We start from the raw sequence: 68,135 nt of genomic DNA, 5'->3' as shown, positions 1-68,135 counted from the left end.
AACAAAATCACTAGCCTCAAAACAGCCACACAGGCCCGCTTAAGCTTAGGGCCCGGCGCATCTCCCGCGTTACACTGCGACGGGCTGGGAGACAGGCCTAGCAGACACATAGCGACAAAGAGAAAATCTCAATGGACACTGACGGCACGGAGAAAATTCCTCATTATCGGGGACTCCAATCTGTCCAGGATGCCACCTTTTAAGAACCCCGACCTACAGATAGAGAGCTATCCGGGGGCCAAATTTGCACATATAAAACAGATGCTTGACAAAAACACAGTCTCTACTGACACAGAACACGTCATTTTTTCGTTGGGCATAAATGGCAGAACCAATAACGTCAACGAAACGGCCATCAAGGGGCTTCAAGGGCTATTGAGAACGGCCAAAGAAAAATTCCCTCGGGCGGAAATCTGGGTGCCGGTGGTGAATTTTTCTCCTGAGCTCCCGCCCAACGAACAAATACATCTCGATACCCTTAACGCCTACATCACGAGAAACCTCAGACACATTCCGGCCCTTCCCAGCTCGGAATTTCAAACCAAAGGTGACCGTATTCATTGGACGGCGGACACGGCCGGTAGCATGCTCCAGCACTGGCTGCAGTATTTAAATTAAATCTCCCCATAAGCCTGCATAAACAGGAGGGGAATAGAAATGTCATCGTCCTATCAAAAAAATTCCACATCACTCCCTGTCAACTTAGCCTCCTTAATAAAGGCCTAACATTTATCCCATCGGGCACAACGGGCATGAAGCGACAGGTGATACAAACACGATTCGACCTACAGCAATACCACAGAAGACTAAAATTAGCGGCCTATTTCCATAATGACACACAAAAAGAACCACCTCCGTTCACACCTAAATCTGATTGGACCCCGCCGACAGATAAACTACCCGCAGAACTTCTCAATCTATTTGAGACGGACCTAAAACTTTTTAAAAATCATTTCAGGCCACCCCGAGAAGAACCGAACCTCACTCCGGGGGAGATTGATGCTCTCAGGGAACTGCAGAGTAACAAACAGATCATTCTAAAACCGGCAGACAAAGGGAGTGCCATAGTCATTATGGATCGGGAACAATATTTATGGGAGGGGTACAAACAATTAAATGACCCTAAATATTATAGGAAATTGAAAGAACCGATATACCTAGACACCGTACCGATGGTAAAAGAAATAACACAAAGTCTTTACACAAAAAAATACATTAACGCGAAACAAAAATCCTACCTACTGGGGAATTTAGAACCGAGGAGCAGGAGGTTTTACATGCTCCCGAAAATACATAAGGACCGAGCGAAATGGAGCAGGCCCTATGAAATTCCCCCAGGAAGACCCATAGTTTCAGACTGTGGTAGCGAGACCTACTACACGGCCGAATTCCTTGATTATTATCTAAATCCCCTTTCCATGGGCCACCCCAGTTACATTAAGGATACGTACGATTTTGTACACAAGGTGAAAGGACTAAAAATCCCGCCGAAAGCCATCCTTTTCACCATGGACATAGATAGCCTTTACACAAATATCGACATCAGAGAGGGAATTCAGGCGATAAAAAACATACTTAAAAAACACCCGGACGCCTCTAGGCCTGACGAGGAACTCATCCGTCTTTTAGACATTAATCTAAACAGAAATGACTTTGAGTTCAACGGGGAATTTTTCCTACAAATTAAAGGCACGGCGATGGGCAAGAAGTTCGCCCCGGCCTACGCCAACATCTTCATGGCAGAGTGGGAGGCTTCGGCTTTGGCCGAATGCCACAGGAGGCCCCTGCACTACTTCAGATATCTGGATGATATCTGGGGAGTGTGGACCCACTCTGAGGATGAGTTCAGGGATTTCGAGGCCTCTTTAAATAACCACAATCCGTCCATTACACTTAAATCCACTATTAGTTTTGAGTCGGTGGACTTTCTAGACACCACTACGTACAAAGGCCCTGACTTTAATTCGTCACACAAACTGGACATTAAAGTCTTCTTCAAGGAGACCGACACGCATGCCCTATTGCATAAAAGGAGCTTCCACCCCAGACACACCTATTCCGGCCTAGTCAAGTCGCAACTCCTCAGGTTCAGCCGCATATGCACCCAGGAACGAGACTTCAGAGAAGCGACACGAATCCTCTTCGGAGCACTCAAACAGCGAGGATACAGCAGGTCGTTCCTCAGAAAAATCTTGAAATCGTACCTGACCAAAGGGACGCAGACGGAGGGCACCGTCGTGCCCTTTGTCCTGACGTACTCGTCCGCCGCGGTGAAACTGACCAGGGGGGTTAGGTCCAACTTCCAAAACCTGTTGGGACAGACACAGATTTTCAAAAACCACAAGGTTATTGCAGCGTTCCGGAAGAACAAAAATCTGCATGACTATTTGATCAGAGCTAAAGTTCGGGCCCTCCACGATGCTAAACCCAAGCATCACGGGCAATATCTTTTCCAAAGAGAATACGTCCTAAACAGAAGCACGAAGGAAGTCTTCCCTACTCACCGATCGGGCACCGTACACACTAAAAATGCGGTGTACCTAATCACCTGCAAAAAGTGTTGCACACAATACGTGGGTGAGACGGGAAACACCATTCTGGTCAGAATGACCCAACACAAACACAACATCCTGAAAGGAAAAGAAAAGAATACCTACCTGGTCCAACACTTTCTGGAGCACGGATGGGACTCATTCAGCGTCACGGTCCTGCAGGCCAACCCGTTGTGGTCTGTGCTCCAGAGAAAAAGAGCAGAAAAGATCTGGATTAGGAAATTAGGTACTATACATCCCCAAGGCCTTAATGTGAAGTGAATCCATTCGAGCAAACGACATAGATGGCCTGTGCACACGGGTTAGCGCCCACCCTCCTAAAAGCACTAACCCTAACCCTAACCTTAACCTCAACCCTAAAACCTAACCCTAACCTTAACCCTAAAACCTAACCCTAACCCTAAAACCTAACCCTAATCCTAACCCTAAAACCTAACCCTAAACCTAACCCTAACCTTAACCCTAATACCTAACCCTAACCTTAACCTTAACCCTAAAACCTAACCTTAACCCTAAAACCTAACCCTAACCCTAAAACCTAACCCTAACCTTAACCTTAACCCTAAAACCTAACCTTAACCCTAAAACCTAAAACCTAACCCTAACCCTAAAACCTAACCCTAACCTTAAAAACCTAACCTTAACCCTAAAACCTAACCTTAACCCTAAAACCTAAAACCTAACCCTAACCCTAAAACCTAACCCTAACCTTAACCTTAACCCTAAAACCTAACCTTAACCCTAAAACCTAAAACCTAACCCTAACCCTAAAACCTAACCCTAACCTTAACCTTAACCCTAAAACCTAACCTTAACCCTAAAACCTAAAACCTAACCCTAACCCTAAAACCTAACCCTAAAACCTAACCTTAACCCTAAAACCTAACCCTAACCCTAAAACCTAACCCTAACCTTAACCTTAACCCTAAAACCTAACCCTAACCTTAACCCTAACCCTAAAACCTAACCCTAACCTTAACCCTAAAACCTAACCCTAACCTTAACCTTAACCCTAAAACCTAACCCTAACCCCCTAACCCTAACCGCTAACCCTAACCCCAACCCTAAAACCTAACCCTAACCTTAACCTTAACCCTAAAACCTAACCCTAACCTTAACCCTAACCCTAAAACCTAACCCTAACCTTAACCCTAAAACCTAACCCTAACCTTAACCTTAACCCTAAAACCTAACCCTAACCCCCTAACCCTAACCGCTAACCCTAACCCCAACCCTAACCCCCTAACCCTAACCCCGAACCCCTAACCCTAACCCCCTAACCTTAACCCTAAACCTAACCCTTGAACCCCATCGCTGACCCTAACCCCAACCCTAACCAAAACCTTGGACCCCCACTACTGACCCTACTCTTGAACCCTATGCCTGACCACAACCTAAACCCTAAACCCAACCTTTCTGCACCCCATTATTGACCCTAACCCCAACCCAAACCATAACCTTGGAATCCCACTACTGACCCTAACCCTAACCTTGGAACCCCATGCCTGAACCCAACCCTAAGCCTAACAATCTGCTCGTTTTCGAATCTTATTCCTGAGCCTAAGCCTCACTCTAACCCTGAATAGTCTGTCCTTTTGATCAGAAGAGGATAGACATATAGGCCATTTAAAAACCAAATAACCCATTTTTTGATAAATACACAGATCAGTCCTCATACACAAAAAACAGAATAAAACACTGAGAATATTAAAAAAGACAAAAGAGAAGGAAGATGGAGATGTGCCAGTGCACATTTAACCTAAAACAGGGGACTTTAAATAAATAAATAATTCAAAAACCTAACCCCTAACCCTAACCCTAACCCCCCTAACCCTAACCCCTAACCCTAACCCCTAACCCTAACCCCTAACCCTAACCGCTAACCCCTAACCCTAACCCCCTAACCCCTTTTTAGATCTGGCAAAGGCCTTTGATACGGTCGCTCATGAGGCCATCATTGATGAAGCGAAGGCCAGTGGCACCCATCGTCCTTACTGAACTATCTCGAACATCTATACAGACATTCGACTGTGTACTTGGATGGGACCTTAACAAAGTGTGAAAGAGGTGTTCGACAAGGAGATCCTCTGTCCCCGGTTCTGGTCATATTAGCTATAGACAGAGCCGTGAGGGTGGCACTCCCAGAAATAGGAGTTGATCTGGGCAGGTGCAGGGTCGACGCACTTGCATATGCGGACGACCTGGTTCTTTCTGCGGAGCACCCAGAAAGGCTCCAAGAAAAATTGGATGGGCTGGAGGAGGCTTTAAGACCGAGAGGAATGACTATTAACATCAAAAAGTCAGTTGGCCTTACCATCGCAAGAGACGGCAAGAGAAAGTGTGTGGTTCTGGTCCCATGGAGGCTAAGGACAAAGGGTGGAGTAATTGCACCAATGGGAGTAGAATCTGTACAGAGCTACTTGGGTTTGAAGTTCACCTGGAAGCGGAAGGTGACCCCCAAGCACACTGGGAGGTTGGAGATGATGTTGAGAGAAGTATCAGAAGCTCCCCTGAAGCCGTATCAAAGGCTGGAAATCTTAAAGATTTTCCTCTTGCCCAAAATAACTCATGAGCTGGTGTTGGGGAATGCACATAGAAACACAATGAAGAGAATGGACACTTTAATAAGATCTAGTATCCGGAGATGGCTGAGGCTACCAAATGACACCCCGGTGGCATATTTACATGCCAGGGTTCAAGATGGTGGTCTGGGGATTCCCTGCATTAGCTCATCAGTCCCTCTAGTCCAGAAAACAAGATTCCAGAAGCTTTTAACAAGCAAGAGCATATATTGCGCGTCCGTTGTCAACCAGAAATCATTTAAGAAAATCGAGCGAATTATAAACATCCCTTGCAGGGTGGCTGGAATGGTTATAACAACAAGGGATGAAGCCCGATATGTGTGGGCTTCACAGTTGCATGACGCTGTCGATGGCAGAGAGCTTACAGTTGGTAAGATCGACAAGGCAAGCCACCTCTGGCTACAGAAACCAATGAGAGTCTTCCCCCGTTTACATCTTAGGGGAATTCAGCTGAGAAGCGGAGTTCTGCCCACGAAGGCACTAGGGTCTCGCGGTAGACCTGACAAGGCAGATGATATCAAATGCCGGGGGGCCTGTGCTATGCAGGAGACATTAAATCATGTTCTCCAAGTATGTGAGGTCACGCACCAGGCCCGCTGTGCCCGCCATAACAGAGTGATGCAGTTGGCAGAAAAAATGCTTAGGAAGGTCAAGCGGAGTATATGGACAGAGCCTGTGATTGCAAGTGCACACTCATACGTCATGCCTGACTTGGTGATGGAGGAACCACTAAAGTTGACGGTATTGGATGTTTCGGTGGTGGCTGGACGCCATATGATGGAGACATGGAACCTTAAGGTTGAGAAATATGGGTCTTTAAGTAACATCGAGGCCATAAAAAGATGGAGAGAGACGGAGAAGGAGATAATACAACTCCCACTGATCTTTTCAAACAGAGGCCTTTTGTATGAGCCCTCAGGGGCCGGTCTTCATCGAATGGGGTTAACTGAGAGGGATCTGAGTTACCTTTGTCTGTCAGTAATAAATGGGTCAATCCATTGCTACGATTGTTACATGATAGGGACGAGATGAGTATCATATATATATTTAAAAAAAATTATCCGAGTCTGTCATAGAGAAAGATCAATCGCCTTTATGAGCCGCCAAAAGCGGAGATACCTGATATTTGCATAACCATTAGTGCCCGGTTGGCTCCCTCAGGAAGACAAAATCAACCTGATAACAAGTGTTAAAATATTAAAATATTTTCATTCATTTTGGATTTTTTTTAATCACAACATAATTCCCATAGTTCCATTTGTGTTACTCCCGAGTTTTGATGACTTTATTATTCTAAAATGCAGAGAAAGAAAAAAATAATGAGTGTGTCTAAAGTTTTGACATGTACTTCATGTCTAAAACAGTTTTTATTTGTGCTTATCTGATGGCTAATATGTAGGCACAGTTTAGTGTGGCAATTGAACTGGTGGCTTATAGCAAGTTGCCACAGTATTTGGACCGTGATCACTTATACTTTACTTTAATACCGCGCGATGTGTGCAGCAACACAAGGGGTTTAAATAACCAGTCACCCTTCTCTTAATTACCGACAGCTGGCAACACTTGACACAGTCTTAGCGTCCATGTGCGTTTCAATCACGTGCACGTGCGCGCTCTGAAGCTGCTCGTGCATGTTGCGCCACAGCCGGCGAGATCGTGACAGAACCTGTTTGACTTGTTCTGTTTACATTTGTAAATTTATAAGGGAAACAATTGATAAAGTCTTTCATATGGAAAAATGGGTTGTTATTTATTTGGTTGAACTTGCTAATGTAATTTAGGAAAATAAACCACATTAAGTTAAGTGAATTAGAATTTTTGTACAGACAACTTGAAAAAGTTAAGTTCACCTTACTTTTATAACAGTATTTCAACTGAACTTCAGAAGTCTGCATTACTTGAAAAGAGTAGTTGGGTCAATTATTTAATTATTAATCAATTATTTAATTATGTCAACAAAACTTTTTAAGGTGAAACTACTTATTATTTTAAGTAAATACAACTTAACTGAGTCAAAGCAAAAAGACAACTCAATAAGTTAAGATGCAATTTTTTTTAAACAGTGTAGACATTTACACACTTTGTTTTCCTGCTCAGCATGATAATATCTTAAATTTATATAGCGCTTTTCGAGGCACTCAAATTGCTTTATATAGAATGAGGGGAAATCTCCTCAACCACCACCATTATCCACTTGAGATAACGAGATGTTACTGTTTAATTTTCAACCCCTTTACTGATTAAAATAAATAAATAAATAAAAATTGGTGTATACCCACTTTTCCCTCACACTGACTGGGAGTTACCGCTTAGCAGAATTGAGAGACTGTCAGCCAATAAGACACTATTGTTTCCTTGTATTTTCCTGTAAACCTTGTCTCGCTGGTTACCTCCGTTCACTTAAGATATAAAGTTACAACACTGCAGTCTTCTTGTACTGACGTTCATCTACATAGTAAAAAACTTCTCCAAGTGGAGAATTATTCGGGCTAAAGAAAAAATCCTCAGAGCTACAGCCGCAAATGGCCAAGCCAGGTTACACCCCAGGCAGCTGCGCAAAACATGATTTAAAAAAATGCATTTTACTTAATATTGTTTTCTTAGCAATAAATTTGTAATGCAAATAATGTCATTTTATTGACAATAGTAACTAATCAAGTTATATAAACTTAAAATATAATGCGTTACATCAGTGGTACTCATTTTTCAGCATGAGGCCCCCTAGAGTAGTCTTTTGGTGCGCCCCTAGAGTAGTCTTTTTTTTTTCATGCTAGGCTCCTCTGTATTAACTTTCTCAGTTAAGAGACTACATCCTCTATTTAAAAACTTATCCATTTTAAATAGTCTTTACGTTTTACCAGCATGTGGCTAACAGTACATTAGTATATCAACCGCTTGGTTTGTGTCTTAGTGTACTGTGTATAATTAATTTAATTTATTAATATTTCTAATTTTTATGCATAATCATAGTTCAAAGGTTGCCAATCCTGACTTACACACAGGTAAAAGTAAAAAAAAAAAAAAAAAAAAAAAGGCTTCTAGAATTTATATGCAGCCCCCCCAGTGCCATCTGGAGGCCCTAATTTTGAGAACTACTGCGATAGATTCTTGTGCTATTAGGATAAAGAACCTTTATATACTTTACTTTGTAATGCATTATACCCAACTCTGTTTATGACACTTGATGGCAAGACAGTGAATCAGTGAGTCTGTGAGACACTCTTCAACACTGGAGTTGCCTAACGTGTTACTCTGGGGGAAACATTTACATGTTTAAGCCAGAATGGAAAATGAACATGAATAAAAAATCAATGTTCTACATTAAAACCTATTTATGTGTTATTTATTTATGTATCACAATAATCCTGCAGCAGAGTTAAATAACAATAACAACAAAATCATCAACGGGTCACCAATTGCTCTCTGCCAGTCCTAACAGATCTTCAGCCATGTGTGTGTGCGTATGTGTGTTTTCACAGGAGAAGAAGGAATACTTCCTGCCTTCAGCAGTCAGTGTAGTTCATCATTACACGTGCACACACACACAACTGATGTAGTCCATTGTATGCGTGTTTCATTCTGCTTCTCCAGTGTCTCCTTTAGTTTTGGGTTCCTGCCACCACTCAGCAAGGAACGACTCTTCATAATCACCAACTCCATCAAACTCTTCATCAGGAGAAGAAAGAGCAGGAGATTCCTCTGGACTCACAACATCCTACACATACACACACACACAGTTGGACAAGTAGAGACACAGTCACTTTGAGCACTGTAGTGAATCTGTTCTCTTACAGTAAAGTTCAGCTGCTCTATCATGTCTGTGTTTAAACAGTGGACCTTAACTGTAATGCTAAACATTAACGCTAACTAAATGTGCAAATTTGCTGTGAGCAGTTACGAATGAAGGAAGATTTTTAAAAACATGGTTTTCAAATGTTTAACTGGATCCGTACACACACACACACACACACACACACACACACACACACACTACCTCGTCATCTGTTTGTAAATAGTTGCGTGCAAATTTCAACAATTCTTTTTGCTTCATTGTCTGATTAAAGTAACGAAGAGCTTCCTGTAAACACAAAGCAAAAATTTACATCATAAACACCCACAGACAATGGTGTACTGTTACACTGTCAGATCAAAACTGTAATAATTTACTTTAAAATGTTAATCCAGGGCTCCTTGGTGGCACAAGAGAAAAGCATTGTTATCTAAATGTAATAATACTAATCTCTGTCTGTGTTTGTGTTTGTGTGAGTGTGTGTGTGTGTGTGTGTGTGTGTGAGAGAGAGAGAGAGACATCAAAAACAATGTTCTTGAAAAGTTTCAAGGTTTATTTATAAAATATTTCCAAACACTGCTCATCACTCTAAGGACACTATCTACACTGTAAAAGCATGGTGGTGGTAGCATCATGTTGAGCATTACTTTTTGTGTACGTGTGTACTCACAGGGCGGGGTTTAAACTCCTCCTCACTCAGACTCCACTGGTTTCTGTGAAATTTGTAATATGCAACATTTTGCTGCATCACCTGATCATCAGGATCAAAGAGCAGATAACTAAGTGCACACGGAGCAGCCTTAATGACATCATTCACTGTAACACACACAGTAATTTTATTAAACTGAACTGTTTATGCTTGATAATACAGAAATTCACATCACACCACTCTGTTTGTTTGTAAAGGTGTAAGAATTTTGTGTGTGTGTGTGTGTGTGTGTGTGTGTGTGTGTGAGAGAGAGAACATGTTTAAAATGGTGAATGTGTACTGGTGTGTATGGGGGCGTAACTGTATAACGGTGTGTGAGAGTGTGTGTGCGTAATATTGTTACTTACATTTATAATATGCAAACTGCATGTAGTGGTAAATGGTGGCAACAAATTTTTCCACAAAAAATCCACCAACATTGGGAGTTAAATTCTCTTCACACCTCATCTTACACCTCATCACCTCCATAAAGAACCCTGCAGAGAGAGAGAGAGAGAGAGAGAGAAAGACAAAGACAGAGTGTGAGACAAACATTATGAATGTTTCTGCTAAGAAAACACCTACTTTTGGAACTACTGAAAATGTTCCAAAGCCCCTCCTCCAGAGAAACACTGACCCTGCTCCTCACCACAACCATACCCCCTCAGAGTGTGTGTGTGTGTGTGTGTGTGTGTGTGTGTGTGTGTGTGTGTGTCTCTGTGTGCATGTATGCATGTGTGTATCTCTGTGTGCATGTATGCATGTGTGTATGTCACTAACCTGCGAGTGTATGGTAAAAGTCTTTGACCTCCTGCACCTCATATGATCCCTCACATGCTGAAACACACTCATCATATACACGTAAATACTCCACACACACTTCCTCCATCATGCTCACCGACCTGCTGAAGTCCCCTGCATTATATAGCAGCACTGCCTTCAGGAAGAGTGTCTGACACAGAGACAAACAGAAATAAACAGTGACATTATTGCATACTTTTTCTTTCTTTGCTATTTTCATTTACAAAAAAAACAATAATTTTAATGCTTTGTACTATAACTGCTGTAACAGTCATGCTAATAAAGAAATAGACAGGACTAAACAGGACAGCAATAAATACAGGAGATGTGTGTGTGCGCGTGCGTGTGCGCGTGCGTGTGTTACCTCATGTTTTTTCTCCTCCTGGTCCATTAAATACTCTTCAATATCAAACAGACTTTTGTAAAAGTTCATGTTCTTGGAGATTAGCGGGTCCCCTGGGTTACGCTGGAGATAAGTGTGTGCTGCTGATATAGCTTTCTCCAGATTATTCATCTACACACACACACACACACACACACACACACACACACACACAGATGAATGAAGTGCAGATGAACCCATAAAGATGATATAAATGAAAATAAAGTTTATGGATAGACATAATTGCTAAAGTACAGTTAGCGTAACCTTCTCTGTCCTGAACATGTTGGAAAACCGTCGCCACTCAGTGTCTTGCTCAGTTGGGAAAAATTCACACCTTTAATATCTGTATACCGTGTTGATATTTCTGTAAAGCTGCTTTGAGACAATGTCTATTGTAAAAAGCGCTATACAAATAAAATTGAATTGAATTGAAAAACTTAAAGTTACAGCTTTAATTTACATTGGTACAAAGAACTAACACTAAGACTAATTCCATAAATGTTAAATAAACCAGGGCTGCAACAACTAATCGATAAAATCAATAATTCAAATAATGGATGGACAGCGAATGTCATTATGGATTAGTTGGGTCTGTGACGCCACTGTGGATACCCCCACCACCGGCGTTATCAAGGTCACTTGATAAAAACCGTGTGAAAAACAGAGGAGGAAACAGAGTGAGCTGCTGCTGAGGGACAAGTGCAGAATCCGGCTTATCCAAAACGTGAGAATGTTTTATAGACACTGAAACAGACGCGTGTGCAGTTTAACGTGTTCCAGACGTGTTTTCTTCAGCACAGAAGTTTATGTTTATATCCTTATCTGTAAATGTTAGAAATTCACGCCGGTATTTCTATTTTATATAAAGTCTCGTCCTGACAGCTCCACTGAATGAGCGTGAGTCCACGCCTGTGCGCCGCAATCACACAATAACGCTGACTAAAATATTAATTCTGATCAAACATGTAGTTTGATGCTATATTTATTGATATTTATAAACTTAACTAAGTGTGTGTTTATGAGAGAGTAATTGTAATGGGGTTAGAACATGTAATTGTATATAGATGTAAGAAGTGTGGTACATTTACCGAATAAATGAACATGTTAGTGTGTTCAGACGAGTGAATGTGTGTTACTGCAGAACATTCGACCTCTTACCACTTAACACTTAGGCTCTGCTTTAATTTTTACTCTTTAGCATCTTTAATGTAGTGATTTAACGTCTGCTTTAAAACATGTGGACAATCAGCTGTTTTTTTGTTTTCAAAATATAATATAATACTGGCCTAGCATGCATAATACAGCATTTGTTTTTGGTCATTTTTGCAGATGTGTGTGTCTGGGTATCGTTTTGACAACACTGTCGTCTGTACGCAAAACTTTTTAAAAATGCAAAGGAAAAACTTTTCATTTGTAGTACATTATTTTCATGTAAATGTACTCTCAGGCACAGAATCTCAGCATCTCTCTCGCTCATGTGTGTGCAAATTTTATATTATGTATATTAAATACAGTGCCCTCCACTAATATTGGCACCCTTGGTAAATATATGCAAATATTTAACCATGGGCATGAGGTACTTTTCCATATGGCTACTTCTCTGTGTGCTCCAAAGCCACCTCTGGCGTTTATTGTCAAAACGCTCTATTTTGGTTTTATCTGACCATAGAACTCGATCCCATTTTCCAGTAGTGTTTGGCAAACTGAATACGCTCGAGTTTGTTTTTGGATGAGAGTAGAGGCTTTTTTCGTTTTTTGTATAGAAATGTAAATAATAGTAAGCTGCTATATTAATTTGTATTTAAAGCCTACCATATAGCGGGAGTTTTTATATTAATACACAAATTACATAATCTTATATGGTGTTGTCTGTTAGTTTGGCGCGGGTTTGTTTGAGCACGGCAAAATCCAGTCAGGCAAATTCTACAATTTCACTTCGGGTTCTGCCGCTTTGATGGATCTTGTTGGGAAACCAAATGTTACATCAGCGATCTGGGAACATTTTGGATTTGTGCCTAACGAGAGAGAGAAACGTGCAACTGTTTCACTGCATGTCTTTATTATCCACTTCTTCTCCTTCTTCCCATGCATGTAATCACAATACTGTTTTTTATATTCAGGTTTTTAGTTAATTTAAGCCTATACAATTAATAATAATAATAATAATAATAATAATAATAATAATGTACTACAGTGGTGGTAAAAAGCTGCCACCATCACAGCCCTTTTCCTAGTAGAATTTTTTTTTTTATATCAATGGGAATATACTTCAAATATATTTCTCACATGAAATTACAGGGGTGCGAATAATTGTTGCACACCTATATTTAACAACGATTTATTTTTTGATCAACCTGTTTTGTTTGCAATTGTTTGATATCCATGATAGCAAATTATTTGTGTGATTTTTTTTAAACAAAAGATCAAAAGGTTAAACAATAAAGACCTTTTATTTTCATAGTCTACTTTGCTCATATTTACCAAGGGGGCCAATATTAGTGGAGGGCACTGTAATCCCCTAACCCTGAGTTTGTTCAACTATCTTCATGGTACAGCCTCCCGATATACTTGTACTTGGGCAGAATTTGAGTTTTACACACCAGCTCTAAAAAAAAATTGTGGCGTAATGCAGTGTTACTTGCTCTGTATTTCACTTCTTTTTTCTCTCCACAGCTGAATTGAAGTTTTGTGTTAAAAAATGAATGATTCAGCCTCACACTGAGGTGAGACTTCTGCACAAGGGGGAGGTATTGTATGCGTGTGTGTGTGTGTGTGTGTGTGTCTTAATGGTGGTGTAGATGTGGACGTGGCATTAAAACGCACCACTCACTCCCGCCCTACAGAGTGCGCACCGAGGGGTTTGAGACGTTACTTTTCACCTACACGGTCGCGTGCGATTTTGGATAGGGGGCAGGACATTGTAGTTCTGTATATAACTAACTATGATAAGAAATCATAGTTAGTTATATACCCACGCGCAGATTTTCACTGATGTGTTTCTCTCAACCAGAAATTGTGTATTGTCATATTTCATAAATGGTCATGTAAAAAAATATCGAATACATATTAACACTCGCCCCTCCCGCTTTCCGCTTCGTTTAACGTCACTTCCGCCTGGTTTTCTGCATTTGTGGTGTGTGTGTTACCTGATAATAAGCGAATTGTAAATACCGGTACGGCGTCCTCGTGCTAAAGGCCTCCAGAGTTTCGGGGTTCGGGTATTGTTTAGAAAATACAGGCATTTCCGATTTACACTTTTTCACGCACGCCGCATGCGTGAGGATGTGTCTGAAGATTTGCAGGCTTGTATCCATGTCGGTGTCGTGCAGGTTGTCCCGGGTGCACGCGCGGCTACAGTGCGCCTCGCTCTCCTTCAGTAATCGATGGAGGCGCAGGCTAAGTTCCAAGTACCGCGCGCTCTCCACCCACTCCCGCGCGCCGTACCGCTCCAGCGCGAAACCGTACGCCGAGTCCAGCGGCATCAGATCCGCTTGCGGGAAATTCTCCGCACTGTAGTGCTCATACTGACATCGAACCGCGGGCACGAGCACAGCGGCGCACAGAAGCACGCACACATAAACATTAGCCATATTCAGTCACGCCTTTGTAACCGTTAAACCACTCCGTGCTCCTTTTTATCCACAGCGCGAGAGCAGATACATGTCTAACTGCACGTAGCTTTAGTTGGCTTGAGTGTGTCGGGGGAGTGGAAAACTTAGAAAAGGTAATTGTAAAAGTTTTGGGGTGCAAGGTCTTGTCTGGGTCCTAAAGCCCGAACATCTCTGCTGAATACGCGGGGCAGAACGAGACAGAAGCACAGAAACTAACTTCTTATTTTATGTGGATTCTACCCAGAAAGGGAGGCAGAAAGTTTTTTTTGTGTGTGTGTTTTGAACAGCACTATCAAGCTGTTTTAGTCTGAATTAAATAATGTGAAATATAATGCAATAACACAGTAACGGGACAAAACCCGAGTTTAATGCCCATATAAATGAAGTAACAGTTCAATTCTTACTATCCCGTTATATTACTACTGACATGTTTTAACAAGAATATAAAGATAAATAACAAATGACATACTTAGTATTGTTTTCTGCTACAAAAAGTCCAACTGTAACATTATGGAAAATATATATTTGTTTGCATTCAAACAAATATGAAGTATTTCAGTGAGAAATATACTTTTTTGGCAGCTAACTCGAGCCACGGAATGTTACGACGGTTTGTTTATATCGCCATGGTACACGCACTTGTGTGTGTATGTGAGAGAGATCACGTGCACTGACCAAACGGCACTTTTTATTGCATAAGTAACTTTTATCGGTAAAAGGTCACATAGATGTAAACAGGTAGGAGACAGCAAATATGGCAAACCTTTTTTTAATGCACATTTATCGATAACAGAACTGTGCAAAATATGGATAGAAACTTGCCAAATGATAACAAGAACTGAACATCCATTCTCTTCTCTCTTCCAGAATACTCTTCTTCAGCATTTACACTGGTTTTCAAAAAGGCTTTCTGTGCTATAGCGTCACCTATCTTGCCTTTTTGTGCAGCAGCAGCATCTCTGGGCACGTGATCTAAAGCTCAAATCTAATTGGTCGGCCTGTTTCATCGCAGAGCGGCAGGGGAAAAAAAATCGACATTCTGGACAAAAAAAAGCATTGCTTTGTTGTGCCGTGAATGATTACACTGGTGTGAACAGCTCAATAGGGATGTTTGCTTCTCTTCCAGTAAGTAATATATACATACAGTAAAAATCCCTAGTTTTGAATTAACACCCAGAGTGTTCATTTGAGTCCTATGGACTTATATAAACATTGTAGGGTGTAAATTCAACACTCTGGGTGTTAAATCAACACTGGTGATTTTGCTGTATATATATATATATATATATATATATATATATATATATATATATATATATATGAGAGAGAGAGAGAAAACATTACAAATATTTGCCCCTCATTGCCTGGAGCCCCAGTGCACTTGCCCAATCCCATATATGGATAATCCGTATCCATAACCCTAACTCTACACACTGCACAGAAAAGTTTACACTAGTTGCTGATCATCGTCTCTCATTGCGGCTGCTTAAAGTGGCAAGTCCTAGTGTGAGGTGGCTCATTGCCTGTTACCAATGTGTTAGGAAATTGCTCCTTTCATAAACTGCCATTATTATTATTTTTTTTAAATCACTTGTAGTCTGCTATTGGATAGGAGAGACTGAGCCACCTGACATGCATGTCCCTGGAATGTGTCATGGTTGAAGATATGGATTAACAATATTTTGCCTCTCAGGAAAAAGAGCATCTAATGGTAAGATGGTCTTAAACATGTGTCAACATCAAGGTCCCTTGCCAAAAACAGCCCGCTGCCTCATTTCATTCGGCCCATGTGAATTATAAAAAATAAAATCTTGAAATAGACAGTGGTACACTATCTAGCATTCACAGCAGATCCACACCTGCACCGATAGCTAATGTTCAGTATGAATTACTGTACAACGCTGTTTCATCTCACAGTGATGAAACTTGAAATTAACAACTATCTGCTTTGTGTCATGTAAGTCATACCCTCATTTAAAACATGCTTTAAATGCACTTTTATAATCAATGCTTGTGATGCTATAAACAGTATTGCTTTGAATTTGTGTGTTTAATAGACCCGTTTTAACAGTTCCATAAGTAGTAGCATTTCAAAATACCTGGTGAGATAGTGAACAATGGCAGCAACTACAGCTCTCAATCACAGCAGCGTCTTTAAATGCATAAATAATTAAAGTAAATATTTAAACTTGGTTGGTGTAGCCTATATGTTTATAATACATCTACCTCTGTCTGTGTGTGTGTGTGCCTGAAATTTAGCCTTTTTAGTAACATAGGGTACCAAGATGGATTAGAGGAGTATGTGTGTTAACAAAGCTAATCTGGTAGACTGACAACTCTGTGTCACATTATGTTGCATTACGACGCAGCTAAATTTTCACCCGCGCTACCCTGCATAATCAAAATGAGTTAGAAGAGAGAGCACAGAGCGTGCTTTGGGACCTTGGGGAGGTTTTCCAGCTGTGATGATCTCTTCCCTTTAATTCACGTTTGTTGGGTTCGTGGGGCAGATGTGCTGTTACTAGTTACTCGTACAGTTACTGAGATTGTACAGAAACTTTTTCACTGCTGCTGTCTCACTGCAGGCTGGAGATACGTCTGAGCGCGCTCTCTCTCTCTCTCTCTCTGTCTCTCTCTCTCACACACACACACACTCTGCAACACGTCTGCAAAAGGAGGCGGAACCGAGACAGTGAAGTTTGTTCGGGATTTTTCTTTCGTTTGGCGAAATTAGTGACAGGTCCGGTACCGTCTTGGAAAAAATTGTCTGAGTGAGTGAGTTTATGTATGTGTGTGTGTGTGTGTGTGTGTGAGAGAGAGAGAGAGAGAGAGAGAGAGAGAGAGAGAGAGAGAGAGAGAAAAATGGATGTAAAAGTGGCGCTGTTTGTGCTGTGTGCGTACTGCGCATGCGCGATCTGTAACACGGGTCCCAATGAGGAGCTGATAATTGATCGATATTCATTACCGACCCGCTGTGGCAGAGAGGTTCAGGTCGGTGATTATGTACGGTACCATTACACCGGATCGTTTCCGGACGGGAGGATCATCGAGTCCAGGTGAGTGGAGGTTATTAATACCGGGTTAGTGTGGTTTGTACCAGGTTTATCACAGCAGTGCATATTATAATCTGTTGTTCTCATACAGATTTTTCTGAGATTTAACAATTAAACTGTAAGACAACCTGTTTCTATCTAACATTTAATATTACTGTAAACAAAGATACATTTCTCACTGTATTGCTGCATCATTCACTTTCTTACACTGCATTATTGCATCATTCACTTTCTTATGCCATATTACTGCATTATTTGATTTCTCAGGCTACATTACTACATTATTTGCATGTGCATATATTTGGTTTGAAAATGTGGGTGGGGTTGGAAGTGTGAATGGGTATGCTTCCCAAATATTTTTTTAATTAAATTAAAATAAATTACATAATTTCCGTCTGCTTATCGATCTTTCTATCATCCACAAGCATTTATGATCAAATGATTGTTTCATTAAAAGAAACTACACAAGGCATAACAGTCCAAATGAATGCACACTGTAACTGATTCAAACTGTCTTATCTCAGTTCCCTTTTGTGTTTTTCATGTTTCATGGACAGGATATTAAGACTCAGCTGAGGTCAGAGAAGTGTCCAGTATGGGCAATAAGTACATTTGCAAATGACTTTGTTCTTTTGACACCATCTGACATGCAATCGAAAAATTTCAAAGTATTAGGCAGCTAGGATGAAAATCAGCACCTCTAAGTCTGGGGCCATGATTCTGTCCCAGACATAAATGGGATGCTCTGTTCAAGTCAATGTCCTGATCATCACCATTGGACACAAGCTGTGTGTAGTGACGAGTACAGGTGGGGGAAATTAGGTTTCTCTGCAGGGTTGCTGGGCTTACTCTCCATGAGAAGGTGAGGATCTTGACAGGAAAACCTCAGACTAGAGCTGCTGCTCTTTCAAATCGAGCCGAGCCAGTTGAGGTGGATTGGGCACCTTACAAAGGCGCCCCCTTTTCGGTAGAGCTATATCAGTTTGTCAGGCATGTCCTGTTGAATGGAAACCCTGGGGAAGACCTAGGTACTGCTCAAGAGATTATATCTCACAGTTGGCTTTTGGACATCTGGGGATTCACTGGGAGGAGCTTGAATCTGTGGTGCAGAGTAGAGAAGTCTGGACTGAATTTTCAGCCTGCTGAAACCTCAACATACACTGGGATAAGAAGGATAATGTATGAATAAATTAATGAGTGTTCTAAGATGTCTCTTTTTGCATTCTGTCCTCCTTTCTGTTTGTCTCTAAGTGAGCATAAGGGCATGGCATTTGTTGGACTGGTGGGTGTGGACAGTAAGGTGATTCCAGGCTTGGACAGAGGAGTGATGGGGATGTGTGTGAATGAGAGGAGGAAGATCACCATTCCCCCTCACCTTGGATATGGAATCTCTGGAGCTGGTAAACTCAAACACAATAACTCCTTAATTATATCTCAGTGTCAGGGGTATAGCTTAACTCCTATTATGTTGGAGGGAAAAAAAATTACATCCATTATGATATGGGTCAAAATGACTTCCACAGTTTAAATACACACACAAACAGCAACGAACAGCTTAAAACACTAAATCTTTATTATGGCTTGTCTGAGACGAGCCATAAGAAGAACTATTTGCATACAAGTTCATGACACTAAATGAGGAAAGTCAAAAAAAAAAAGTTTCAAAAGAGAAAAAGAAAGATTAAACAGTATTTCAGACATCTCAAATGTGGAAATGGGTCAAATTGACCCATAACATAATAGGAGGGTTAAGTAGACTGTATTTCTTCCTATGATGGATTTCAGGAGGAATTAACATTAAAACAACATTATTCTGAGTTCTGGACTCTACTTTATGACTTATTAATAATAAATAACATTGTCTAGCTCTCTGTCTCAATGTCTCAGGTACAGTGATTCCTTCAGATGCAACTCTGGTGTTTGATGTCGTGTTGTTGGACGTGTGGAATAAGGATGATGGTGTGGACACTCGACTGCTCTTTAAGCCAATGTCCTGTCGCCGCTCAGTGCAGCATGGTGATTTTGTGCGATATCTGTATAATGGCTCATTGATTAATGGCACAAACTTCGAGTCCAGGTATGAAAGCTACATTACTGAATTACGTTATAATGAACTAATAAAGAGCTGTTACATTGGTTTATTCTCTCTCACAGTTATGGACAATATGTCACATATGACACATACGTGGATGAAGATCACCTGATCAGCGGCATGGTGCAGGGGCTAATGGGAATGTGTGTGGGAGAGAAACGCACCATCATCATCCCACCATTTCTAGCCTATGGGGAGAAAGGATATGGTACATCCACACCCACACCCACACACACACACACACACACAGTCATACCTTAGTGTAGGTGTGGGTGGTTTGAGGCCACTGAAGGAAGGTTCTTAAAATAAAAAGTACCAAAAGAAAACCTTTGGTTGAGCACAGATAACACTTCTGGCCAAAGATGTTTTATAGGTGGGAAACAAAAACCTTATTTTTAGTTTTGGAAAAAATATAATAATAATCATAATAATCATAATAATAATAATATTGTTAGTACTATAATAATAATAATAATAATAATAATAATAATAATAATAATGTTAGTACTATAATAATAATAATAATAATAATAATAATAATAATATGTTTAACATTTCTTCATGTTAAAAATGTTCTTTTGTTTCTTTTTGGTAGTTTTTATTTTCCCACGCTGCGTCCCCACAATGGAAGGCATGTTACCGTTTCCATTCTTGCCCAGTAGGGGAAATTAGGCGCTTTATGATTGTTAAATTATTAGAGGAGCTTACTGATGTTGCAGGCCCAGTAATATTGAGGAACATTGGGTAACACAATGCCACCTTTGATCTTAGGAAGGTGAAGAACAGTTTACTTGATGTAAGCCAGCCTGCCACCCCTATAAGAAAGAGTCCACAATTCGATTTAAAGTAGAAAAAAAAAATTATTAATAAAGAGTGGTATGTCTTAAATATATAAAACTTTGGGTTAAATGACCATTTTGATCAGATTAACGCAACCCATTAGGGACACAGGGAGTCTAGACCATCTAGTAAGGTCCGATGTGCATTTATGCAGTAGCACTAGGAAATTTTTTGTGACTTAGCTATACATACACTGATCAGCCATAACATTAAAACCACCTGCCTAATATTGTGTAGGTCCCCCTTGTCGCCAAAACAGCTCTGACCTGACCTTTTGAAAAGTTCAGAAAAATACTCTGCTCTCATGGATATCAAACAATTACAAACAAAACAGTTTTATCCAAAAAAAAAACTTTGTTAAATATAGGTGTGCAACAATTATTGGCATCATTTTAGTCAATACTTTCTGCTTCCTCCCTTTGCCAAGATAACAGCTCTGAGTCTTCTCCTATAATGCCTGATGAGGTTGGAGAATACATGGCAAGGGATCTGAGAGCATTCCTAAATAGAGAATCTCTCCAGATCCTTCTAATTTCGAGGTCCACGCTGGTGGACTCTCCTCTTCGGTTCACCTCACAAGTTGTTTATGGGGTTCAGGTCAGGGAACTGGAATATGGTCATGGCAGTACTTTCTGACCCCAAGATGCAACTAACTTCTGCAATTCTCCAGCTATGATCCTTGGTGATTTTTTGGTCACTTAAACTGTCCTCTTCAGTGTGTTGAGATGATATAGACACAAGTCCAATTCCAGGTTAATTCAGAACATTTCCAGTTGACTTGGAACTTCTTAATTATTGCCATGATGGTGGAAATGGGCATTTTCAATGCTTGTGCTATTCATCTAGTTCCAGTCCACTGCAAAACTTCAGACACAACACCTGAGCGCACTCATGATTATTAATGGGGACTTCAACCATGTCCCCCTCTCTAAAACCCTTAGAAACTTCACACAATATGTCAAATGTAAAACAACGGAGAATAAAATCTTGGACCAGCTCTATGCCAATGTGAAGGGGACATTAAATTTTTTATGACATAATTTGTAACTGTAACAGAATTTTTTTTTTTTAAGTAACTCTCCCAACACTACCTATGTGTTACCTCATATTTATACCCCTGTGAAACAGGAAGTCATAGTTGAACAATTTCCTGTTCCAAGTCACCCAGGTGTAGAAAAAAAGTAAAATATCAAATATAGTTTTCTCATATGAATTCATAAGGGTACCAGTAACTGTTGCACACCTATATTTAACAAAGATTTTTTTTATAAACCTGTGTTGTGTTTGTAATTGTTTGATATCCATGAGAGCAGAGTGAATTTTTTCGAACACAATATCAAAAGGTGCCAATATTAGTTGAGGGCACTGTATTACTTTTACTGTTACTTAAGTAATTATTTTAAGTATTTTTACTTGTAATTGAGTAACATTTTTGGCTGCTCTACCCACCCCTGAGTACTAGTCTAGTTCCCTTGTTCACAAGGTCTGATTGTTATTATACCTGCCTGCTTTGTTTGTTAAATAATTTTTTGCCTTGTTTTTTAATATTGCTTTGGATATGCTTTCAGCTCATATTCCTGCATCCAGGTTCAGATAGTAGGTGTTTTTTGTTTTTGCTCAGGTTTACAGGTTGTGTGCTCGTTCAGGTGTAAAGGTGCTGGCTCATGTGATAGTGGAATTTGATACAAGTATGCATGTGTGTGTGTGTGTGTTCAGGCGTGAAGGTGCCGGCTCATGCAACGGTGGTGTTTGATGTGCTGCTCATTGATGTGTTTAATGTGAAGGATGATGTTCAGGTGGAGGTTCTCCATGTTCCTCAGCCCTGCAGAAGAAAATCAAAGAAAGGAGACTTTATACGTTATCACTACAATGGAACATTCCAGGACGGAACACTGTTCGACTCCAGGTAAGTAATCCCTCATCACACAGTTCCAGGGTTCTACAGCCAGAGAGGATTTGGATAATCCTGTCTGGCTGTGGATTGTCCACACAATTGCAGAGCAGCAAGAGGGTTAATATGGTGTAGGTTTAGTGCAATGTGTGGTTTAGTGCAGTGTGGATTTTAGTGCGGTGTGGGGGGTTAGTGCCATGTTGGGTTAGTGGAGTGTGGGGTTTAGTGCATTTTGAAATGAAATGTGCAATGTGAGTTCAATGCATTATGGGGTTTAATTGTTTGCATGGCTTAGAGCAGTGAGGAGTTTTCTGCCCTGTGTGATTTAGTGCATTGCGGAGTTTAGTTTGGTGCAGTCTAAAGTGTGGTGTGCGTTTTGTAGTTTAATGCATTGTGTGCTTTAGTGCAGTTGTGACGTGCATGGTTTGGTGCATTGTGTTTTTGTACAGTGTATAGTTTAGTGGAGTGCAGTGAAGTACATAGTTTAACGCATTGTAGGGTTTCGTGCAGTGTGGAGTTTAGTTCCTTGTAGAGTGGAGTACAGTGCAGTTTGTGATTTAATACAGTGGTGTTTAGTGCAGTCTGGGGTTTAGTATAGTGTGGGGTTTCGTGCAGTGTGGGGTTTTTGTGCATTATGGGGTTTAGCGTAATGATGTTGTGGAGTGCAGTTCAGTTCGTAGTTTATTGCATTGTAGGGTTTAGTGTGGTGTGGGGTTTCATTTAATGTGGTGTGGCATTTAATGCCATGTGGGGTTTAGTAAGGTGTGGAGTTATTGACCTGTGGGAAGAAAGTCAGACTCTTGAGTGTCTTGTCAACAGCACATATGATGATGTTGGAGCTCTGCATAAACACATGGTCATGGGTATTCAGGATGTGCATAAGAGGGTTTAGCACACATCCCCAACGTGCAACTGTATTACCTTCCTTAATAGTAAGGAGGTACTGGAACTCACCCTGACCACCTGATGGCAAACTTACAAAAAAGTCAAACATCCAGCTGCACTCTGAGGGATTTAAATCCAAGCTTAAGTTTAGTGTTCAGTCTGGTGTTGAACTGTAATCTTCAAGCACATTTCTCACTTACAAGTTTTTCTTGTGTAGTGGAGATCTACAGATGATCTGTAAAAATAAAATGGTGCAAATTAGGTTCTGTAATGAGCCTTTCAGTTGGCTGTGAATTACACCATCAAAACTGCTGTATGAATACAGTTGTACTTCTTGTTGCCTGAACCCACCCCGACACCACCCCTCCCACACACACTCAGCTACCAGCGCAAAAGTACATACAATACCTTTGTGGGTTTGGGTCATGTGATCGCTGGAGTGGATAAAGCCTTGCAAGGAGTGTGTGTGGGAGAGAAGAGACACATCATCGTTCCTCCACACCTCGCCTATGGAGAGAATGGGACAGGTGAGACATACACACACCCACCCCCCCCCCCCGACCCCCCCCCCCACATACACACACACACACACACACCTTATTTCTTCATCGTGTGTGTGTGTGTGTGTGTGTGTGTGTTATTTTCAGGTGACCTTATTCCAGGTTCAGCTGTGTTGATCTTTGACCTCCACATCATTGACTTCCACAATCCAAAAGACTCAGTGGAAGTTCAAATTACCCACAAACCCCTGCAGTGTAACAGCACCAGCACCAATGATGACCTTGTCATCTACCACTACAATTGCTCTCTGCTAGACGGAACACGACTTTACTCCTCGTAAGTGCACTATACACACACTGCACCCCCCCTTCCAACTCCTAAACACACACACACACACACACATGCACACTCTGCTTACACCCATATTCCTCAAACACTGGCGTGCAATCTTTAGTATGTGTTCAAAATGCTGACTAGTTGAGGCATGATGCTAAAAGCAGCATTGAAATTATTTAAATTAACAGCAGTAACAATGCTCTCAACAGTAATGACTTGGGCAGACCTGCACAGGCAATGCTGGGTCAAGCAGAGGTCATCGAGGGGCTGGATCAAGGCTTGAAAGGCATGTGTGTTGGTGAGAAGAGGGAGGTGATTGTGCCCCCCCACTTTGGACATGGACAAAATGAAGGTTAAATAATTTATCACTGAAATAAAAGTTAAAACATCATCAGAAAACATAGAAATGTTACACTTCTGAGTAAATGTTTTTAAATCCCCTTTAATTCCCAAACTATCTGTCTTTTACCTGCACCTCTCAGCTCGTCCTCTGTTTCTGAGCTGGTCCTCTGTCTGTCAGCTGCCCCTCTGAGATTAAGCAGTGTTAACATTGGAATTGTGTGTTAGTACACTTTGTTTTAATTATGTGTTTTTTTTACAGGTTTAGTGGTTCCAGCAGATGCTGTGTTAATTTTTGAACTGGAGTTGTTGGATTTGCGAAAAGGCGTTCCTCAGGGCTTCCTATTTGTCTGGTTGGAGGAGATTCCTGATCCTCTGTTCAGCTTCATGGACCTTAACCAGGATGGAGAAGTTCCACTGGAGGAGGTGTGGCATATTATTGTGTTTCTGTGTTATTTTATTATTTTTTTAGTTGCTTGTCTATTGCTCTGTTTTTATTAGAATTCCATAGTTTGAGAACATACAGTGCCGCTATAATATTTCAAACCCTTTATAATTTTCTGTATTTCTGCATAAATTTGACCTAAAATTTGATCAGATCTTTACAGAGCTAGATAATGCAGTCAAACAAATGATGCAAAAAGATATTTTTTACATTTATTTATTGAGCAAAATGATCCAACATTAACATAGCTTTGTCAGAAAAAGTATTTGAGCCTCTAGGAGTACGAGTTAATTTAAAGGGGTAATTAAAGTCAGGTGTTTCAACTAAGGGGATGGCAATGAGGCATGAGTTTAGCAGGCCCCCCCATGTTTGAGAAAAACTTGGGTCTTCACTATCAAAGTCTGGTCTTCACCACACAAGTTTATGGAAGTGTGCCATGCCTCAATCATCAGAGATTCATGAGGACTTCAGAAAAAGGGTTATTAATGTTACCAAGCTGGAAAAGGCACAAAACCATTTCTAAAGAGTTTGGCCTTCACCAATCCACTGTGAGGCAGTTATACAAATGGAGGAAATTCAGCATCACTGATACTTTCCCAAGACATGGTTATCCAGCAAAAATCACTCCAAGGGCATGGTGAATAATATTACAGGAAGTCACAAAGAAACCCAGGGTAATATCTAAGGACCTAGAGGTCACTCTTGCATTGAGTAATGTCAATGTTCATGAGTCCACCATCAGTCAAGCACTGAACAGGTACTGTGTGCAAGGCAGTATAGCAAGGGGGCCACTACTTTCCAAAAAGAACACTGCTGCCCATCTGTAGTTTGCTCAAGACCATGTGGATAAGCCTATTAGAAGAATGTTCTGTGGATAAATGAATCTGAAGTACAACTTTTTGTTTAAACAGTTACTGAAAGCAAAGGTTCACATACTTTTTCTGATAAAGATTTAACATTGATAATTTTTCTCAATAGATAAATATAAAAAACTATGTTTTTATGTGTTTTGTTTACTTATGTTATTTTTAGTTTGTCTCTCTAGTTGAGGACTTACATGAAGATATGGTCATATTTAATATATATGGTCATATATCAAATTTATGCAATACAGAAATACAAAAAATTGTAAAGGGCTCTGGCAGAACTATATCTAAATAAGCAGCATCACAAAGACTAAGAAGTAATCAATATAAGTCCAAGACAAAGTTCTGGAGAAATATCAGTCAGGGTTTTAGGGGTTTACAATGTAAAGCATGGTGGTTATATAGAATTACTTTCTTGGAAACTTCTCTGAGTACACACCTCTTTACATGGGCTGACAGGTACTGGTTGCACCAGAACTAATTTAGGGGTGTCACAGCAACATGGGTTAATACATATGCAATCACAATGTTCACATGTTTTATTTGTAAATAAGTTTGCTATAAATTATACTGTATTTTGAACTATATTGATCTTTTGCTAATTCAATATTATGCTTTGTGTAGATTTATGACAAAAAAAAATTTAAGCACATGTCCGTTCCAAGTTGTAAAATGTCACTAATAGAAGGGCGGTTAATACTTACACTCAGTGCTGTAATTTATCCTCTTTGTCCCTCTCCAGTTCACAGCATTCATCAGGCTGCAGGTGTCAATGAGCAAAGGTCGTCTCCACCCTGCAATGGATGCTGATGTAATCATCAGAGAGATGTTCACCAGCCAGGATCAGAACGCTGATGGGAGCATCACAGTGGATGAGCTGAGACTTCAGACAGACAAGACAACAGGACACGATGAGCTATGAGAAAGAAACATGCGGGATATCATCAGTAAAGTGATGCCATCAGTAAAGGCACATTGCATTGTGGGAACAATCTGCCATTTTTGTTGTAAATAGATCTCTTTGAGCTGTGTTCTACTTGAGTCCAAAAGTTACATCAATATTTGAGTAATTATTAAAGTTCCTCATTGTCATATCTCAATCCGGCCAGGACTCAGTTTCCCAAGAAGCAACACTCACCTCCCATGCACGCATGCGCTCACCATCCCCCGAGTTCTAATCTCCCACACCTGTCACTAATCTCCCACACCTGTCACTAATCTCACACACACACTCTCTCCACTAGTATTTAGAGAGTCATTCGCCAAATGTTCATTGCGAAGTATATGTTCAGTAGACTTGTTCTCTGCATTTCCAAGCCTTTCACATTCGTTTGCTATCTTTATCTCGACCTCTTTTCCCATTTACGACTACGCTTTCTGCCTGTCCAGTCGCGTGACCTTTGCTTGTTTTATGACTATGTCTTTGGAACTACCCTTTACTACGCACCCGCTTCTGTTTCTGTGCCGACTCCGGTTCGTGACACTCGTGTTCATAGTTGACTTATGCAGCTGATTATGTTAATTTGAGCTGCACATTCAGATTATTAAAACCACTAAAGATAAACATAAATTTCAGCAGGACAGATTGTGGTTACATCAAACTGTCAGACAGTGGTGCTGGACTTACTATAGGTTCTCACTGGAGGCAACATCCTGCAAGAAAAATGTGATTACATTCAAGGTCAGAAATACACAAGGTCATAATTCTACACTTATTACATATATAATGTTACATTTAACCTCTGGCTAATTTGTCCCATTTCACCATCCATATTTCTGGTATGAGAACTAATTTGTATATTTTTCCTTTTATGACCATTTAAAAGATGAAAGGGCAGTTAACACTTGACAGAGACCGTGGAAAGCCTCTTTTAAAAAGCCAGCATACGGGAAATGATCACTCAAAATGTAAAATATTTACCATATTACCTAGACAGTGACATGGTTCAGGAGCTGCACATGATCAGTTTCATGAGAAAAATGTATAGATTATGTGGAAATTGTTTGATAATGTGAAAACCAACTGTACCTTAATTTGTACTGTAGAGAATGGGCTTTTTACTTCAATTCAATTTAATTTTATTTGTATAGCACTTTTAACAATGGACATTGTCTCAAAGCAGCTTTACAGAAACATATAAACACAGGATACAGATTTTAAATGTGTGAATTTATCCACATTGAGTGAGACGGTGGTGAGGAAAATCTCCCTAAGATAATATGAGGAAGAAACCTTGAGAGGAACCATACTCAGAAGAGAAACCATCCTCATCTGGTTTACTTGCTCTAGTGGCAAATAAACACTCATAAAACAAAAGATATATTTTAAATCAATTAGATATTTAGGTTGAATAGATTATACATTCCCCTAAAAAAGTGTTGGAAAAGCAAGACCATTTTTTTTGGGGGGGGGCTATACCCTGAAGACATTTGGGTTTGAGATAGATCAAAAGATGAATATTTGAAGTGATCAAAAATATTGAATAGATGTTTCTTGCTGTCCAGGTCTGCCCTGTTAAATTGATTGTTTAAAGAGTTAATAGCTCTGAATGTCTACTCTTGGTTTGAGACCTAGGTTTCGCCTGTGAAGACTGCATTTGTTGCTAAAAATGATAAACCTACATGAAGACCAGAGAGCTGTCTATGGGAGAAAAGCAAGCTATTTTGAAGCTGAGAAAAGAGGGGAAAGCATTGGGCTTAGCCAGTACAATTTGGAATGTCCTGAAAAAGAAAGAAACAACCAGATATGGAACAGGTTGGCCAAGGAAAAAAAACAGTTGATGACAAACATTGTGTGAGCTGTGAAGAAAACCGCAAAAACAGCAGTTAGTAACATCACCAACAACCTTCAGAGGCAGGGGTGAAGGTATCATAAGTACATAAATATAGAGGCCATACCAGAAGATGCAAACCACTCATGAGCAGTAAGAATCAGAAAGCCAGACTGAAATTCGCAAAGAAATACACAAATGATCCACAAAAGTTCTGGAACCAAGACGAACCACTATCAAAGTGGGTGTGTCTAAATGATCAAATTAGAGTTTGGAACACAGGGGATGTAATACAGCAGGGTGTAACTATATAAATCGTTTTAACACAATTTTTTTTAGTAAACAATATCTCTAAAGATACATCAGCTGTGTGTGTGTGTTACAAACATTACATGCTGCAGTGTGAGAAAGCTTCACAGCAAGTAATCAAAGCTTTTTAGATTTTATTCACTGAATCACTGATCTTAATGGTGTTGCATTTAAAATTTCCTGCTGGGGGAAGCATTACCCACATTTCACAGACCTTACATAGCAATACAAGCAAGGAGACAGAGTCCTAAATCCTGACTGATAGGTTTCATGAATGTTATTCCTATGCTATTCCTTATGCTGGGAAGTTTTATATTGGCCTATAACTGGAAAGCTGATGGTTTGCATTCAGGCTTTTTAATCAGGAGTTTTATAACTACTAGTTTAAAAGATTTAGGTACGTCGCCAATGCTAAGGGAAGAACTCGTTATTTTTAGAAGAGATTTGATTACTTCTGGTATTTTTGAAGTATGTTGGTAAGGCATCTAGTACACAAATGTACTAGATTTTGACGAGAAATTAATGACATTTTTCAGACTCTTGAAGGGGAATAAAACATTCTACTTTCTGATCTGATGTGTTTATATTGTCTACTTCGTCACTGAAAAAATGCATAAAGTCTAGAGTGTAGCAGAACACTCACCTGATCATGTTCTCTGGGATCAGATGGTGATCCAAACAAGGTTGATAACTCCGAGATTATTGATAAAACTCGGTGTGGTGAATGTACATGAATGTAAGCTTACGTGAATGTACGTTTGATGCGGTAGCATGGTGAAGTGCATATATTATGACTAAGACATTTTAAATGAGATGAGATAATGATCTGTGATAGTTTCAGAATGTGGGAATGTGACTATATTTTCTACATTAAATCCAAATGTTATTATATCAAGAATCTGACCACCATTATGAGTGGGTGCTATTATGTTCTGATTCACCCTGACTGAATCTAGAATGGACACAACTGCTGGTTCTTAGAGGGTCTTATAAAAAATGAATATTAAAGTCACCAAGAATTAATGCTTTGTCTAAAGAAACAACCAAGTTAGAGATTAAATCTGCAAATTCACCAAGGAATTCAGAATATGGACCTGGGGGTTTGTAAAAAATCAGCAGAATCGACTCGGTAGACTTATTTTATGTGGCTACGTATGTTATGTTAGTATAAAGAAAATGCATTGAATTCATTTTCAGGTTTTTGTGTGACTCTTGGCCTCTTCTTCTGCTAGTAAGAAGACAGTGATGTATGTAACTGTATCCGGGAGGACTAGCTTCATTTAATGCTACATACTCATTTTTTAATCCATATTTGTGTCAATCATAGTATATTAAACTCCTGATCAGTAATGGTTAGATTAACAATTAGTGCAGACAGTCTCAATATATTGGAACCTGAGTGACGACTCAGTGCAATTAGCAGACAGTCTGTTTAGCCTGCTTGTCTGGTCCCTGGATTGTCACAAATTAACTAGGCCTGTTCTGAGACTATGTGCTATACTGCAAGAAATGAGAGCAGCACCTTCCCGAGTGGGATGGATACCATCCCGCCCTAACAGGTCAGCCTTGCCCTCAGAACTATTCCAATTATCTATCAAGTCCACATTTTTTTCAGAGCACCACCTGGACATCCAGCAGTTCAGCGACCATAACCTGCTGTAAGCTACAACACCATGCTGCATAGGGATGAGGCCAGAGCATATTACTGCATTACCTTCGCTAATTTACACATCTCTACAATGTTACTCTTTTTATTTATTTATGCAAAGAAAGTCTGTGAAACTATTTACATGTGGCAAATACAAAATAACCAAGACAAACAAACATATATGTATGTTTGTTTACAATGATACTCTTAGTAACCTCTGACTGATGAAGGCGTATATCATTAACTCCTACATGAATAACTATCTTCGAAAACCTTTGCTTGCCTAAGATTAAATGCTATGTCTGGTACCCTCCAAGCTGAGTACCAGTATCATCCGGTGGATGATCTCTGATCGCTATCTTTAGACAAAAACGAAAACTTTCTGTGGCAGAATGGGAAGTTGCAAATTTTTCAAAGTGAAAAATAAAACAAAAGAAAATTATTTTACTGATTTTTAAAAAATGGTATAGCTTAAAGCAAAAAACTCCTGGCAAACAATTTCAAAACAGGAACTGTTCCCTGTAGTTCACAGTAAACAGTATCATGAAGACCAAGGAGTGATCAAAACATGTCAGGTACAAAGTTCTGGAAAAGTATTAAATCAGGGTTGTCTATAGAAAAAAATTCACAAACCTTGAACATACAGAGGAACTACATTAAACCTGCTATTTAAAAAAAAAATAATAAGAAGAATATGGAACAATCACAACTCAGCCTAGAGGAGACATTCCCTAAAATGTCATTGAGTGGATAAAGAGGGAAATAGAGAAACAACAAAGAGGTCATGGGGAACTCTGAAGTAGCTGGAGAGATCCACAACTTAGATGAGAGAAGCTGTTCACAGGAAAGCCATAGCCTAGACCATCCACACAGCTGAACTTTATAGAAAAGTGGTGATAAGAAACCACTGTTGAAAAAAGCCCTTTATTTTCTCTTTGGGGGTTCAGCAAACATGTAGTCACACCAAAACTGAACTTGCTGGCTTTAGCACAAGTGATATGTTTGGTGGAAACCTAACACTGCTCATCACCCTGAGAACACCATGCACACTGTGAAGCATCATTTTCATAATTACCTTTAGCCTTGTGGTTGCTTTTATGACTAGTCCTCTCTTTACCTGGGCTGATGGTTATTGGTTGCACCAGAACTAATTTAGGAGTGTCGTAGCAATGGGTGTGAATATGTGCACCACCACATGGCATGCTGTACTCAATGAAAAAAAAAACCCCACAATGTATCTTAATTAAATCAAATGGGTGCAGCAATTAAAACACCACACTATCTTCTAGGTTCAAATGAAGATTTTAGACAGAAAACCACACATTTTTTTGAGTTAGATAAAGGGAAACACTATTAAGTTTTTTCCCCAAGTGTGTGCAGAATAAGAGAATAAATACTAAATATACAATCAGGCCTGTATTTGAAACAAAATTTAAAAAATTGCAGCTGTGGCTCAGGTGTTAGTGTGGATTGTCCACTAATCACAGGGTTCCAGTTTGATCCCTGGTCTACATGCAGAAGTGTCCTTGGCAAGACACAGAACCCCAAGTTGTTCCTGATGGCAGGTTAGTCCCTTGCATGGAAGCTCTGCCATTATTGGTGTGTCTATGAATGGGTGAATGTGAAACAGTGTAAAGTGCTTTGTAGAATTGTTAAGGTTAAAAGGAGTTATGTACAACCCCAATTCCGAAAAAGTTGGGACAGTATGGAAAATGCTAATAAAAACAAAGAGGAGTGATTTGTAAATGTACTTTGAAGTGTATTTAAACAAACAAACAAAAAAATGATAAAGACAGGGTATTTGATGTTTTACCTAATCAACTGCATAGGTTTTTTTTTTTTTAACATAAACATTTTGCAACACATTCCAAAAAAGTTGGGACAGGGGCAGCTTAGGACTAATAGCAATGTGAGAAGTTGGAATAAGAAGGTGATGTGAAACAAGTGAGGCAATTGTCTAATCAGAGTATATAAGGAGCCTCCAAAAAAGGACTAGGCCTTAAAGAGCAAGGATGGGTCGAGGCTCGCTGATCTGCCCACAGATGCATCATTGAATAATCCAACACTTTACCCAAAGACAAATCGGTAGGATTTTGGGCGTTTCACCTTCTACAGTGCACAATATAATTAAAAGATTCAAGTAATCCGGTCAAATCTCGGTGCGTGAAAGGGCGAGGCTGAAAACCTTTTCTGAATGCGCGTGATCTCCGATCCCTTAGATGTCACAGTCTTAAAACTGTAATGAGCCTGTAATGGAGATCCTGACATGGGCTCGGGAATACTGCGGTAAACCTTTGTCAGGCGACACCATTCGCTGCTGAATCCACAGATGCAAGTTAAAGCTTTACTATGCAAAGCAGAAGCCATACATCAACACTGTCCAGAAACTCCGCCCACTTCTCTGGGCTTGGGCTTGATCTGAGATGGACAGTAGTACAGTCGAATCGTGTTTTGTGGTCCGACGAGTCGACATTTCAAATAGTTTTTGGACAAAACAGCCGTCGTGTTCACCGGGCCAAAGAGGAAAAGGACCGTCAGAACTGTTATCAGCGTCAGGTCCAAAAGCCAGCGTCTGTCATGGTATGGGGGCGTGTCAGTGCCCATGGCAGGGGTAACTTGCACATCTGTGAGGGCAGCATTAATGCAGAAATATATGTACACATTGTGGAGCAACATCTGCTGCCATCCAAAGCAGGACAACGCCAAACCACATTCTGCCCGGATTACAAGCGCATGGTTGCGTAAGCAGAGAGTGCAGGTGTGAGCATGGCCTGCCGCAGTCCTGACCTGTCTCCCATTGAGAACGTGTGGTGCATTATGAAGTGTAAAATAAGGCGATGAAGGCCCTGTACAGTTGCACAGCTGAAATGTATAATGGATGAATGAGGGAAAATTCCGCTCGCTAAACTTATCCAACTGGTGTCTTCACTCAGCGTCCAAATGCTTAATTAGTGTTATTAAAAGAAAAGCTGATGTTACACAGCGGTAAACAGTTGGCTGTCCCAATTTTTTCAGTGTTGCAGTTATCAGATTTGAAATGATCTGAACTATTTTGAACTATTGAACTATTTTCAATTATAAGTTAAATTCACCAAGAAAAACATCAAATAATGTGTTTTCAATATATTACAGGATGAATTGAATTTTCAAATGACTCTTTGGTTTTTTTTTTTGTTTTTTGCATTTTCCATACTGTCCCGACTTGTTCGGAATTGGGGTTGTAAGTGCAGACCATTTACCATTCAACAACTCGAAATACATCTAATCTACAAAATACACATGCATACATTTACAATTTCAACTCACGACCTTACAAGCTTACAAGTCTTAACCACTGAGCTACCACTATCCAGGGTTAGGGTTAATGTTAAGGTTAGGGTACAACTCTGTCAGAGAGATGTTCACCAGCCAGGAACAGAAAACTGACGTGAGAATCACAGAGGATGTGCTGAGACTACAGACAGACAAGACAACAGGACATGACGAGCTCTGAGAGAGAAACGTGTGTTTTTCTATGACCTCACTCATCAGGGGTCAGTGTTGGCAAGCTGGCGCTGACAAGGGCATGTGTGGCAATAATGGCATATTTTTGCTGCCAATATCTTTGCAGCATGTAAAGCATAGTTCCACCTTATACCTACATCCTGTTTGAGCTTCAACTCTTCAAGGCCCATCTGTCTCTGAGTGCTCTGAAATGCTCCGATGCAGTAGTGGTCCTGTGAAAGTGTGCAACAATAGTTTTTACCTTTGCCACAACCCACTGAACGTGTTTTAAACCTTCCCTAACAATCAGGTTTATAGTGTGGGCAAAGCAAGGCAAGTGCCTCCATCCAGCCTTCCGAAGTGCAGCTTTAATGTTGCTAGCATTATCAGATGCACACGCAAATTGTATCTATAATGCTGCATTCTCCACAAAAAAAAGACTGATTTGAATATCTGTGGCAAAAGTGTTGCTGAAATGGTCTGCCTGCTTCGAAGAATGGATCAAGTGGATCAAGTGCCTTTGTGTAAACTCTAAGTCCTTCATCCTTAACAATAAAAAAGGTTGCAAATCAAGAGCAATCATTTTTACGAACTCTTCATCCATGTTACTCTGTCTGACAGGGCCAATCTCACATAGTGCTTAACAGAAAGCTCTTTGCTGCTTGGCACATTAGTCCCTGCTTCAGATCTGGGTATAGGTTGAACTGAGTGTGTGCTGCAGAGTCATCTGGATTGGGTTGCCTTACTTGTGTAAGCTGGGCAGTTGGGTGTTTTGTAGATGCTGTGTAAAATGTGATGTGGATCCTCCTGAGCCTGAAAAGAAATTATTGCACATTTTGATTTTGCTTTGCTTGGTCCTACTTCTTCAAAGTGTATCCAAATGTTGTTTCTCTTTCAGTTCGATTAAGACCGAGTGATCATCGGAATCATATTTTGCATTTGTTATGCTAGGTGGCTCGTGCTTGCTTGTTTACTAGTGACTGGTGACTGAACTAATGACTAGTTTTATTAAATACATTTTTATTAAAACATGAAAAAACCTTTCTAGCGAGAGATATAAATTAATTTTACTATAGTCTATTGTGCATGCAGATTATATTTTAAGTAGTTAAGCTAAATCATGGAGTTGATAAGACTAGTTTATTCTTTCTATATCCTTTAGACATGTAGAACAGCATTGGCATTTGTGCATCAATATCTATAATGTGTGCTGTCGGTGCAAAACTTTAGGAAACTTGTCCAAGATGTAGCCCACTCGATATTGGTCAATCGTATGAAACTGTGACCACAAACACCATGAACCTAAGTGAATGAAAGGCACTGATCAACAATATACATTCAGACATCACTTTATTTGAAGGTTTCATTGATATAACATGACACGGAGTTGTTAGAAAAAAATACGTAGTAACGCCTTTACTTGATGACGTAAAGGAACCAATGAATCAGTTTTTTGAACCAGTTCATTGAAACAAACCGTCCAAAAGAACCGGCTCGCAGAAATAAATCGGACTTTCCATCACTAGTGTGATCATCTAAGAATTAGATTCTTCTTGCAGTTGAAGGACGGCGGCTCTGCTCCAATCACGGTCTAACAGCTCTGCATCATCAGTTACCTGTTCATTAAACATCATTAATCATTAGTATGTAGCTATACGTTTTAACGTGTGTGTGTGTGTGTGTGTGTGTGTGTGTGTGTGTGTGTGTGTGTGTGTGTGTGTTATGAATGCGTTTACTCACACTGAGCTCTGCTGACTCTGTCCACCTCTCCCTTACTTGAACTTCAGCTGGATAGTTTCAGAAACAAGAATTTCAATGTACAGGTGCATCTCAAAAATTAGAATATCATGGAATTTTTTTTTCTTCCATAATTTAAGTCAAAAAGTGGAACTTTCATGTATTCTAGATTCATTACACTAAGTGAAATATTTAATGGCTTTTTTTTTGTTTTATTTTAGTCATGATGATTACGGCTTACAGCTCACGGAAATCAAAAATCCAGTATCTCAAAATATCAGAATAAAGAATTTAATTTAATAAAATAATTTAAAAAATAAAAACAATCTGCAGTTACACTGGCTCTTACACCTCTACTCTGTGGACTTTGCTTCTCTAAAAAATTCAATTAAAAATCTTGTACACTGTATGTATATATATATATATATATATATATATATATATATATATATATATATATATATATATATATATATATATATATATATATACACATACATACATACATACATACATACATACATACATACACACATACACACACACACACACACACACACTGCTTGATATATCGCTCTACTTGTATTCCCTCATTTGTAAGTCGCTAAGTGAATAAATGTAAGGGTTTTTTTTTTCATATGTGGTGAAACCCATCCTTTACAGAATAACAGCACTGAGATTTTTACTGTAACGCCTCTCTCTCTCTCTCCCACACACACACACACACACACACACACACACACACACACACACACACACACACACACATTTCAAGAAGACATCTTCCAGTAGCATTTCCTGTTTGTCACAGATAGCAATTAAACTTTAAAGTTCCTGTTTCACTTCTAATTTTTTTCATCTTTAATTTTTTTTTACCATGTTTGTACTGAGTGTTTCATTCATTACATTTCATTATTATTGTGTGTGTGTTTTACTCACGCTGGTGTGTCCTCCATCTCCAGCACACCGCACCCACCAGTACTGACATCACTGCAGCCAAGAGCACGATCACACACACACTCCATCTACAATATAACTCAAAGAGTTGAGGAACAGTTCTGTGTGGACCGAGGTGATATCATCACATAACACAAAACAAACAAGAGTACAGCAGTATCATACGCACCTGTGTGAGGTAGTGGGTGTAGCAATGGGTGGGGATTCAGGTGTGGATGATGGATATTCTAGCACTGTGAGAGTAAAGTGAATTGAGTTAGTGGTGTGTGTATGTGTGTGTGTGTGCGCGCACTGTGACATGCAAGTGGTCCTTACCTATTGCAGGTGAGGTGAACACATTCTCAGGTGTTATAGATGGCAAGGATATGGTTGAAGATGTGGTTGATCCACGTAAAGTGCTGGGTGGTGTGTGTGTATGTGAGTGTGTGTGTGTTCGCATAGTAGTGGATGTGTGTGATGGTGACAGAGGATCACTATACACTGTGGATGAAGGAGAGTGGAGAGATGGAGGAGAGTGAATATTTATTACCCACACAGTTTAGTTCAGGTTTATTTAAATACACAATCACAAAGCAGCATAGAGTGCATCTGTGTTGTTGTGTGGTGTCTACAGCTTCACTGGAAGTAAATGTTTTTTTGTTTTGTTTTTTTAAACAAAAAAACCTCTCTCAAAGTTTTCTTGAAGTTGCACTCTTTGTCGACCTGGAAGCACGGCTTCTCCTCAAATCAGATAAACCTAATATCATAAAGAGAGGCCATGGTAGACCTCTCAACTGCCAAACAGTGAATGAACATGACTGACTTGTCAAACTTAAACTTATTGGTGCCATTCAGAATCTCTTGGAGCCTGCAGTAGTGGTATAATTTGCAAATATTGTAAATATATTTTAAGTATGGGAGAGTAGGGTAAGATGAGCCAGTAGGTAAGTTGACCCACCGCCTGTATCTGGGCAACCAAACACAATTATTGTCATGTGACCATAAATGTATTTACATTCTCCATTTTCATCTTGCTGTGGAAGGAAGAACCATATGGATGAAGTGATAAGCATATTTTTTTGCCCGTCATTGGTCTTTGTCAGGTATAATCAGTCTCACATCAAAATAATTGACTTCAGTTTAAAATGTTATCATGTTGATGAATGTGTAAAAACATGTGAGTGAATTAGCAAATATGTAGTTCAGGGTTGCTAGACTAAAGATTTTACCCAAAATTGTGACTGTGGGGCAAAAAAAAAGCCACAGCCTTGGGGGTAAGTTGATGAACTGGTGGTTCATCTTATCCAAGGCCATAACCAGATCCTGAACATTTGGGGGTTAGAGGGCCCAAACCATTTGGTGGGGGTAGGATCACAAATGTAATGGTCCTTTTTAGTTCTTTATGTAATAACGGCCCAAATATTTATATATACACATTATTTATATATACAATGCAAGACCTTTTATATTCAGGACCACAATAACTACAGTGTGTATTACAATACAAAAACAAGTTAGAGTGGATGGTTTATTATATTTAAGATTTACTCACTCTACCCCAGGTAGGCCTTTCATTTTATTATGCACAGATATAGTGAACAATATGTTCCAAACAGTAGAGCAGACCAAATATGAATTGCAAAATTTACACTGTGTATATACTGCTAATATATATCCTGTCAGCTTACCCTTTTTTCTGATGTCCCAAATAAAAAATTATTATCATTTGATTGTTTTTTCATTATTGTCATAATGTCTCTGTAAAACGACGTGACTGTCAGCTAGCCAGACAAAATTACTTACACAAAATTATTTACTCACCCTCAAGTTGTTCCAAACCTGTATGCTGTTTCCAGTGTAACACAATAGGAGAATTTTGAAGAATGTTTACACAGCTATACAAAAAAGCAGTGCAAAGACACAAAGCTCTCATATGGCCACTTGGAGTACAGTTTTTATGCTGCCTTTATAGTGCACATTTTAAAGCTCATGATCACTATATTCTGCCATTTTATGGAATAGCGCTGTAATAGAGTGGAAAAGTGTGTGTGTGTGTGTGTGTGGGGGGGGGGGGGGGGGGGTCTTTTATGAGATTATGTAAGAGTAACATTGTTTAGGTTTGGAATGACATAAGGAGAAGTAAATAACAGAATTTTTGTTTTTTAGGTGAAAAACTTTTAAATTGAACTTTTAACCTTTAACTGTTGGAGCACAAAAACGAGGACATAGAGACAGAAAGCAGAATTAAATGAATTTTAAAAAAATAGTCGAAGAACTAGATTTGCAAATAAAATATTTTTATTTTAATAAATGACTAACTTAACCGTAACCTAAAAAACACGTCAAAGTCAGAATCCACACGTTTTACCATGTTCTAGTTGAAAGCTTGAGGATGATAACTCTCCCACTTTTAGTTTTATGGTAAATGGTCTGTACTTATATAGCACTGTTTCTTTCTTTTTTTTTTCTTTTCTTTTCAAACCTTAGCAGTTCTACAAAGTGCTTTACACTGGTTCTCATTCATCCATTCACACACACTCTCACACCAATGGTAGCAGAGCTGCCATGCAAGGCGCTAGCTTGCCATCAGCAGCAACTTGGGGTTCAGTGTCTTGCCCAAGGACACTTCGGCATGTGGAGTCATGTGGGCCGGGAATCGAACCGCCAACCCTACGATTAGTGAACAACCCGCTATGCCACCTGAGCCACAGCCGCCTATATATATAATTTTCTTAGAAAAGTGAATTTACTGAAAGGCTACCAGTAAAGCCAGTTAACCACGTTAATAACATTCATTCACAATATGCACACAGTCATTGTCCATCTTCTGCCTAATACACTCCTAATAACGGCTCAGTTAATGTTTCTTGTCTCGTTACAATGACAATAACACATTACATTGCATGAATCACGAAAATGTTTGCATCCCTGGATATTACTGTCGTTCATTTACCGTTTCTGACGTAAACCACTTAGGGCTTTAGCTACCTAGCTTACATCTTACCGCACTCTTTCACTGTTAAAACTGAAGCGTCACACGGCCTCTGCCCTTTTTGATTAGACTGACCACTTCAAACATTTTGACATTGACGAGCGTTGCTAGACCACTGAGGCAGGCCAGCCTAAATTTCTTTAAAAACTTTTTTTCATCCTAACACGTGTAGCAGTGTATAATTGAGTGCAGCAGAGCGGCATCAAAAATATCAAATACTGGGGTGGACAATTTGGCCATATCTAACGTTTGGACCTGTCCCCCTTAATGTCTATGGTGGTTACAGCCCTGATCTTACCCCCTCATGTTTACATGAAGTTAAGTTAAGTATTTGGTGTTTAAGTTTTGTTGCATCCTAACAATGAATAACTGACATACTTCATATTTTACATGTAGCATAACATTTGTTATTTGTTAAGAAAAACAGATAGTGGCTCCACACCCCTATCCTCAAGGGAGGAAGATCCATCAGAAAAGTGTTAAAAGAAAGATTGATAGGTCAACCATTCATAGATATCTACAAAAGGTAGAGGATAAGAAGACTAACAACTGGATAGAAAGGAACTTTTGAGGTGAAGAACATATTTAAGGAAGACATTAAGAAAGAGCTTGCAAACTACATTAAAAAACTTTTGCAGGTTCTATGGCCTCACTACAAAGAACAAAGGACCAACATTCAAGTCCCCAGCAACAGGACAGAGAATGATTTGGCAATTTAGTCTGAATGTAAAGGACAGGCAAGGCTTAGTGAGTGCAACATAAAAAATGCAGTCCATAAACTTAAATTGAGTGACTAAATTTTTTACTATAAGTCGAGATTTGTTTGAAAGCTTTAAGACACGCCACAATCTTGCCTGCCATATGCAGGAAGCAACATCTTGGAGCAACCAACATCTTGGAGTTTTTTATCTCCTTGTGGGTGACTTAGTAGCATCAGTCTTATTTTATCATTTTGAATAGCAGTTTCTGTACATATGTGATATGTCAGTGTTTATGTTGTTGCATACAAAATCTGTGATTATATAGATATTCAGAACAATATGTTACGACACTTAGGCGGAGACAAACGCGGACTGGCGCTTGAGATAACGTGGGGTGGACAACAGATAAAACACGGAATCAGAGTCAGTACAATCGGGTAATCAGCTTATACGGGGCGTAGGCAGAAGTGTAATCTAAAGACAAGTGAATATCGACAACCAGGTAAACGTATATGAGGTTAATGCTTGGTAAACGAACAGAGATGAGTCTGCTGAGCGGTTACTTCGCAAGCAGCTGGCGTTAATGAGGCCCTTTTATAACTTTAGATGTAGTGCAGGTGTTCATTATCAGAACTCTGGTGAACTCGAGCACGGGCATGGCTGGGAAGTGTAGCCCTCTTCCGCCATGTCCCTGGGCGGCACTACACGTTGTGAACTGCAGCTACAAGTTCGCCGTGGCATAACACAATATATGACATGTTGGTGTTTGTTTATAGGCTAAAAAGTTTGCTATTATGCCAAATATACAGTTGTGATTCTACACTGAAAGTGTAAGACAAATAATCTGTATATGTTCCTCAAAATAATACAAGTTTCATTCAATTTAAGACTTCCATGTCTATTTCTTAATCTTAGAGACTTGACAAACTACCTTCAGGTTTCAGAACTGTAGACAAATTAGTTGTAATATTTATTTCATGAACACCAACAATATAACACAAATATAATACAAAAAAACTAACAGAATAAGGGATTTAATTATCAATCATTATATTTAGAGTTATACTTTACAATCTGGTTAATACAATAGTTAGTAACTGTTTTCTGAGATGGCTCAACTTACCCCTAATACAAGGCAATTGAGCCACAAGACCACTTTTTTTGGAACCTCATATTTTGTTGTCTATTTGAGTTAGGCACACTGCTAAGGTTACAATTGATGGCACACACCCTGAAATTTTGACATATGCATTAGTTTTATTCCTGTCTGATATTCCCTTGGCTATAGGTCGACTTAAGAAAAAAAACAGCTCATCTTCCCCACTCTCCTCTATAATGGTATGTTTGAGTATTTGCATTCATGTCTGAAATTTGTTGTTTATAAGTCTACCTAGCTAGCGGTCACTTCTTTCTTCAGCAAGCAGCCTAGCTGCTGTTTGGCACAAAATAGCAGAAACTGCTAATGTTGACCTAATTTTAGAAAAAAAAAATTGTCAGGGAGCAAAAAATGCTTTTTTTTTTTTTTTTTTTTTTTTTTTTTTTAAATCTGTCTTGATACAGTAACATTGATTGACTGTGTTTATTATGTGTAGTGTGTACATACCTGTGTAGTTGTGTAATGTGTACATTACTGTGTAGTTGTGTAATGTGTACATTACTGTGTAGTTGTGTAATGTGTACATTACTGTGTAGTTGTGTAATATGTACATTACTGTGTAGTTGTGTAATGTGTACATTACTGTGTAGTTGTGTAGTGTCTACAAACCTGTGTCATTTTGTAGTGTGTAGTTGTGTGTTGTTGTGATGCAGATGTGTACAGGTGCTTGGACCCCTGCGGCACTGCACCAGTACCAGCCAGCCTCGTCTGTCCGAAGCCCCGCACGTGCTACACTGAACAAGCCTTGCCCCTCATCACTGAGCTGCAGCTGTGCATTCTGGGATATTTGAGCACTGTGCTGAGATTGGCAGGAGTGCAGGTCTCCCCCCCTACACCATTTCTTTTCCACCTTCTTCAGTCTGTCGCTGTACAAACACTGCACATGCACAATTCCTCCCTCAGGAGCAGACAACAATGCCCTGCTGACCCACAAATCAGGATCTCTCACACACACACACACACACACACACACACACACACACACACACACACACACACACACACACACACACACACACACACATTTTATATAAACACACATTTAGTTTAAGTTCAGTATAGTAAAGGTTTTCAGTGAAACAGAACATTTCAGACAAAATCCTTCAGCATAGCTGATGAAAGTAGGGCTGTTAAAGTTAATGCATTATTTCCTTTTAACGGCACAAATTCTTTTGATGCCATTAATGCAGGTTTAAATATGACTTCTTATGTCACCCATAGTTTAGCAGTCAACCACCAGCAGATTAATCTGTTACTATTAACAATTTGAACTTGTTGCTGTGCCACAGTTTTGATCCTGTTCTCATCCTCATTTTTTTTTAAAATTCGGTTTTGCCTCGTTTATGCCCGTTTGCCGATCGACTGACCAATTGCCTCTTTGACCACGCCTATGTCTCATGTTTTGGATTTGTCTGCCTATCTCGACTATAATAAAGCTCTTATCGGCACTTGCATCCGTCCTCAACTTCCATTCGTGACACATGTTATGAATTTAACATCATTTTGGATTTTATTTATGAGTCAGACAACTCGCACCAGCAAAAAATCGGTTCTATTTTATTTATATTCTATTTCCAGGTTCTTACCATCAGTTACTTGCAGCTCCATTGATGTCCTGATGTCGCTCATCAGTCCTCCGTTCTTGACGGCGCACCAATACCTCCCGGCGTCTCGGACCTGCAGCTCAGAGAACATGAGCGTGGTGACCAGCTTGTCTGGGTTGTCCATCACACTAACTCGGCCTGCCCACTCTCTCACACGCACACACATGTACCACATCCTCCCTCTGCACCAGTACTTCTCCTGTTCTCTGAACCTCCAGTTGTAGTGGCAAGGAATTGTGATGGAGCCACCGGGTTTAGCCGTCACTTTTTCTACAGTCCATAAACATGCACATCCTGTAGAACAGGAAGTGACTAAGTGAATGACAACTTCATAGACAGAACATTTACACATTTGCAACTGGTAGTGTTACTAACTTCTCAGTTTAACCGGTTTCCCAGTGTTCCAATTTCCCCCTGTTGGTTCTAATTTTCACAATCTCTGGTTACCCAGTGTTTCTGCTGCTTCCCAATGCAATTAGCCAAGGGTATCAGTCAGGTGCTACAATATAATGCAGCATAGCAAAAATATAATGCAACAATATTATTTAGGGAGAGACAATTTCATTACTCAGTGTTGCTTTTAGATTTTACATTTACATTACATTTATTCACTTAGCAGACGCTTTTATCCAAAGCGACTTACAAATGAGAACGATACAAGCAAAGCGATATATCAAGCAGAGAACAATACAAGAAGTGCTACCATACAAGATCTATTAATTGAATTCCAGAAGAAGCAAAGTGCAGAGTAGAGGTGTAAGTGCATTTTTTTTAGTTTTATTTATTTATTTATTTATTTATTTATTTATTTTTTATGAGTTGGTTAGGTGTTCATAGAAGAGGTGGGTCTTTAGCTGTTTTTTGAAGATGGTGAGAGATTCTGTGGTTTTAAGCATGGGAAACAGCATTTTAAGCATGAAAATGCTGTTTCCCAATGTTCCTGTTATTTCCCTGGAATTTTTTATTTTTCAGTGGTCTCAGAGTTCCTGTTTTCTCAGTATTCCAGTGTTTCTACTTTCATGGTGTTTACAGAGTTTTGTCAGTAATGGTATAAATCTGTAAACTCTCAGCAAGCAGTCAAATGATTGCATATGTGTATGTGAGCGTCAGTACAGAAGGAAATCAGTGTTGTGACAGTGAGAGTTACTCAACATGCAAGAGCATGTCAGAGCAGAACACTCAGTCACACAAAGCACACAGTCACACAGAAAATGCATTTATGGCAGGTCTACTTGGATTTTACACATTATGCAGTTTAACTGCTTAACTGTGTGTGTGTGTGTGTGTGTGTGTGTGTGTGTGTGTGTGTGTGAAGGGATGTCACAAGCTCTTTGATACTTTTTTTACTATTTTATTCCTATATTGAGTGTGTTATATGTAATGTCTATGTAGTGTCTGATGTGTACAGTGTAACTTTTAAACCTGACGATAGTTTGAGTTCAATACTGAAACATCTCTAAGCTCAAGACAGCATTCAGATGCTAGATGTAAAATGTACATGAAGGCTACTCACCTGAAATGGCCTGGAGGATGAGGACAGGAAGCAGCAGGACCGCCATTACTGAGCTCAGTCTGAATCACACTGTTCTTCAGAAGCTCCACTGTTCCTCAGCTGCTGGGTATAAAAGTTGTTGTGTGTTCACATGTATACATACTCGTCCACACACTTGTCTACGCACTTGTCTACGCACTCTCTCACTTATACACCGACACTTCCCCAACTCACTATGATTTCAACACACACTTCTCATTTCTACTTCATCTGAGAGAGCCACCAAGTGTGTGTGTGTGTGTGTGTGTGTGTGTGTGTGTGTGTGTGTGTGTGTGTGTGTGTGTATACCATGAAGCAATGACTAAAGTGAAATCTGTGAACCTTAATTTAATTATCTGTGATGAAACAACAGGATACAGGGAAAAAAAACAAACCCATAAAATCAGAATAAATAAAGTACAATTACAGTGATACGAGTCATGTGTTTTACACACTGTGCAGGTATCAGAAAAACATGAACACACCAGTACAATACTCCAGGTTTTGGATGTACAAACATTATCATAATCTAGTTTAATAACTGTTTTCCTATAACTGTTCTACTCTGATCAAGTAAATATGTGGTGCAGACAATAACTTAACAGGTTCTATATGGGCTTCTGCTGCCCTAATTTACATATGTATACTCATATTACAGTGGGTAAAAATAAATATATAAGTAATGTAAACAAACATCAGAATTTTAGTCTAAAAAGATGTGTATCTTCTTCTTCCAAAACATTCTTTTAATCCTATTAAAAATCTCCTGAAGTTTCAGTCCATATATAATGGGATTAAATAGAGGAGGAATAACCAGATTTTCCACTGACAGGATCATGGCAATAATGTGAGGCATATTTCCTTCCAATCTACTGTTTATAATTTCAAAACATGAAGTGACAGTGAAACTTGTGAAAATTAATAGATGTGGTAAACAGGTCTGTAGAGCTTTTCTTCTGAAATCTTTTGAATTATTTAAACAGACAGAGAGTATCCTGATATATGAGTAAATTATGAAGATCACTTGTGGAAATACAGCAATGACAAAAATGAACAGTCCATACGAATTATACGCAGAAATGTCTCCACAACCCAGTTTAACAATTGCATAATTGCTACAGTATATTCTATTTAATTTGAAATTACACAGTTTAATCTTATATATTAATACCATTGCTATAGCATTTTCACAACTAGGCACAAAGCAAGACAAAAATATGAGCTTTTTCACAGTAGACATTTTTACAATAGCAGCATATTGTAGTGGTTTACAAATAGACACATATCTGTCATAGGCCATAGCTGACAACAGCATGAACTCTGACATGGCATAAGTGTAAATGAAAAATGCCTGAAATACACAAGCATCAAGGGAAACAATTAGATTTTTGGATAAAATATCACTCAGCAGTTTGGGGTATAAAGCAGTTGAGCCACCTAAAGTGTTCATTAGCAAAGCAGTGATGAAAATGTACATGGGCTCATGGAGGCTCTCATTTGTGTATATCACAAAAATTACAATAGTGTTACAACAAATGGTCATCAGGTAGACAGAAAGTGTAACTAGAAAATAAACATATCTGTACTTCTCCAAGTCCACATGACCAGTCAGAATTAAATATGTAACGTTGGCATAAAAATCCATTAATCTGTCACACTTATTAATGGGCTATTAATTATTATTATATAATATAGTGATATTTAAGTTATAAGTGATTTAATAAGAAAAATCTAGCATCTCTGTGGATAAGAAAGCAAATTTCTATACCTTTATACATTCTTATTTCAAAACAAATTCTTTATTGGCTCACTGACTGTCTGAAACACTGGCAAACCCCGCCTACTTATTTACTTTTTTTTCTTCTCTGCTCATTTAATTGTGATAACTCTTTTGAGAATTATAAAAAGAATAACAATCTATTCTTCTACCACTGATTGTTTTTAATCCCTACATCTCTGTACCACTTCTACACTTCATGTACTAAAATACAATATGTCCAAGAAAGAGCAACTCTGATAGCACTTTCTGTCTGATGAATGAGATGAAACAAAGATGAATTGTTTAATTTCACCCAACATCCATTAATATATCAGAAGATTTTATGAGGCTTCTCTCTATGTTGATGGTATATGTGTTTTTAAAGGACCTGCTGGATGTTCAGTTTGATTCACAGACATGATCAGAAAGCAGCTTTACAGGAATCCAGATGTAGATTTAGATCTATACTAACCAAGCCAGAGGTGACAGTGTAGAGGAAAAACTCCCTGAGATGGCATGAAGGAAAAACAAGGAGATTTGGTCATAAACTGTCTTTTGTAGGTGGAAATCTTTAGGGTATCCATGTGGAACCAGAAACAAGTAAAGAAGGAGAAGTAGAGCATCAGGATGGAACTTTGCCTGTGTTATGCCACCTTAGTACAGCTTTTGATACCATAGATCAAAATATTCTTCTAGACAGACTATAACATGTTGGAGTTAAGGTAATGTCATTTTAATTTGATTAATCATTATCAGGTTGTATATGTAAATGGTGACGTCTCTCTATATAGTAGGACTGTGTATTGGGGGGTGTTCCAAGCCCCCCCCCAATAGATGCCTGAAACTGCAGATAGTAGTGAACACTATACCAGGAGTGGCAAATCTGTTCAGCATGATGAGCCTTATCATTGCAAAGAGCCACACAACAGTGTCTTACAATAAATTATATGCCTAATTATATAAACACATAATAGTTAATCCTGGATTTTTGAACTTTTGAACTTTTGTATCAGCCTACCTCCTTTTACTAGACTTGGCAGTCCTTGGTTTCCACAATCATTTTCGGGTCTGGTTTGTATTCAGTTGTGGCTACTTGAAATAAATATTTCACATGCGAGAATAGAGCGATGCTTTGATTTAACTTGTTTAAGTGTAGAAAAAAAATATTCACAGATGTAAGTTGACCCAAACATTGACAGTAGTTTGAGTGCAGCCCTTCAGTGTATGTTTTTTTTCCATGAGCAATGTTCCATGCCAGCTGATATTATGCCAACATGGCTATCTCTGAATGCTTTGTAAATTTTCGAAAAAGGTGAGTTTGCTTCTCTAACTGACATTTCAACTTCAGTGCTTTTGGGAAATTCCCAAATTCCCACTTTAGGACTGAGTAAGGTGATATGGTACTCAAGATTTGAAGCTTGAAAATGCAATTGTGAAGACTGGCATCTCAAGCAGAATGGTGTTCCACTCCTTTCAATAAAAAAATAGAAATCTTCCCTTTCAGATAAAAATGTTCTGTGCTCATCTTCATAAATCTTCTTTGCGCTTAGCTGTATGATTCCCTGACTGTGCCATGATGATTCACACTAACAAACTTCAGAAGTCAACCAGATAGTGCAAGCTCATTTTAGCCAATAGGCAAGCTTATGTTGACTCAATTGAGGTAAATAAATAAATAAATAAATAAATAAAAACTAAATTAGATTCAGCAAATGCATTTAAATGCATTTCTATGTATTTAAAAATGAACAATTTTAACAATATTTTGGAATGTAAAATTAAATAAATAAACACAGAACACATGGATAGACAAAAGTATCACAGAGGAGCAGCCAAAGAGCCACATGCTGTTATTGAGCTGCAGGTTCACCTCGCCTGCTATATGTAGTACATAACGTTTAATTGATAAATTATGCACAATAACTCATTAACAATAACTAATAATAAAATAGAAAAAATTGGGCCCAAAGAGTCAATATTTTGTGTGGCCACCATTATTTTCCAGCACTGCCTTAACCCTCTTGGGCATGGAGTTCACCAGAGCTTCACAGGTTGCCACTGGAGTCCTCTTCCACTCCTCCATGACGACATCATGGAGCTGGTGGATGTTAGAGACCTTGTGCTCCTCCACCTTCCATTTGAGGATGCCCCAAAGATGCTCAATAGGGTTTAGGTCGGGAGACATGCTTGAACAGTCCATCACCTTCACCCTCATCTTCTTTAGCAAGGCAGTGGTCGTCTTGGAGGTGTGTTTGGGGTCGTTATCATGCTGGAATACTGCATACTGATCATGCTCTGCTTCAGTATGTCACAGTACATGTTGGCATTCATGGTTCCCTCAATGAACTGTAGCTCGCCAGTGCCGGCAGCACTCATGCAACTCCAGACCATGACACTCCCACCACCATGCTTGACTGAAGGCAAGACACTGGTTTTTCTTGGTCTCATCAGACCACAGGACATAGTTCAAGTAATCCATGTCCTTAGTCCTCTTGTCTTCAGCAAACTGTTTGCGGGCTTTCTTGTGCATCATCATTAGAACAGGCTTCCCTCTGGGACGACAGCCATGCAGACCAATTTGATGCAGTGTGTGGCGTATGGTCTGAGCACTGACAGGCTGACCCCCCACCCTTTCAACCACTGCAGCAATGCTGGCAGCACTCATACGTCTATTTCCCAAAGACAACCTCTGGATATGACACTGAGCACGTGCACTCAACTTCTTTGGTCGACCATGGCGAAGCCTGTTCTGAGTAGAACCTGTCCTGTTAAACCGCTGTATGGCCTTGGCCACCATGCTGCAGCTCAGTGTCAGGGTCTTGGCAATCTTCTTATAGCAAAGGCCATCTTTATGTAGAGCAACAGTTCTTTTTTTCAGATCCTCAGAGAGTTCTTTGCCATGAGGTGCCATGTTAATAATAATAATAAACTTTATTTTATAAAGCGCCTTTAAAGCAGCTTCTCAAAGCGCTGTACATAAAATCACAGTCCACAGAAAAATAAAACAAATAAAAGTTAATAAAAACAAAAACAACAACATTAATAATAAAAATAATTACAAAACAATGTTGAACTTCCAGTGACCAGAATGAGTCCGCTTGGCCAAACCTCTGCCATATGGACTCCACCACTTGTGGATGGAGCCACCAGTCCCTGGGCCTCAGCCCCTGCCTCAACAGGATGTCTGCCCCCACATTCCAGTTGCCCAGAATGCACATTGCACTCACTGACAAAAACTTTCCCTCTGCCCAGAGAAGAATTAGTTGTGCCTGCCTAAAAAGGGGGCGTGAACATAATCCTGCATGGTGGTCGATATATGAGACCACCGCTGTGTTGTCTGTCAACACATGGTGACCTCTCAATTGAGGAAGAAAGAATTTCAGTGCTCGAAATATGGCCTGCATTTCTAGGCAATTTATATGTCACTCTAGATAAATGGCAAATGGTAAATGGTCTGCACTTATATAGCACTTTTATCCATAGCGCTTTACACTGTGTCTCATTCACCCATTCACACACACACACACACACACACACACACACACACCCCAATGGTAGCAGAGCTGCCATGCAAGGCGCTAACTTGCCATCGGGAGCAACCTGGGGTTCAGTGTCTTGCCCAAGGACACTTCGACATGTGGAGTCACGTGGGCCAGGAATCGAACCACCAACCCTACGATTAGTGGACTACCATCTGATCCACAGCCACCGCAAACATTTTGAAACTTTTATTTATGTTCCAGAATTGGGATCGTCTGGGATTTTAACCTGGGACCTCTCGCACCCTAACCTCTTTTCTGAAAGCCAGAAAATGGCATTTTTTGTGTTCAGCATTGATTTGTTTTGTAATATCACATACCACAGTATTGGTTAATGGCTCATATGAAAGTAGACACTTAACACTTTAACAATTAGCAGTTATTTCAAGTATTTCTTCTTTTACCTAGCCTACCTGGGGTAATATATTCAGATTTTTTTTTTTAATTATAAAAAAAATTATTTACTTTTAACACAAATGTTATATCTTCACAGCAAATGTTGACATCAACCCCATTCCTGGTCTCAAAGATGCCCCAATTACTTGTCCATGAACACCCATAATATGAGGAAGTTATCTCTAACCACTAAAATTGTGTGCAAGGTTATCCAAACATGGTTAAAAACCTCTCCAAAATGGCACAAAACATCTCCAAATGGCACCAAACGTCTCCAAATGACATACAACCTCTCTAAATGGCACAAAGCTTATAAAAAAGGTACAAAGCCTTTAAAAATTGCAGACTCCTAGAAATAGCAAACATTTAAAAAAAAAAAAAAAAAAAAAGGCACAAAATAACCTCTCCAAATGGCACCAAATGTCTCCATTTGATTTTCTCAGCCTCTGAGTGGTCAATCATGTCGAATTTGGGCTTGTTTGAAAGCTAGAAGTATCTACAATAGGTCCATGTGGGTGTCAATCAAGTTAGACTGCCCAATTAAAATTTAGGAGGCAGGTTGTTCAGCATAGCCAAAGCAGATTAGCTTTTTTAGAATGTGTCTCAGTTCAGTTTATGGCTAATTACTAAATTCCAGAGGGGTGGGATATCAAAACACTTAATAAATTTTGAAGAGTACATTTGTGACTAAATATGGAACTTTGCGTTTGTTTTCTTGAATGAAGCTGATGAACTTTATACCGATGGAAATGTGCATGATTTATAAAACCGCAAGCGAACTGGATTTTTGTCTATGTAGGTAATGTAAGGTAATAAACTTTTATACAAGTCCGATCTTTGGTTTAAATGTTATAATTTTATTGGGGCAGTTGTATACGGTGTTTTACTATCAAAAAAGCTTTAGTTGTGCTCTCCGATTTATCTCTGTCTCAATGTTTTCGTGGAGAGGTGTGAATCGTTTGCCCAGCAGGGAGCTCAAACTCTGCCCCTTTCCCATCCCCCTGCTCACCAGCAGTTAAGCACACAGTCATGAAACTGCGCACGCAGAAAGCCACCAGTGTCCTGACTAATCTTGTACCAGAACTGCGGCGATAAAATAATTCATTTGTTTATACTAATTGAAAATGTCTGATAAGTCGTTTTCCATTCTGCCGGCGGAATGGAACGCAAGTGTTTAAGGGGCTAAGCAAGAATCATACCCCTAGACCAATGATCAGGTTATAGGCCACTCCAGATGAGGGCTACTCCAGAGACTGTGAGCTGGACAGATGTCTAAGACCACACCCTAGCACCAACTTTTTAGCCATCACTGAAATGGTCTCCTGTGCAATGGACCCAATGGTATGACGTTGGCTGCTGCTGCCATCAGCTCCAACAGTCTCTCATAGAGACTGGAGGGGATGCCAAGATCCAGCTTTACCTTGGTCAATGTTGATAGGATTGACCTTACTGGAGTCACAATAGAGCCAGAATGACACCCATGCACTTTGTGAAGGTACGAGGGGATAAAGCTAGCCAGAAGGGAAGAACCTGATATTTCTATGTGGAAATATGCACTTTTAGATCTATTGTCACAAACCAGTCCTCAAACTGAATCTGTGGAACGATAAATTTGGGCATCAGCATCTTGAACCTGTATGTTCGAAGAGTACAGTTCAGATGACGCAGATCTAAAATTCGCCGCATACTCCTATTTTTTGCGGACCAGGAAATAACGGCTGTAAAAACCTCCCTCCCTCAGTGAATGGGGTACATGTTCTATGGTCCCATTGTTGAAGAGGAATCTTACTTCCTACGCTAACGGGCTCTGCTCTGTGCTGACTACTGAGGTGAGCACACCTCTGAACCGAGGGGGGGTCAGGCTCTGAACTGGACCCAGTAACCCTTTTCTACAGTAGACAGAACCCATAGAGACACATTTGGCAGAAGTTTCACGCTGCCAGGTGGTCTTTTAGTGACTTAACTTTTCCACATTCTATTGGAGGGAAAGCATCAGATTTTCGTTGGCCTATGACAGCTCGCTGACCAGAGAACACTGAAAACTTGGGACAACCTTGGCTAGGGGAGGCCCTACAGTAGCACCGGGGGCTAACTGCCCTAACAACCTCATGTCCCCTGATATGTCCCTCGGCAGCCCCTCAGAACCGCTCCTCTTTTGTCTGTTTGGCCTTTATGACCATTCTCAGATCAGGCCTAGTAGCAGGCCACGACTGTGGCCGCCCGGATCCCCTGGCTGTCTGTGGGGGTTGGCGGGCTGCCGTACTTGCCTTGTGTGCCTCCCTCGCACTAGCGCTGGCCCGGGCTCCACTCGTGGATGCCCGGGTGAACTCGACACAACAGGGAAGGAACTGGCTGAATGCCGCCATATGTCAAGCTCACTCAGCAGGTCTGCTTGATAGGCCTGGAACACTGCCATTGTCTGCAGTGACCCTCACGCAATACCCACTATTGCATAGGCCTTGCCCACCAATCCCGCGGTGGCCTTACATGGCTTGGATGGCAAAGCCGCCCCCCCTAAACTATCTGTCGATGGAGTGATGTAGCTCGCAAGCCCCTCTTCCACCTTCAGCATAGCTAAATAGCCGTGCTGTTCATTATCCATGATGGCCGAATAATCCGACCTCACGGGGTTATAAATACAGTTTATGCATGGTTTTCCCCCCAGAAGCATGATATTTTGTCATGCACTTCAGGAAAAAAGGGGAGCTTTCTGTGGTATACTCTATACTATACTTACTAGCACCTTCTTCCACAATAAGGCTAGCATCATCACTGCTAGTCATGGGAATGATTGCCAAACTGCTCCTTCAATGACCTGCTGCCAATCACTCTCTTAGATTCTTGCCTTTTTCACTGTCATTTTCATTGTTGGTTTTTTCATTGTTGTTGCTTGTGTTCTTAAAAAATGCTGTTAATGATTACTGCATTCTTTTTTCACCATTAGCAATATTTGAGCACTAGTAATGTAAGATTGTACTCCAGTTCTTATTATTATTTTACTTTTGCTGAATTAAAAACTAAAACTGTTTGTTTTGCTAATATTGATGTATGAGACTTTAATCATCTCTCCGGGAACCGTCACCTTATCGTGGTGGAGAGGTTTGTGTGTCCCTATTAAGCTGAGGGCTGTGTTGTCTGGAGCCTTGCACTCCTGGTAGGGTCTCTCAAGGCAAAGTGGTCTCATGGGAGGGGCCAGACTAAGAATGGTTCCAAAACCCCTCATGGAAAAGATAAAGAGAGGAGGAATTACTCTGCCTGGAGGAAACCCCGGGCCCCCATCTGGAGCCAGGCCCAGAGGGACAAAGCCCGAAAAAGCAACGTGGCACCCCCCTCTCCATCCTATGGGCCCACCACTCATGGGGTGAACCGTGGGGGTCGGGTGCGCTACATGGGTGGCAGTGAAGGTCAGGGGCCTCGACGGACCACACTCGGGCGGCAGAGGCTGTGTCTGGGGACGTGGAACGTCACCTCTCTGTGGGGGAAGGAACTGGAACTTGTGCGGGAGGTGGAGCACTACCGGCTAGATCTGGTGGGGCTTACATCTACGCACGGTCTTGGGTCTGGAACCGTACTCCTGGATAGGGGATGGAGTTTATTCTACTCTGGAGTTGACCAGGGTGCGAGGCGCCAGGTGGGTGTGGGGATACTCACAAGTCCCTGGCTGAGCGCTGTTACGTTGGAGTTTACACCGGTGGACGAGAAGGTCGCCTCCTTATGCCTACGGGTTGTGGGGGGGAAAACTCTGTTGTATGTGCATATGCACCGAACACCAGTTCAGAGTACTTTGCCTTCTTGGAGACCCTGAACAGAGTCCTGTATGGGGCACCATTAGGGGACTCCATAGTTCTGCTGGGACACTTCAACGCGCACGTGGGCAATGATGGAGATAACTGGAGAGGTGTGATTGGGAGGAATGGCCTCCCTGATCTAAACCCGAGCAGGCATTTGTTATTGGACTTCTGTGCTAGTCATGGACTGTCTATAACAAATACCTTGTTCAAACATAAGGAGGCTCATAAGTGTACGTGGTACCAGAGCACCCTAGTCTGAAGGTCTATGATCGATTTTGTAATCGTATCATCTGATCTGAGGCCGCATGTTCTGGACACTCGGGTGAAGAGAGGGACGGAGCTGTTAACTGATCACCATCTGGTGGTAAGTTGGATCAAGGGGTGGGGGAAGACTCTGGACAGACCTGGAAAGCCCAAACGGGTAGTGTGGGTGAACTGGGAACATCTGGAGGAGGCCCCTGTCCATGAGATCTTCAACTCACACCTCCGGCAGAATTTTTCTGGCATCCCTGTGGAGGTTGGGGGCATTGAAGGTTGGGCAATATTCAAAGCCTCCATTGCTGAAGCTGCAGCAGAGAGCTGTGGTCTCAAGGTCTTAGGTGCCTCAAGGGGCGGTAACCCTCGAACACCATGGTGGACACCATGGTGTGGGAGAACTTCTGAGAGGACATGGAGAAGGACTTTCGGTCGGCACCAAGGTGTTTCTGGAAAACCATCCGCCACCTCAGGAAGGGGAAATGGGGAACCATCCAAGCTGTGTTCAGTAAGGATGGGATGCTGTTGACCTCAACTGAGGAAGTAATTGCACGGTGGAAGGAACACTTTGAGGAACTCCTGAATCTGACTAACACACCCTCTATGGTAGAGGCAGAGGTGGAGGCTGAAGGGGGATCATCGTCAGTTTCCGTGGTGGAGGTTACTGAGGTAGTCAATCAACTACACAGTGGAAAAGCCCCGGGGATTGATGAGATCCATCCAGAAATGCTGAAAGCTCTGGGTGTGGAGGGGATGTCTTGGATGACACACCTCTAACATTGCGTGGAAGTCGGGGACAGTGTCCAAGGAGTGGCAGACCAGGGTGGTGGTTTCCCTGTTTAAAAAGGGGGACCAGAGAGTGTGTGCCAATTATAGGGGTATCACACTTCTCAGCCTCCCTGGTAAAGTCTACTCCAAGGTGCTGGAATGGAGGGTTCGGCCAATAGTCGAACCTCAGATTGAGGAGGAACAATGCGGATTCCGTCCTGGTCGTGGAACAACGGACCAGCTCTTTACTTTCGCAATGATGTTGGAGGGGGCCTGGGAGTATGCCCATCTGGTCTACATGTGTTTTGTGGATCTGGAGAAGGCATATGACCGGGTCCCCAGGGGTCTACTGTGGGAGGTGCTGAGGGAGTATGGGGTGAAAGTTTCCTTTTTAGGGCTATCCAATCACTGTACGCCCAAAGCGAGAGTTGTGTCCGGATGCTTGGCAAAAAGTCGGACTTGTTCCAGGTGGGGGTTGGTCTCCGCCAGGGCTGCGCATTGTCACCAATTCTGTTTGTGATATTCATCGACAGGATATCGAGGCTTAGTCATGGTGGGGAGGGGTTGCGGTTTGGTGACCTGAGGATCTCATCGCTGCTTTTTGCAGATGATGTGGTCCTGATGGCATCATTGGTCCATGACCTCCAGCACTTACTGGATCGGTTTGCAGCCGAGTGCAAAGCGGCTGGGATGAGGATTAGCACCTCTAAATCTGAGGCCATGGCTCTCAGCAGGAAACCGATGGAGTGCCTACTCCGGGTAGGGAATGAGAACATAACCCAAGTGAAGGAGTTCAAGTACCTTGGGGTCTTGTTCACGAGTGAGGGGACAGTGGAGCGGGAGATTGGCCGGAGAATTGGAGCAGCAGGAGCGCAGGAGAATTGGAGCAGCAGCACATCGCTTACCGCACTGTTGTGACGAAAAGAGAGCTGAGCCAGAAGGCAAAACTCTCGATCTACCAGGCAATTTTTGTTCCTACACTCACCTATGGTCATGAAGGTTGGGTAGTGACCGAAAGAACTAGATCGTGGGTACAAGCGGCCGAAATGGGTTTTCTCAGGAGGGTGGCTGGCCTCTCCCTTAGAGATAGGGTGAGAAGCTTGGCTATCCGAGAGGAACTCAGAGTAGAGCCGCTGCTCCTTTGCATTGAAAGGAGCCAGTTGAGGCGGTTCGGGCACCTGGTAAGGATGCCCCCTGGGCGCCTCCCTAGGGAGGTGTTCCAGGCACGTCCAGCCGGGAGAAGACCTCGGGGAAGACCCAGGACTAGGTGGAGAGACTATATTTCCACACTGGCCTGGAAACGCCTCAGGATCCCCCAGTCAGAGCTGCTTAATGTGGCTCGGGAAAGGGAAGTTTGGGGTTCCTTGCTGGAGCTGCTACCCCCGCGACCCGATTACGGATAAGCGGTTGAGGATGGATGGATGGATGGATGGATAGACTTTAATCATCTAGCTGCAAATGTGGAGGATCCACATATAAAGGCTCCAGTGTGATACATTTTTGAAGGGCTCAAATTAAGCTATGGTCACAACCCACATTTCAACCGGTATACCGATGCTACCTGCCCACCTATCATGCTACCTGGCTCTTCCAGAGTTCCCCAGATCCCATTCCCGAGTCTCTAGATCCCCCAAACCTATCTGGAGTTCCCACCCAATACTATGATCTCAAGGCAAACTTCAGAAAGCAGATGGCCTTCACTTTACCACCACACCGTCCATATAATAGATTTAAGAATAGTTTTTCCCAAAAGCTATTGCCATTCTAAACACATACATGTACTGAGTTCACAGCATATGTATATATTGTCTCAAAACTTTGCATTTCATAGTACCTCCCCCATCCGCCCCAATATCTTGTTTATCTTGTTTATTTATCTGTTTATTTATCTTATTTATCTTGTTTATTCTTCTTGTTTATTTTATGTACATGTTGGCACGGAACAAAAAAGGAGTGGCTCTTAATTTCATTGTACATGTGTATGGTGACAATAAAAGGCATTCATTCATAACTGTGCCACTGACCTGCTCCCAGGCAGCTGTCACCCTAGAGTTAGGATCTTTTCCCTCTCTAACCTCGAGCAGGCAGCTATGGGTGATCATATCAAGGAAGCTCTTGGTGCTGGTTTTGTCCCTCCTTCAACCTCCCCCACTGGTGCAGCTATATTCTTCTTGGGCAAGAAAGATGGCAGCCTTTGTCCATGCAATGATTACTGAAGTCTTAATAAAATCAGAGTCTGGAAACATTACCCCTTGCTACTTTTGTTCACCACTTTCAAGTTGCTACAGAGAGCTTCCATTTTCACCAAACTCGACTTGCATAATGCTTACCACCTTGTGCACATCTGGCAAGGGGATGAGTGGAAGACCACCTTAACACCTACTTTGAATACCAAGTCATGTGGCATCCCCATTCTCTGCCATCACCAAGAGTAAAGGTTCCAGTTTCCCTTTTCGCACTCTTGAATACTGCCAGAAACAGTTTTGGTGGCAAGCATCAAGGAGTATGTCAAGACCTCAGTGACACCCTGCCCAAGATGCAACCAAAGGAAAGTCCTGCATCACGCACCTCAGAGGTTGCTTCATACACTCCCCATCCCACAACAACCCTGGTCACACCAGTCCATGGACTTTATCACAGGACTTCCAAGGTAACACCACCATCCTTGATATTGTTGACAGATTTTCCAGGACATGCAGTTCCCCTGCCTAAGCTACCCACAGGTAAAGAAACCACCAAATGAATTATTAACCATGTATTCCAAGTTTCTGGTATACCACAGGACATTGTTACTGACCATGGTCCACAGTTCTACTTTCATTTCTGGCATGCCTTCTGTCAACTGATGGGGATGACAGGGAGTCAATCTTCAGGTTTCCACCCGGAGTCCAAGGGTTGAGCAGAGAGGTTAAACCAGGATCTGGTGGCAACCATGAAGTTCATGGTAGCTAACAACCCATTCTCCTGGTTCATCATGTGGGCTGAGTACACCCACAGCACTTTATGCTCCTTGGTCACTGGTATGTCCCGTTTTAAGGGGCCAGTTTGACACATCCCCTCTCCTGTGGCTTAGTGATAGAGCATCTGACTCATGACAATGACCCGAGTTTCAGTTCCGGTCCTGACAACCTAACTATCATCACTCCTGTCAGTGCATGTTTGTTATGTTGGTGTCTTTTCAGTCTGCCTTGTTTAGCATAGCTAATTTGGTACAATACAATACATTCTGCAGTAAACAGAGCCAATCTTCAATATGTATGTTTTAAGATTTCATTTAGATTTAATAAGATATTTTTATATAAATAAGAAATAAGAATATTTATACATTATTTTCATATTTGGCTTATTATACTACAGTAGAATATTTAAAACCAAGATAATCGATAGTTCTATCTCTAATTACTACAAAGAACATCTCCAGCTTGTGGGTTTGTTATAGAGTTAATGATCACGGTAAATATTAATTATTATTACACAAGTAGAAAAATGTGTTTGGATGGTCTACATTCCAAACATACTTTTTCTACTTATATATGGTGATAAAAGAGATTATAATAAGTTTACACTTCTCAGTGATTATGCTGAATACATGCACTGAGCCCCATATACACTGTGCTCTGTATATACACACACTGCATTCCAAATACACACTGCGCTCCATATACACTGTGCTCTGAATACACACATGGCCCTCCACATACTGTACACATAAGGAGATAATAATTTTATTTTTGCAGTACATTTCTTGTTAGATTAAATCTTTAGTGTGTGCATCACTGTGATGTTTAAAAAATATATTATTATTGTGTTGATGCATAGCATTTTCTCTTTTCATACATTGTCCATGTGATAAACAATAGGATAGAAACGACTATTATTCTCATATAATAAAATGACTTTATTATTCTCATAAAAATGACTTTATTATTTCCATTATATACTCATGCAGTCGTCCAGCTTCAGGCCGTTAATCTCATGGGGAGTTTGGGAATCCCCCCAAGCTCTCATTACAGCACAATAATGCAATGCTCATAATTAAACCCCCTTAGAGTTCATGCAACTGAAATGTTTTTAATACAGCTGAATATTTTGATTCCTGTGACCTCAAAACACTGAAATCATCATGAAGTAGGCCCAAAAAAGATGTAAGAGGAACTTACAAAAGGAAACTATCTAAAAATAGACAGATCTTTTCAACAAGTAATCCGAGAGAAATAATTTCCTCAATGTGAAAAGTATTTTAATGTAAATCCGACAATTCAAAATGACAAACATATACATATAACTTATGGCACATATAACTAGTGTACACAATCAGCTACATCAGGAAGTTCCTCCAAGTTACAGATGAAGAAATTACATTTGTATGGAGAAAATTACAGCTTCTTGTGAATTCACACAGCATTGTTGACAGAGCTGCAAGTAGGACCAAATATCTGGAACCAAAAATATAGAAAATATTTCACAGTGGAGAAAAAGGAAGTATACTATCATTCCTTACGTTCACTGGTAATCACCAAACGTTTCACAAGCGCTTTGCCAGAAACCACAAAATCTTATTTAAATAAAGAAAAACATTTTTTTTTGATAAACAGTGTTTTGTGTGTGTGTGTGTGTCTGTGTATATGTATACACAGTAGATGACAATTCCTACTTTATTCATATTAGTGTGGTCTTTCAAATGGGTGTTTTGCAAAGGAAGTAACAATCCTCCATAATGTTACATAATAAAATAGTTCAATCTAGTTATTTGTCACTGATCACATTTACTTGTCATGTTGTATCATAATGTTAGACAGAAGAATCCAGGACACATGGAAACTCAGACATTACATTAACTACAGAAAACAAATAGGTGTCAAAGATTATATAAAATATTTAGGGGAATTACAGTGAAGGCAATTTCTTAAAGTTAACAGTTCTCTCACTTTCCTAGAAAGTGAGCAATATAAACAAATAATTTAATTGCTAATAAGTCAAAACATTACAGAAATAAAGGAAATCCAAATTGTTAACCATTGTTATCCACACTGTCAAACAGATCTTCCACAGTTATAAATTAATAACTAATTATTTTGTCTTGATAAAGATGTAATAAAAATTATTAGTACATGCTGTTCATAACTGTTCATAATTCAGTGAACATTAGAAACTAAACATGCATTTCAACACACTCCAATAATTTTGTTTAAAATGTAGTTTAGAGCATACAAAATTGAAACTTATCTTGAACTTAAAAATAGCATTTGTCTCACTTTCCAAATCAGTTTTTTGATACAATTAAAAATCTTCTGCATTTTAAGTCCATATATTATTGGATTGAGTAGAGGAGGAATAACCAGATTTTTGTACCAGTAATGGTTTACAGATGGACACATATCTGTCATAGGCCATAGCTGATAACAGTGTGAACTCTGATATGGCATATGTGTAAATAAAAAATGAATTAAATATACATGCTTCATAGGAGATGATCTGAATTTCAGACAAAAAATCAATGAGCAATTTAGGATAAAGAGCAGACACGAGCTCTAAAGTCAGGCGGAGAACCGGACCCAGAAGACAGAGCAACAGATAGAACACCGCTCGTCTCTGGTTCCTCTTCCAAATCCATACAAGAACCCCATGACCCAGATCCACGAGGTTCTGAAACCCAACTTACTTCAGAAGAGAAGAGAGCGAGCCGTTCCCAAACTGTTATGCTAAATGCAACGTCGAAGTTCCCTTTGAAAGGGAACAGACTTCATATAAAAACCAAAATTAACTTCCTCTTACTTTCACACTATTCATTGTTACCCAGATGAGGATGGGTTCCCTTTTATTATTCTTGACACGAGAAATAGCGTGAACACTAGAGCATGAACCCTTTGCAGCCTGTGGGAATGACTGCCTGCATATTTACCTGGACTTGCAATGAGCGAATGAGATAGATGTCGCCACCATGGCAGCTAGTGGAGCTGGCTCAGAGGCATGGAGCTGTGCTAGCTATGCACTAAGTGTGGCTATCTGCTGCTATTGCTCTTCAATGAGGTGACCCTGTGCCACCAACACCTGACAGCACTCCATATTACATGCTGTATCCATTTGAAGATGAAGTATTCTGTCAGGCAGCAGATATAGATGCAAGTGCACTTACACAACAGCTTTATTCGGAACGTGTCCAACAAGATCCAAAATGTGAGACAAAGTCGTAGAATAGGCAATGGTCAGGCAATGTGAAAACATAGCAGGACAGGCAGGAATAAGAGTCGGGAAAGTGTAGTTGGATGCCATATGTACATGCTGTATACACACACATACACACGTATACATGTTCATTTAATGTTAATTCTAAAAGCTGCATCTCTGTATACATAACTGCATGAATTTAACTATTATTATTATTATTATTATTATTATTATTATTATTATCAGCAAGTTGGAATAAGTCATTATCTTTACACAAATCCTTTAAAAGAAACCATTAAACAACAGCACAGTGGGATATTTTTGTGCACGTGTGCGTGTACCCCTAACTAATCAACAAATAATAAATTAATTCTGAAACATTACCTGACATTAAATCTTATAAACATTATAATGAACAACCATCACAATGTAACGAACTAGTCTCAGGCATCATAGTGTGTAAAAGAAATAAATGTTTTACATAAAGTTTACAGAAGGTTAAAATATTTATTGCCAAATTATTTGGATGTTCCAACCTTTCATTTACCAAAACATTCATTAAATAGATAGATTATATGACCAAAAGTATGTGAACTCCTGACCATCACACCTATATGTACCCATTTCAAAACTGTGGGCACTTATATGGAGTTGTTCTACCTCTTTGTTCTTATAATAACCTCCTCTCTCCATGAACAGCTTTCTATTAGATTCTGGAATGTGGAGATGTGGAAAGTGTGAATTTTGTGGCTGTGGGGATTTGTGCCCGTGTTTGTGTGTGTGTGTGTGTGTGAAAGAGAGAGAGAGATGGTCAGGTGTCCACATACTTTTGGCCATCTAGTGTATGTCAAGTTTAATAATAAATAAATATATAAACAAAAAAAACATCAAAAGATAAGTGTGTCGATAATATAACAATATCTATAACCGTTTCAAATTAAAACGGCATTATTCATAATCATTGTTACGAAACAAGACTCAAACAGGAAGTAAGCGCAGGAGTAAAGTCTTTACATTAAAGTCAAGGTACTATGAGGCAGGAAACAAGGTCTAAACATAAACAGAGCTAAAACAAGAAACATGAACTTAAACAGGGCATGGAAACACTACTATTTTTAACTAACTGAACCTAGAAATGAGGCAGTGACAGTGTTAACGTGCTGTAATTAGAGCTCAGGGGAAATTGGCCCAAGCTCCCAGAGAGATTAATGGACTGAAGTCCCTCACACTGGACAAGTGCCCTGAGTCTCTAACAAACATGTTTATCTGTCATTTATCACACCATGCGACACTTGGATGAGGAAACGGTCTCCTGGGAATTTAATGTAAGGGGAATTTCTAATGCCTGTTGTTTGCAGACCATGATCTTTTTTTTTTTTTAATCCTTGTGTTATACTTTTACATGATATGGAAGGCACTTTGATCCAGCTCATATGAATCTAATATCAATGCAGGTCTTATTTTTAACCATATATATATATATATATATATATATATATATATATATATATATATATATATATATATATATATATATATATATATATATATACAGTGAGGAAAAGAAGTCCCCTGCTGATCCCCTGCTGATTTTGCACGTTTGCCCACTGACAAAGAAATGATCAGTCTATAATTGTAATGGTAGGTTTATTTGAACAGTGAGAGACAAAATAACAACAAGAAAATCCAGAAATACGCACGTCAAAAATGTTATAAATTGATTTGCATTTTAATGAGGGAAATAAGTATTGGACCCCCTCTCAATCAGAAAGATTTCTGGCTCCCAGGTGTCTTTTATACAGGTAACGAGCTGAGATTAGGAGCACACTCTTAAAGGGAGTGCTCCTAATCTCAGCTTGTTACCTGTATAAAAGACACCTGTCCACAGAAGCAATCAATCAATCAGATTCCAAACTCTCCACCATGGCCAAGAGCTCTCCAAGGATGTCAGGGACAAGACTCTACACAAGTCTGGAATGGGCTACAAGACCATCGCCAAGCAAATTGGTGAGAAGGTGACAACAGTTACATGCTGAAGCTATGCTGAAGGCGGAGGAGGTGCTTGGAAGCTACCTCTCTCCATTGATGGCAAGTAATTAGGGGGGCTGGCTTTGCCATCCAAACCACCATGTAAGGTCACCGTGGAATTGGTGGGCAAGCCTATGCAGTAGTAGTCTTGCTTGTGGGTCACTACAGACAATGACAGTGTTGCAGGCCTACCAAGCAGACCTGCTGAGTGAGCTTGACATATGGCGGCATTCAAAAAAGCCAATTCCTTCCCTGTTGTCTTGAGCCCCCATCCCCCACCCCCCCCCCCCCCCCCCCCCGGTTCATACGTGTGCTCACCACAGTAATCAGCACAGACTAGAGCCCAACGTTAGCACAAGAAGTAAGTTCCCTTTTGGACAAAGGGGCCATAGAACATGTACCCCGTTCCCTAAGAGAGGGAGGTTCTTACAGCCGTTATTTCCTGGTCTGCAAAAAAGTTTTGAGTATGCGGCCAATTTTAGATCTGCGTCATCTGAACCGTACTCTTCGGACATACAGGTTCAAGATGCTGACACTCAAACTTATCGTGCCACAGATTCAGTTCGAGGACTGGTTTGTGACAATAGATCTGAAAGATGCATATTTCCACATAGGAATATCGCCCAGCCACAGGAAGTTCCTGAGGTTTGCGTTTGGAGACAACACATACCAATTTCGGGTTCTTCCCTTCAGGCTAGCTTTATCCCCTCGCACCTTCACAAAGTGCATGAATGCAGCTCTGGCTACCTTGCGACTCCAGGGTGTCATATCCCAGCCCAGCCATGACTCAATTTCCCAAGAAGCAACACACACCTGTTACACACGCATGCGCTCACCTTCCCCGGAGTTCTGATCACACACACCTGTCACCAATCTCACACACACTCACACCACAGTATATAGAGACTGTTAGAACACAATGTCATTGCGAATTATACATTCAGTAGACTTGTTCTCTGTCATTTTCCAAGCCATTGATTCCCCGTGTTTGTTCGCTTAGTTTCAATGACCTTATCTTCCGTTCCGACTACATATTCTGCCTTACCCCTATTGTGTTGTTCGCCGATCGCCTGACCTCTGCCTGCCTTACGACTACGAACTTTGATCACCCCTTTGCCTACGTATACATCCTGCCGCTGTTTACATCGCTGTTTTTACTGGAGCGAAGAAAGGCACTTCATTCAACAATGCCCTCTTAAGCAACGCCATGCACCAGGAGAGAGCGCAACCACTAAGCAGTATCAGCCAAGGGTGAGTTTGGGTGTAGCAGCCCAGAGCTTGTTTCAATCTGCATTTGTTATGCTAGTCACATTAGAGTACTCAGGGCTGTCTTGTGTTTTAGAAGCGATGATTGACTCAGGAGTGGCGGGGCATTTCATTGACCAAACCACCATACAGCAGCACAGCATCCCTGTCTGCCCACTAATCACCCCACGCCGAATTCAAGCTATCTCTGGAGCCCCCATTAGGAGGGGGTTCATTACACACTGCACTGAACCAGTCAACCTCCGCACCAGCGCCCTCTATCAGGAGAGTATGAGTTTCCATGTCACTGTGTCTGCTCGACATCCAGTGGTCCTAGGCCTTCCTTGGCTAGAACACCATAACCTGAGAATTTCTTGGACTCAAAAGGAGATAATACACTGGTCCCCTCATTGCATCAAGCACTGTCTCCCGACACCTGTGATCAGGTTAGCAACCACGACCATAAAGAGCCCTAATACTACGACCACCGTTCATATTCCCATTGAATACCAGGACCTCAGCGAAGCGTTTAGTAAAGAAAGGGCTAGTGGATTACCACCTCATCGGCCCTAAGACTGCGCCATTGATTTGCTCCCAGGCACGACACCACCCCGGGGAAGAGTTTACCCACTAACGCAGACTGAGCAGACAGCCATAGAAGAATACACATTCAAGAAGCATTACACCAAGGTTACTTACAATCCTCAACATCCCCAGCATCTGCCGGATTTTTCTTTGTGGGGAAGAAAGGAGGAGGGTTACGACCATGCATAGACTATCGGGGCTTAAACCAATGCTCCGTCAAGTACCGCTATCCACTACCGTTAGTACCCATCGCTCTAGAACAGCTGCTACCATTTTCACCAAGTTGGATCTATGCAGCGTTTACAACTTAATCCGGATCAGAGAGGGGGATGAGTGGAAAGCGGGGTTCAGCACCTCGTCCGGGCACTACAAATATTTGGTCATGCCGTACAGGCTTTCTAACGCTCCCTCACTCTTCCAATGTCTCATCAACGACGTCTTAAGGGACATGCTGGGACGTCATGTAATCATGTACTTCGATGACATCTTGATCTACTCCAATTCCAAGGAAGAACACACTCACCATGTCTGTCAGGTTCTGCAACGATTACTCCAACACCAGTTGTATGTCAAAGCTGAAAAGTGTGAATTTCATATGGACACTATTTCATTTCTTGGATACATCATTAGCCCTGAAGGGGTTACCATGGATCACGAAAAAAGTCAAAGCAGTGGAGAACTGGCCTACACCCACAACAGTGAAGGAGTTACAGATGTTTCAGGGTTTTGCAAACTTTTACAGACGATTCATCCGGAATTTTAGGTCCATAGCCAATCCTTTGACATCCTTGCTGAAAGGTAAACCAGGACGCCTGCCCTGGAACCCAGCTCCCCAAGCCGCACTTGATCAGTTCAAGAAGGCCTTTACAACCGCCCCCATTATCAAACACCCAGACCCGTCTAGACCATTCGTCGTGGAGGACGACGCCTCTGAGACAGGTGTAGGAGCGGTTCTCTCGCGATGCTACGGAGAAAGGCCAAAACTCCATCCTGTAGCTTTCTTTTCACATAAGCTCTCACCCACCGAAAGAAACTATGACGTGGGCAATCGATAACTCTTGGCCGTTAAATTAGCCCTAGAGGAATGGTGGCACTGGTTGGAAGGAGCTACACTTCCCTTCGTCACATGCTAGCTGTTTTTTTGCATCATCAACCCACACATTATTATTATTAGTTGCTCACTCCTCTTTTGTTAACTGCACAATAATCCATTTATCCACTCATGTATATAAACAAGGTGATACACATCTGTATATATTCAAATTTGAATTCATCTGCTCATACATTGAGGTGTCCATAGTGTACATATTACCATTATTATTATATTTTTACTACTCTAATTCTTATTTTTCTATTCCTATTGTGTGTGTGTGTGTGTGCATATATATATATATATATATATATATATATATATATATATATATATATATATAAATATATATATATATATATATATATATATATATATATATATATATATATATATATATATACTTTATTTAAATTCTATTCCTATTTAATGTGTATTCTTTCCTATCTGTTTTTTGTGTAACTGAGCTGCTGTAACGAGGGAATGTTCCTCGTTCCCCATGCTTTCTCAGGAAGCATGTTGGGACACCAGCACATACATTGCAGGAGCTGGTGGCTTTTATGGGTTCCCAGGTGTCCAGTTGCCAAGGTAGTATGTGATGATGTGATAAGTTTATCTCCAAAAGGTTCTGCCACATGTCTTGCTGGCAGGAAATAGACTGGGCACCCACTGTGCTGGGATGTCAGTGATCTCTATTTCTCCAGGTCAGAACTCCTATGAAACATGACTGTGGCAGGATGGACTCCTCAGTTGTTTCTTGGGAAGTCATGGGATAGAGATGAAAAACAGGTGAAACTTTGTGTTCCTGTTGTCGTTATTGTTTGTTGTTTACTTTTTTTGTCCCCCTTAGTTTTGCAGCAAAAGGTAACAGACATAGACAATACCTAAACAATATATAATATGCATCACACAAATCATAGTTCATATCAGAAATCTACCTATGAAGAATGAATGTGCAACACTGAACTTGATGCTAAATCTCTGCAACGCTTTGAGGGAAACTTGGTAGGTGTCATCATCATTAGGCCCTGAGGCTACCTGCAGAGATTTGGCACACTGCCCCCTACTGGTCAGGAGAAAGCCAAAAAAGCCACTGGAACATTTTCCTGCATGACAACCATCATGTCCAGATCCTACCTGAGTGGTGTTAGAACAGCACCACATACTGGACAAAATTTCTAAGAAGTAGCTATTTAAAAAAAAAAAAAACTAATAAAATATATATATATATATCACTGAAAGTTTACTTTTTCTAACTCCTCATTCACTGTTCAATGGATTCTAACCAAAAACATGTCACAAAGCTTCTTTTGCTGCTTATGGTACCGATTATTAGCTTGACCCCAGTATTGTTGCTCGTAGATGATATTATTATTATTATTATTATTATTATTATTATTATTATTAATAATAATAGTAGTAATAGCAATAGTAGTACTAGTAGTAGTCAGGAAAGAGGGTGGGAGTTTTATGCAAGTTAAAGGCAGAAAGTCACTAAGGAATATGTGGCCAGACGAGATAGTATAAATATGTACTGAACATTTTCTCACCACAGTTGTAAAATTTCTTCATCTAAACTATGATGGATTTTGTTTGTAATTGATGGATTTTACTAATGTTACGTATTTAACGCTTAATGGACATGTGGATTTACAGACTTACAGATATTTTTATTTCTTAATTACTCTCACAGTGTACATATCAATCATTGTATTTAATACTGCTGTAATTTTTGTCATATTCATGAACAAACGTCTCCATGAGCCCATGTACATTTTCATTGCTGCTTTGCTTTGTAATGCTCTCTTTGGAGCGACTGCTCTTTATCCTAAACTGCTCATTGATTTACTTTCTGAAAAACAAGTCAGTTCTTACCACGGCTGTTCATTTCAGGCTTTTTGTGTTTATACATATGCTGCATCAGAATTCATGCTGCTATCAGCTATGGCCTATGACCGTTATGTGTCTATCTGTAAACCTTTACAT

At 40.4% G+C, this 68,135-nt stretch overlaps 5 protein-coding genes across 8 annotated transcripts in view; 2 read left to right on the top strand and 3 right to left on the bottom strand.

Annotated features, from left to right (window-relative positions):
* Window positions 1-8,460: 8,460 nt before the first annotated feature.
* p3h4 (prolyl 3-hydroxylase family member 4 (inactive)) lies at window positions 8,461-14,537 on the bottom strand. Its single transcript, XM_017454777.3, has 7 exons — window positions 13,945-14,537; window positions 10,778-10,927; window positions 10,393-10,564; window positions 9,981-10,109; window positions 9,595-9,740; window positions 9,129-9,212; window positions 8,461-8,849 (listed from the first exon to the last, which is right to left on the bottom strand). The coding sequence occupies exons 1-7, from the start codon at window positions 14,386-14,388 to the stop codon at window positions 8,709-8,711; spliced, it is 1,266 nt and encodes a 421-aa protein (XP_017310266.1). The 5' UTR covers window positions 14,389-14,537; the 3' UTR covers window positions 8,461-8,708.
* A 1,490-nt stretch (window positions 14,538-16,027) lies between these two features.
* On the top strand, window positions 16,028-26,757 carry fkbp10a (FKBP prolyl isomerase 10a). Of its 3 annotated transcripts, none has more exons than XM_053675295.1 (10): window positions 16,028-16,120; window positions 18,714-18,862; window positions 19,329-19,539; window positions 19,617-19,762; window positions 22,111-22,300; window positions 23,552-23,697; window positions 23,818-24,007; window positions 24,217-24,359; window positions 24,609-24,772; window positions 26,400-26,757. In XM_053675295.1, the coding sequence occupies exons 2-10, from the start codon at window positions 18,727-18,729 to the stop codon at window positions 26,577-26,579; spliced, it is 1,506 nt and encodes a 501-aa protein (XP_053531270.1). In that variant the 5' UTR covers window positions 16,028-16,120; window positions 18,714-18,726; the 3' UTR covers window positions 26,580-26,757. The 3 variants fall into 3 exon arrangements, with proteins under 3 accessions (XP_053531270.1, XP_053531268.1, XP_053531269.1); XM_053675293.1 differs by lacking the exon at window positions 16,028-16,120 and adding an exon at window positions 16,201-17,465; XM_053675294.1 differs by lacking the exon at window positions 16,028-16,120 and adding an exon at window positions 16,208-17,465 and having other exon boundaries at window positions 19,350-19,539.
* An 8,444-nt stretch (window positions 26,758-35,201) lies between these two features.
* Window positions 35,202-44,756, bottom strand: si:ch211-264f5.2 (immunoglobulin domain-containing protein). 2 transcript variants are annotated; one of them, XM_017454780.3, is made up of 8 exons: window positions 44,508-44,754; window positions 42,977-43,288; window positions 42,000-42,332; window positions 36,878-37,042; window positions 36,732-36,795; window positions 36,545-36,630; window positions 35,609-35,655; window positions 35,202-35,484 (listed from the first exon to the last, which is right to left on the bottom strand). In XM_017454780.3, exons 1-8 carry the CDS (start codon window positions 44,551-44,553, stop codon window positions 35,404-35,406), a joined length of 1,134 nt encoding a protein of 377 aa, XP_017310269.1. In that variant the 5' UTR covers window positions 44,554-44,754; the 3' UTR covers window positions 35,202-35,403. The 2 variants fall into 2 exon arrangements, with proteins under 2 accessions (XP_017310269.1, XP_047006543.1); XM_047150587.2 differs by lacking the exon at window positions 36,878-37,042 and having other exon boundaries at window positions 44,508-44,756.
* Window positions 44,757-45,228: 472 nt separating this feature from the next.
* Window positions 45,229-46,068, bottom strand: LOC108256908 (olfactory receptor 52E8-like). The gene is made up of 2 exons (XM_053675221.1): window positions 45,717-46,068; window positions 45,229-45,548 (listed from the first exon to the last, which is right to left on the bottom strand). Exons 1-2 carry the CDS (start codon window positions 46,066-46,068, stop codon window positions 45,229-45,231), a joined length of 672 nt encoding a protein of 223 aa, XP_053531196.1.
* Window positions 46,069-67,751: 21,683 nt separating this feature from the next.
* LOC108256847 (olfactory receptor 6N2-like) overlaps window positions 67,752-68,135 on the top strand; it is a 942-nt gene continuing 558 nt past the window's right edge. The window contains exon 1 of the mRNA XM_053675220.1: window positions 67,752-68,135. This exon is cut by the window's right edge and continues 53 nt beyond it. Within this exon, the coding sequence (XP_053531195.1) occupies window positions 67,752-68,135 (384 nt within the window).

The sequence above is a fragment of the Ictalurus punctatus genome, chromosome 24 (genome assembly GCF_001660625.3).
Source record: "Ictalurus punctatus breed USDA103 chromosome 24, Coco_2.0, whole genome shotgun sequence".
NCBI classification, from domain to species: Eukaryota; Metazoa; Chordata; class Actinopteri; order Siluriformes; family Ictaluridae; genus Ictalurus; species Ictalurus punctatus.
Note: the sequence above shows the minus strand (reverse complement) of the source record. Positions and strands in the feature narration are given on the sequence as shown.

Excerpts from the sequence above, each read along its gene's own strand:
- si:ch211-264f5.2 (XM_017454780.3), bottom strand. The coding sequence starts at position 44,553 with ATGGCGGTCCTGCTGCTTCCTGTCCTCATCCTCCAGGCCATTTCAG. Across the intron at positions 43,289-44,507 it reads CATCCTCCAGGCCATTTCAG|GATGTGCATGTTTATGGACT; the intron begins GTGAGTAGCCTT and ends CCTGTTCTACAG. Across the intron at positions 35,656-36,544 it reads GAGATGGAGGACACACCAGC|CTGAAGTTCAAGTAAGGGAG; the intron begins GTGAGTAAAACA and ends GAAACTATCCAG.
- p3h4 (XM_017454777.3), bottom strand. The coding sequence starts at position 14,388 with ATGGCTAATGTTTATGTGTGCGTGCTTCTGTGCGCCGCTGTGCTCGTG. Across the intron at positions 10,565-10,777 it reads AGGAGGAGAAAAAACATGAG|ACACTCTTCCTGAAGGCAGT; the intron begins GTAACACACGCA and ends TCTCTGTGTCAG. Across the intron at positions 9,213-9,594 it reads AGGAGTTTAAACCCCGCCCT|GAAGCTCTTCGTTACTTTAA; the intron begins GTGAGTACACAC and ends TTGTGTTTACAG.
- fkbp10a (XM_053675293.1), top strand. The coding sequence starts at position 17,197 with ATGTGTGTGTGTGTGTGTGTGTGTGAGAGAGAGAGAGAGAGAGAGAGA. Across the intron at positions 18,863-19,328 it reads ATATGGAATCTCTGGAGCTG|CTCTCTGTCTCAATGTCTCA; the intron begins GTAAACTCAAAC and ends AACATTGTCTAG. Across the intron at positions 24,773-26,399 it reads GAGAAGTTCCACTGGAGGAG|TTCACAGCATTCATCAGGCT; the intron begins GTGTGGCATATT and ends GTCCCTCTCCAG.
- LOC108256908 (XM_053675221.1), bottom strand. The coding sequence starts at position 46,068 with ATGACCATTTGTTGTAACACTATTGTAATTTTTGTGATATACACAAAT. Across the intron at positions 45,549-45,716 it reads GTCTTGCTTTGTGCCTAGTT|TGATCTTCATAATTTACTCA; the intron begins GTGAAAATGCTA and ends TATTTCCACAAG.